Genomic DNA, 72,089 nt, shown 5'->3' on the forward strand with positions numbered 1-72,089 from the left:
TCACTAATTAGCGAAGGATTTTGAGAGAGAATTTATCTGTCGCTAATTCCAATTTTAAGGACGACTAGTTTTCTCTAGCTAATCCGTCGCAAATTTATGACAAATTATTTCTGTCGCTAATTAATATTTTTCTTGTAGTGTTATTATTTCACGTGTTTTGATACCCCAAATAACTAGTTAAATCAGCTCTAAAGGGAACAATGTAATGACTGAGAGAGAATTCCCCAGAGACTACTTGTTTGGATACATCCTAACTTTTATAGAAGTTTATCAGATTTATTACATAGGATAATAATTAGTAGTCATGTCCTCTAACTCTGATAACTGGGAATGTCAAGTCATTGTCACTCGAGGAGCATAGTTATTTATCAATAATGCCCATCAAAGTTTATACCTCCTATCCTCTCCTAATAGACCATAAGTGTGAATGAGTTAATGAACTCTCTATTATTAAGGAAATTTATCGCATTTGTATATGCCTCACTTCTTTAGGAATCATCTACTCGTTCGAGGTAGGATCTCATATTTATATTTTTAATTCAACCCATTTACTATGCTCTGGTCTTTTAGACTGATCGAGCATCTTGCCTGTGAAGGTCATCCTAGATTTTTGCATGTGTTTTTTCCATTGTCCTCGAGGTTTGCCATAAACCTCAACTCATATATAGCATAGTGCATTGTTGCATTGCGAGGTTTCCTATAAACTTCAACTCATTCATCAGTGTACAAGCATGTCTCACATGTCTTTATGGTACAATAGTAATGATAAATCAACTTGGCTTTCAAAAGAATTAATACTATTGCATTCTTGAAAACCTACAGAGGTATACGAGAAAATTATTGTTGTTAAAAATGATTTCCTGAACCTCAAGCCGAGGTGAATCTAGGCTGATCTCAGATGCATATATGAAAACGTCATGTGCATGCTATAGAAGTCCACGTCACCGAAGTCCTGCATCTACTTGATAAAAAAAGATTCAGTTGTGTATATCTGAATCGTATCAACCATTTATTTTTTGGAACAACTTTTTAAGTTCAAACCACGTAATATCATTTCATAAAGTCCAATATTTAAAAATGTTTGAGGTATGTGAACATAAATTATTGCACACATACAGACATAAGTTTTTTGATTATTTTATAAATTATCGGATGTGTATGAGCATAGAATCTCGTACGCATGTGAAGGTAAATCTCTTATTTATTTTACAAATTATCGAATGTGTGCGAGCATAGGATTTTGCACGCATGCGAAAATAAAATTTTTGATTATTTTGCAAATTATCGGATGTGTGCGAGCGTAGGATCTCGCATGCATGCGATAAATCTCTCATTTATTTTATAAAAATTGGATGTGTACGAACGTAAACGCGTAGTTTTAATAAAACAAAAGTATGCAAAACTAAGTACTTAAAATAAATGTATATATACATATATATATATCCAACTAGGGCACAAACTAAGGAAACAATATAAATCATAGTTACAAATTCGGTATCAGAATTTTCTCAACAAAAGAATTATTTTAGTAAATTAAAATTTATGTTTTGGCAAGATGTCAACAAACTTAGTATATCTAAACTTAAAAAATATAAAAGCCAAAGCAAAAGAATATGCAAAAAGCAAGATAAAACAACTGCTAATAGCAGTATGTGAAAAATGGATGACATTTTGATTTATCATGATTTTATTGTGAATCTATCACTTCATAAATTAATTGTAGTAAAATAATGATTAAGTTAGACAAACTTTCCAATAAATATGACATTGCTATAAACAATTGTGACTAATATCCTATGTCACAAAGACACGAAGGAAGAAATGATGCGAGTTTGCTTATAAATTTGTTTTTTTTTTAAATAGGATACTAGAACACAAAATCTTTTGATTTTTGAATCAGAAAAAATCTACTTTTTGATATTGTATTATTAAAATCTATAAAATAACATTTAAAGCATTCAAAATATTAAATTATTGTTTATAAATGTTGTCGCAACCATGTTCCTGACTTTGTTTGTGTCGCCATGAACATGTGACCAAACTGGCATGTATTCACTTGCCCTGGCGTGTCTGCTTGTGTCAACATGAACATACCACCAAAATGGCATGTCTCTATGACATAGCTAGTATTTTAGGGAGCATATCTATGTGCAAGATGAGTGACCTATATATATGACTATATCCTAGACTAGGGGCAAAGCCACATTATGGGGAGGGTGGGCACTCCCATACTCTCTCTCTCTGTGTTCCCACAATGCAGGACCATTCTCTCTTCAGCCCTCCCCACAACCCCACAACCACCACAGGGGCCTCTCTCTCTCTCTCTCCATAATTCTTGTGTGGCTCTTCCACCATTCGACAACATCGGTGGGTTGCGGTGGACCTCTGACGCCCTCTTCTTCCTCTTTTACACACACCCCTAGTGGCTGGTTCTTTCACCTTTTTTTTCATTTTTTTCAAATCATAAATGAGTGTTTGATAGGATTTTGATTTTAGGGGTTATATTTATTTTTTTAATTAGCATAATGCATGATGTTTTTTAGGATTTAGGTTATTGGTTTAGTTTATTTTTTAAACATGGATGTTAAATTAAGGTTTTAGGTTTTTTGTGTTTTTTTAATTAATATTATACATGTAATGAATGCTTGAATTTCATTAGAATATCAAGGGATTTTTAATTAGCATAAATATATGATTTTTTTAAGAATTTAGGTTATTGATTTGGATTTTTGCAAATAACATGAATGTTAAATTAAGATTTTAGGGTTTTTTTGTATGTTCTTTTTTTAATTATCATTAAGCATGATTTTATTAATAAATGCTTTATTTTACTTATCACTTATGAAACCCTTAGATTTTTTTATTTTTGTTAGGATTTAAGTTTTTTATTTTGATTTTTAAAATGACATGAATATTTAAATAGGCATTTTTTGTGTTTTTTTCTTAAGCAACAGTAAACATGGATCCATGAATTCACACTTGATTTTAGTTAGAAATTTACGGATTTTATTATTTTTTAATTAGTATATGTATGAATGATGTTTGTTAGGAATTAAGGATTTGATTATTTTTTTAATGACATAAATGTTGAGCTATGGTTTTAGTTTTTTTATGTTTGATTTTAGTTAAAATATTAGGGATCTTTTTTATTAATTAGCATAAATGCATAATTTATGATGTTTGTAAGAAAGAAATTTTTTATTTGGTTATTTTATATTGACATTATGATTTTAAGTTTTTTATTGTTTTTTTTTCAATTAGCATTAAGCATGAATCCATGAACAATGAATGCTTGATTTTGGTTAGAATATTAATGTGTTTTTTATTTAATCAATTGTCCTAAATGATCTCTGTGTGAGTTTTGCCTCAATCCACTTGATCAAAGTGGACAGCGGATCCTTTTTACTGTGCCCACCCTAATTTAGATTCTTTACTCCACCCATGTACTAGACTCATTATTTAGTTTTTTTTTTTTTAAAGGCAAGCTGGGGTTAGGCAGACCCCTACCAGATAACTCTTAAGCCCCATGTGGGAGAGGGATTCCAACCTTGGGCCTTCAGCTTGGCACAGGACCCCGCTTACAACAGGGGATACCACCTCGGTCTCACTATTTAGTTATCCTGAAGAAAGAGTACACCAACTTTTCAATGTTCAAGGAAAAAAGAGCACTATATAACTATATACTAAACTTACTATTAGTTATCCTGTTTGATAGAAAGGGAGAGAGCTATGCCCTAATCCTGCTGTTGATACTATCCTGTTTATAGGGATTTAGGGTGCCTTGAGGAGGCAGGATCAGGTGCAATCTCATCTCACAAATGCAATATGTGGCTGCACCTTATAACCATCCATCTTCTGTTTTTTTTGAAAGGACCCTTCATCTTATGTGGTAAAGGCTGTTAGAGTGGGGGCCCAACAGCAAATGGATGGTGATCGGGTGCAGCAGCACATTGCATTTGTGCAACGAGATTGCACCTGACCCCATCGTGTTGAGAACGGCGCGAGTGAGTTGTGTACCTTATTAGGGCATTTAACTCGCATGGGGCAAGTCTATTTATAAGTGATCTAGTTTTTCGGCGATAGTTTCTCGTTATAAAAAAACATAAACATAATGTTGGCATTTTTTGTAAAACAAACACAGAAAGGGTACATGTATTCGTCATAGAGCGCATGCAAGAAATTCGATGTTCTCCTCAACCGATCGACGCCTACAATAAGCCTAGGCCTTAGGTCGACGATGAGTAGGACCTCATACCACATAAACTGAATGTGAGATTTGGGTAGGATTACAGCTACGAATCTCTCATCATCTCCGTCGCATCCTACCCCTTTATATAATGGGATAAATAAGCAGTTACGCGAATGTGGTGTAACTCCCACCCACTAACCCCATTATGTAGCCTATGTAGCCACTAATGTGACCCACTAATAACGGTCAAACCAGGTCACTCTCAGACTCATTATGTCCAACACTTACAAGAAAAACTTTTTTGTGTTGCAAAAAGCCTTTTTTATGCATTTTTGCTGAGAGCCTAAATTTATTTTTAGGGACACACAAAGGTGCCCTTACGAGGGGTTGCACACAAGCATGCATGTACAACAGTATCTGTTTACTTAATGCAGGTAAAACTCTCACGACCACCCAGCCGCCCCAACCGTGATAAAGTAACAGCAGCCCCTATGCACTTCATGGGTAACCACTGTGAGAGTAGATCAAGTGATCTGTCAAATCACTTTCACTTTAAGAAAGTGATTTGACATCTTCACCGTCCATTGTGTATATTGTGAAAGGTGAGGATGGCGAATCACTTGGTGATTTGGCAGATCACCTGCTCTCAACCACTGCGGTGGTATGATATTTGACATGACAGTAATGCGCATATGTGATCTGGCCGTGCTTGCTTGTTTCATTCGTGGGCTATGCTTCCATACAATAACATGTTAAATGTATGAACATCATGCATGCAAGGAAATAAGAGGACACCATAATCATGCATACCGCAGGATAAGCATGTATAACAACATGAGTGAAGATCAGGTCAAGGGTGGCCTTAGATGCCCTTCATATGTGGTGATGAACCGCAACAATAGACCGTGGTTTGCTGTCAACGTCCATTTTTTGGACCACAGATGCTGTTCATCTCAAGCATCAATGGCTTTGAAATTTTTTGTGGGGGCACATATGAAGCATAAGTTATCTATCATTTGATATTATTCATCACTATGGATGAACGGCATCTAAGGGACTCTTGATGATTGATGAGTTGTACATCCTACATGAAGCCGAAACAGTTAAATTTTTTTTTTGTAAAAGCCCAGTCCTAGCCCAGCCCTGATCCTATATGAAATAGATTTTTATCCATTTTTTTAGCCCAGTCCTAGCCCAGACCTGACTGCAGCAAATAGTTTGATTTGTCCATATGAAATATATTTTTATTAATAATTGTAGCCATTTATTATTTTATCTCAATTTTTTTTCGGGGCCGCTGCCCCCAACCCCCGACTATCAAACCAGTTTTTTTTTTCATACCCCTCCGTGTAAATATAAACAAAAATGTGTTTCATAATTTGCATTTTGATAGTTTTTAAGTATAAAAATACCTTAGAGATTTTTGGTATTTTATAAAAATCAAAATTTTAAATTTATTGTAAGTTTTTTTCTCAAAGAAAGTCCCGATAATGAGATTTGTGCTATTATTGTTCAGGAAATGAAACTATAATGGCTATAATTGTGAATTTGTGACTGTGTTTGGCATTTTTTTTTCCTTTGATACTGAAGAAAAACAGTTGTTATGGTTTTAAGGTGTTGTAACTTGGCTATTTACTTTTATGAGTTTAATGATAGTTCTTAGCTTCACAAGGTTATTTACTTATCAAGTTAAAAGCTTAGTGTATATATATATATATAAACTAAGGTTTCATGGGAAATTAATGAAAAGGAGGAATTTATAATATCTTCTTAAAAAGGATAGGATTTTTTTTTGAAATATCCAGTAAAAGGTGAGTCTCTAAATGACAAAAATGAAAACGAATTGAATTTATCAACTTTTTACCTTCTGTTAACACATGCTATTAAAAAACTAAAAATATTTTAAAATTTTAACTCCCTTAAAAAAATGAATTGAATTGGCCCCTTTTGAACTGATTCAGACCGAATTTAACAACATTGATTCTGACCCTCTATAAAACACATACATTAATTCCAATTCCATTTTCACTATGTCATCCCTATCTTCATATCCATGTTGAGATCTCACTGATGCAAGTTGTTTTGATCAAATCTGACCTTATGCATATGGTCTACATGGTTCATTTAGTAAATATCAACATTTGAATCACTCTGACATCTGTATAGGATTTTATGGCCATTCAAAAATCAACGGCTATAAACATGTCACAAATTGTTGATTTAAAAAATATATTTTTTGTCAAAAAAAAAAATGGTCGATTCCTATCAAATTGACTATGCTGAATCCATTCATGCAGTCATTTGATCAAAACAACTTGCATCATGAATCCTATATGTATTGGCATGACGATGGGGATGACATAGGGGATGAATGAATGTAACCAAACTGGATGGTATTCTGGTCCCTCCGGTCAGATTTATAATGAATATGGTTAGTTCTAGTCGGATCAGGATCAGATATAGGTTAGTAGATATGGTTGGATGGGGACTAGAATTAAGCCTAACGGAACTTGTTTTACTTTTTCCACATGAAAATTAATAGATTTTACTTGATTTTAAGTAGATCCACTACCGCAAAGGTATCTGGGTCAGCTCGAATTCACATAATCATAGGTTGGTAGTCTAGTTGGGATCCAAGTAGGTTCAAGTAAGTATCTACCCTTTAGAGAGGCTTACATAAATGATTTGTTCATCAAATTGTACGATTATCTCAGTATTTTTGTGACAATAATAAGCAATTTCATTATGAGAATAACCCTAAGTAGGGGTGTCAACGGGTCGGGTTTACCTTGACCCAACCCATACCAAACCCTATAGGGTCCGGGTATGGTGATAAATAATAAGACCTGGGTTTGGACCCGAAGGTCCGATTAATACATGAATCCATGTATAGTTTGTGAAATTTTATACCAGACTTGGGCCCGACCCGAGTTCTGATTAAGACCCACAAATTTTCAATATAAAAATGATAAAAAAAATATTATTTTATCGAGTATGGTACATGTCTTGTTCTTGTAGTTTTTTTCAGGTCTGAGTATGGTTTTTCTTATAGTAGACCCGATTAGACTTGGATCTGAACCTGATACCATATCCAAAAATCTGGCCCAAGTCTGGTTCTGCCTAGGTCCAAACCAATTGACACCCCTAACCCCAAGAATGGTTGGCGTGATGGGGTGGGGCCTTGGCCGCTACATAGGTCAAGGTTCTGTTCCCATGGTTATCGCCCCTCTGTGCAAGCAGATGCCCAAAATAGGCCCCAGGGCAGGGGTCCTAACCTCAGAGTTTTATGCCACCAGCACAACATTCATAGGTAAGGCAGGCTGAGCAAACACAACCAAGTCTTTGTGCCGGGTGTGGTTTCTTCGAGTTATAAGTCGAAAAAAAAATCAATATGAGAATAAAATTGTATAGTAATTTTTTTGAAAATCTTAATAAATAATGACAAACATTTTAAAAGAAAAATTTGAAAATATTGAAAAAAACACAGGTTTTTATCATTTTCCTGTAACATTTAAATGACAAGATTTTCTCATGTTTTTCGTGACACTTTTCAGACCACGTGAGAAGGACACGCTGTATAGGTTCCCACATGATACATTGTGACACATCTAGCATTATTTTAATAACATGTTCAATAATAAATATATTTTTATAGGTTAAAATTTCAATAACGATATTTATCAATTAAAAATAAAGCACCCATCTCCTTGTGTCCTAGTTTCCAACAAATTTGTGTTTTGGGATAAATTCTAATTTATGATATTTTGATATTATTCTAAAATTTCTTTAGCAAAGTGTTAGCTGGTTGAAGAGAGCTTTTACACATTATATGGCTGACAGCCACCCATCTTGGCGTTGCTCGAGATGGGTGTGGTCCTCATCTGGAGAAATGTGTGATGGGTAGCTGTCCCCAGGGGAAGCAGATCAGGTCATGCTGAACATGAACGTTTTTTCTCATGCCGACATCGTGGCCGTCTGTTTTGCATTTTGGATGAATGCCACGTGGTTTTGTTGGCTTTTGATCTTTTTAAAATGCAAATCGGATGTCCACGATGTAAGCATGAGCAAAAACGCTCATGTTCAGCATGACCTGATCTGCTTCAGTCCCCAGGCTGCATCATGCAGTGCCGCTGCATAGAAAGGTAAATATTGGCTACTAATGAAGGAATGGAACTAATGAGTAGAATTTCCAATTTTTTTGTATATCCAATGTTAAGAATGTGATCTACATGGTTTGTTTAGTAAGAAAATTGTTTTGAATCATGTGATTATGACATGTAATTAGGTTTTTAAAGGGTTCAAAATCGATGGCCCACAATGTGCTAAAATTTTATAACTCAAAAGATCATATCTTTACATCATAAAAACATGATCCAAGGCTTGATCTTGAGCAAACAAATCATGTTCAACACAACTATGTGGTTAGATTGAGTCTATACAACTTGCACTTATGATTTCTAGCTCATTAGTTCCGTACCTTCTTTAGTAGCCAATATTAACCTGCATAAAAATGCCCTCTTTGTTAATAAAAGTATGCTTTATTGGATTACCCTGCAACCTGCAGGTGTGTGTGCGAAAAAGACGGGGTGGGGCAGGGGGACAAGGTCTCCACCCCGGCCCCGTCTCAAAATTCCACCCTCCATCCCCTGCTTCATTCCTGCACAGGTTTTGATTTTAACCTTCATTCCCGGTTCAAACGGGGCAAGGCGGGGTGGGGCCTGGTTTCCCCTCGATCCACTGTCATTCTTAAAGAGTATTTTAACATTTTACTAACGAGGATCGGAGACAGAGCGGGGAGGTGCAAGGCAGGGCGAGGAAAGAGTTAAGTCCATCCCTGCCTCTATTTCTGCACAGGTTTTGATTTTAACCTTCATCCATGTTTCATGTCCTCCGTCCCCGAGAAAAAGAATCCTAACATCAGAGTTTTACGCCATCGACCGTAGGTATGGCAGGCTGAGCCAGCACAACCAGGTCTTCATGCTGGGTGTGGTTTCTTCAGGTTATAAATCAAAAAACAAAGAGCATGGATACATTTTAATACTGTGAGCTTTAGCTATGGTCAAGTTTGTTCAATATTTTGATTTAAATGCGATGCACGAGTCAGTCTTGAAAGATGAACATGTCTCATAAAAAAGGTAGGGCTGTATGAGTTAAGCTGAGCCTCTACAAGCTAGGTTAATTATGGTTGAAGCCAAGCTCAAGCTCAAGCTCATAATGTAACAAGCCAAGCTGGGTCTGAACCTATGATGAACAGAGCTCGAGCTGGCTGGTTTTAGAGAAAATAAATAAATAAAGTTTACCTCATCTTTCTAAGCCACACAGCTCAACTTACAGTATGGGGTATGGCATAAATGGTATATAAACTCTATATCTCATTTCTATGAGTTTACACGAGCTGAACTGAACCCAGTCGAGCACCCTGTGGGCCCAAATGAGCTGACCTAAGCCAAGTTACAAGCGGCTCATCTCGCTTTATAACGCAGTTACAGGTTACTAATGTTAGTGACAGTAGATGGACCGGATCCGATCCACTGGGTCCAATTTGTAAAACAATGGGCACGTATGCTAAACTAAAATATGTTTTAAAGCCTGAATACTTATCCCAGATAAGTCTTTAGTGCGGATGTTTATACAGTATCAATGAGTTGAAACTCAGGTGCATGTTGTTTTGACTCAATCTGACCATGCAAATATGTTCAACATAGTTCAGTTGTTAGAGATCAACCCTTAGATTATGTTTTTTCGATAAAAGATGACTTTTTTAAGCCGTAAAAATTTTGATGCATTTATGATAGTTGATTTTTGAATCACCAAAAACACTTATACACCAGATTTTGGTGATTCAAAAGTTGATCTGTACCAAACAGACCATGTAGATTATACATATATAATTAAATTTACTTAAAAGAATATGAATAATAAGATATTGCTGGTTTCAACTCATTGTTACTGTATGCACATCCGCACCAGAGACTTATCCAATGTATCCCAAGTAAACTTTTGTCCGTGTCCAACCAGTTTTATATGTTAAGTTGTGGACAAGTGCAATTCAGGATGACTCGGACTCGAGCATGGCTTTTTAATTTTTTAACTAGGACAAAAGGGCATGTTTTTTTTTTTAATTTTTTAATTATTATTGTTTTAAATGGCAAAATGGAACGATATATTCAACTCTCACAACGTTTTCATTAAAATTTAAAATAATCAATTTATCATGATATATACACTTTTATTAGCTGTTTTCGTGAAAAAAGTGATTTCATTTACATACATTTGTTGTTTTAATTTTATTATTTTTTGTCCATACAAGTGAGAGAAAAATAGGAAAATATTTTAATTTCTCATGAGAATTTGCCAGCCCGTTTTCCGTTTTAGGGATGGCAGTGGACCGGGGCGGGCGGGAGATAAGGTCTTCACCCCAACCCCGTCTCAAATCCTGTCCCTCCATACCTGCACGGGTTTTGATTTAAACCTCCATCCTCAGTCCAAACATTGTTTCCTGTGATTCTAGGGCTTGCATTAAACATTTTCAAAGTTTTTTTATTTTAGGTAAAAAGAAGACAATGTTTTGGTAGATGATAAAATTGCAATATATTGCACCTGTGGATGTTTTTTCATAAAGGTAGGTAGTATATCACATCACGTTTGTTCTCTTTGCTAATTTCTCAAGGAAAAAAACTCAAATTTGGTTTTTTAATTGATTATTAATTTGTGTTTCGATTTTTACATTGAAGTTGTCTCCTATCCGATTTTTTTCCGATAAAAAAACACGATAAGAACACAAATATTGAAATTGTCCCCAAAAGGAGCGTCACTATGAAAGCTTCAACAGTGGCACTTGGCTTTGTGGGGGGGTGTGGATGAGGTAGTTTAAAAATAAAAAATGGCGCTTCTCCTCCACAGATTTCTCCTCCCCCCGTTTCAGAACAACCCACCATCTCCCAGAAATCCCCATGAATCTTCATCTCTATCTCTGTCCTCTAGTCCTCCTCTACGCCTAGGATTTTCAACCAAAACAGGGTGGAAAAGTTTTCCTATGAACAAGGGCCATACCATTCAAAGATTTTGGTGGGTTTTGCTTCCCTATATGAGCAAGTGATATATGCATGAATTCCATATCACCAATGCCCACTAACTCACATCATAAGTTTTTCCATTTTATTTTTTCAGTTCTTCTGATTTGCTTGTATCATCCTCAAGGGAAGCGGCCAATTTGGATGAGGTATGATTTCCCTCTCTGTTAGTTGAAGTCTCTTTGTTGCATAATGTGTTCATTTACTGCATGTTGAACTAATTTGACGATTGCCCAGAACGTATATGGTGGTCGAAACATCAATTTGAGCTCATCCGCACAAATTTTAGCAAAAGTTAATGTGCTTCTAAGTTGGGGCATGATTGGTTTATCTTTGTATTTTTTTGGTAATGTTGTATGCTTATGTGAGCTAGGGCTTTCTTGTGTAAAGGCACAACTCCTGTTGTGTTCTGAGTTCCTCTTTCAGTTGGGAAGTTCCTTTTGAGTTTTGATAGGTAGTTAAGATTGGTCCTTTTTTCTTCCACATAAAGTGAACAACCAAATTGGGATACAGGAGGAAACTTAAATGATATTGTCTATTCTCATTCTTGGAAGTGGACATTTCTGGTTTCATTTTCTGCCAATATATGGTGCATCTTCTGACAATGAGTCGATAGTTTGGTGAAGTTGTTTGGTTGTTTCTCGATTCGTCGTAAAAGATCATGTGGGCGTTCCTATTTCAACATCAAGATAATTACTGCACGAAATGAAGAAGTTTGTTTCGGGAGTTAATCTGTCAATTCCAGAGAATAGGCCTTGGTGGTGTTCAAAGAAACGAAATAACGTGGAGATCTTTCCAAGTTTCCATCTTTCTGAATCAGAATTCAGTAACTAAATGGAAAGTTTGTATCTGGGGTGACTGTTACTCATACTCGTTTGTTGCAACTATAATTGCCAAAATATGACAGTGCAGATTGGCTTATGGGAAAAGAGATTTTTTTCTTGGTTTTAGTGTTTGAAAAGATGCTCTAATTTAAAAAGCTAGAGTTTTCAATTGGTTGGGTAATGCTTCATCAATCTATTTATGTTTTCATCATTACTCACAATTGTTGTTGGTCTCGGGGAAAGCCAATGTTGGAGTTTTGATGACGAATTGCTAAATGAGTTGTCTCAGTGACTTTAGAGTTCTTATTCGTGTCTACATCTTTCCAAGCTCATTATGATTAATTGCATTTGATTATAGTGACACTGAAGGATTGTTTAAGATCAGCTTCCTGAGCTGCATGCGCACGTGCAGGTATACACACACATACACATACACATACACATACACAGGCGCATGCACATGCATGTTGTTGACGTTACCAGATGTTTCTCTATTTTAGAGAGACAAGAGAGTTACCAGAAAAGAAAAGAAAAGAAGAGAGAGAGAGATTCATTAACCCTAATCACCTATTTAAATAGGTGATTAGTAAAGAGAAGAATTACAAGTAGGCATACATAATTGTTCTAAATTACGTATGACCACCTCAAATGTGTGAATATTGCTTTTAACACTCCCCCTCAAGCTGGAGCATATATATTTATCATGCTCAACTTGCTGCAACATCTTGAAAAACCTGCACTTGCAATAGGCTTGGTGAAGACATTTGCAACTTGGTCCTCATAAATCACATGACTAGTAGAAATATGCCCCAACTGCACTAAGTCACGTGTATATAGTGGCAATCAACCTCAATGTGTTTTGTTCTCTCATGAAAAATTGGATTGTTGGCTATATGGGTGGCTGCTCTATTATCACACATCATCAACATTGGTGATGAAATCATCACTTGCAGATCTCTTAGAATGGACCTAACCCATATCATTTCAGCAGTTGTTTGAGCCATAACTCTATATTCTGATTCAACACTCGAACGAGCTACCACAATTTGTTTTTTACTTCTCCAAGTAATTAAGTTTCTTCCTACGAACACGCATAACCCTGTGGTGGACTTTCTATCATCAATAGCCCCTGCATAATCTGCATCTGAGTACGCAAGTATATCAAGGTTGGAGCTTTGTTTATATAACAATCCCTTTCCAGGAGAGGATTTCAAATACCTGAGAATCATCATAGCTGCCTGCCAGTGCACTCGGGTTGGTCTGTTCATGAATTGACTTATTTTGCTCACATCCAAGGAGATATTTGGCCTTGTTACAGTAACATATAAAAGTTTACCAACCAGGGATCTAAAACTACTACTGTCAATTGGTTCTGCTTGTTCATCATACATATGCAATTTATGATCCATTGGTATATTGGCTGGTTTGGCACCTAACATCCCTGTTTCCTGCAGTAGGTCAAATACATTTCTCACTGTTTCTAGCCACCTCTATGCCTAAGAAGTATCTAAGAGAACCAAGATCTTTTATGACAAAGTGCTTTTGAAGATGAATTTTGGTGTCTGAGGTGTCCTTTTCACTGCTCCCTGTAAGAATAATATCATCCACATACACAACCATAACCATAATACCAGCGGGGGTTTTCTTGATAAACAAGGAATGATCTGATGCCGACCTGTTAAAGCCAAATGCAGACATAATTTCAAATAACTTCTGAAACCATGACCGGGGCTCTGTTTTAGGCCATATATGGCCTTCTTTAGGTTGCTGCATGTACACAGTTTCAAATAGATCCCCATACAAGAAGGCGTTTTTCACATCTAACTGACATAAACTCCACCTACAATGAACAACGACATATATGACTAAACGAATAGTCCCAAGACGGGCGACTGGAGAAAAAGTTTCAAAAAAGTCAACTCCGTATGTTTGAGTATACCCTTTAGCCACCAATCGGGCTTTGTATTTTTCAATGGAGCCATCCGAGTTATACTTAATGGTATAGACCCACTTACATTTTGATATCTGCATTAGTAGGTGGAACAACCAAGTCCCATGTGTCGCATGAGAGCAAGGCATCCATCTCAACCTGCATCGCTTGCTTCCACTTAGGGTCTAACAACGCCTGATGATGATTAAGTGGAACAGATGTGGCAGATAAAGCAGAGATAAAATTCTTCATGTGAACCCCAAGCCTTTCTTCAGTAACAAACTTGAAAATAGGATGTAATGTGCATTGTCTTGTGCCTTTCCTGAGGGCAATAGGTTTGTCATCCTCAACATTAGACATCTCAATATTTTTAGGCGAACTTACTTCTGAAGAAGGCAGTGATGTAGGATCTGATTCAGGTGATGATATGCGAGTGTACACCAACGGAGGATTATGATACCGAGCAGATATGGGAGTCTGAGAATGAGGAATAGTCTGTGAAAACGACTCCAAGGGAACAGGAGGAATTGGAAGAGGCATGGCATCACCTTGTTCAACATGTAGTCTGGATGCAGTAGTAGAAAAGTAAGGAATATATTCAAAGAAGGATACATGAGCACTAACATACTCTCGATGGGAGATGGGATCATGACACCGGTATCCTTTTTGATTCTTTGGATATCCAATGAAGGCACACTTGATGGCTTGGGCAGTTAATTTATCACGGTTAGGTCCAAGTTTATGAACAAAGGACACACATCCAAACACTTTGGGAGAAATCGGGAAAAGTGGAGCATTAGGATAGAGAATTTGAAAAGGAATTTGCTTTTCCAATGATGAAGAAGGCATACAATTAATAAGATAGCAAGAAGTGAGAATGACATCCCCCCAGTATGAAGGTGGCATATTTGATTGCAACATAAGGGTGCAAGCAAGATCTAGAAGATGTCTATGTTTTCTCTCAGCGACTCCATTTTGCTGAGATGTATGGGCACAAGTGGTTTGAGGGCGGATGCCACGATTTCGATAAAATTGTAACAATTCATTTGACTTGAACTCAAGAGCATACCCATGACAATCTAGAAAAATCATCAACAATAACTAAGTAATAACGACACTGAGATCTACTAGGAACTCTACTAGGTCTTCATACATAAACATGCAAAATCTCAAACAATCCTTGACTCGATGGACTCTGACCAAATGGAAAGGAGCTTATGTGATGTTTGCCCAATTGACAGGCGTCACACTGGAATGAGTCAGACGGAGAAATCTGAGGAATAAGACTACGAAGCTTTGGCAAAGGAACATGACCAAGACGGAGATGCCACTGATAGGTACTGGAAGATGGCTCAGACACAAAATTCATAGATCCAACTGGCTGATGTAGATAATAGACACCACCCTCCTCATGGCCTCCACCAATCCTCTTTCCCGTGAGCAAGTCTTGAAAAATACAACACACAGGATCAAATATCACCCTACAGTTATGCTCCTTAGCAATACGACTAACAGACAATAAATTTTGAGGAAATGAGGGAGCATGAAGGACATTAGTCAATTGAAGCGTGGGGGATATAGAGATGTTTCCTTGGCCTATAACAGGAGAATATCTCCCATCCACAAGTATAACATTGCGAGGTTCAACAATAGGATGTAACTTTGAAAAATTATAGGGAGTCTCACACAGGTGTCTAGAGGCACCTGAATCTATAATCTATCTACTACCTTGATAACTCGGGCTATCACCTGTAGAGCATGCAACATCAACAACATGCATCAGAGCACTTAAACTAGGAAGCCGGTGAGACAACAATTTATTGTACTCTGCACGATTGAGGATAACTGGATTGCTGGAGGATGTAGTGGGAGTCTCTGCCTCGAGTTTAACAACTTGAGCATTGGACACATTTGGTTTGGGCGATGGAATAGGAGGTCGACCAGTCTTATCCCAGCACCTATCTTCAAGATGTCCGAGTTTACCACAATATGTATATTGAAGCCTTCCTCTTCCTCCTATACTGCGACCGCGACCTCTCCCTCGAAAATTCAAGAAATTACCTCTTCCACGACCTGAGGTGATAACTAGAGCTGATGCCTGTGATTCTGATTGGGTTTGAGGAAGAATGATGGCAAGCCTACTCAGATGATTGTAGGCTTCTGTAAGAGTAGGAACATCCGAACTGGTTAGCATTTAAACTTTGGCAACAGAAAAATCAAATGATAACCCTGTAAGGAACCGGGCAACCATAGTCCGCTCCTAATGGGTCTTCTGTTTGGAGCAGCATAAGGGTCTGTGTGCATTTAGCCTCTCAAAGGCAGATTTAACAGAGGAATAGTATTGGGCCAAAGTCTGTTCTCCTTGTTGCAACTGGTAAATTTCCTGCTCAACTTGTAGAATACGACTCACATTTGTTTTATGAGAATACGTATCACGAAGATTATCCCACATTTTTTAGCTGAGGTATAATAAATCAGTCCATCAACTATATGAGGTTGTACACTATTCATTATCCATGACATCACAATGTCATTGTCTTCATCCCAGGTGACATATTTTCCGGTTCTTTCAGTGGGCTCCAATTCCAACAGGACATATTTTTTTCGATGACTAGAAACCGACATCATGAAGGTGCGAGACCACCGTGCATAATTAGTATCATCTAGCTTAACTGAAGATCCATACGAAAATGGATTCGCAAAGGCTTTATATTCACCAACGACCTCTGCTTTTTGGTCATTATCTTGAGTATGTGACTGAGCCATGATAATAAAAAAAATGTTTGCTCACTAAGAACAACAACTAGACAAAGAAAAATCCAACAACCCAGATATTTCTGCGCAACAAAGAGACTCCTGCCCAGTTTGATTCTAGATCTGAATAGCAATCAGATCATCTCCATAACCACAGAATATAAATTTTTTTTAAGGAGAGACTATCAACTTCACAACTGGAATGTTCAACAAGACTACCAACTTCAAGGTTGAGATCCTTACCATTTAATTTCCAATGATCTGATCTCAGACATTTAACAACGATCATTTTTTTTTTTTTAAGACGACACCACTCAGATCTGAATCGAGATCTTCTCTTTATTTCAGATCCAATCACAGTCTTCAGATCTGTGTGCTTCTCATTATGCGTCACAATGATCAAACACAATTTGAAAAAATACCTTTTTTTAATCCACGAGCAGATCACGATGATCAGAGACACCCACTTCTACTTCACCCTTCACAACTGGCAGCAGCCTGATCACGATCCACGATCACCCACTTATTCTTCACCCTTCACGACCAGCAGCATCCTCATCACCACAATCAGATTTTTTTTTGTCCACGAGCTGATCACGATCCACGACACCCACTTCTACTTCACCCTTCACGACTGGCAACAGCCTGATCACGATCCACGATCACCCACTTCTTCTTCATCCTTCACGACCAGCAACATCCTCGAGCAACAGCAGCAACAGCGTCATCCCAGAAGGGAGACCCGCTTTGATACCATGTTGACATTACCAGGTGTTTCTCTATTTTACAGAGACAAGAGAGTTACCAGAAGGAGAGAGAGAGAGAGAGAGAGAGAGAGAGAGAGAGAGAGCACGACATTCATTAACCCTAATCACCTATTTAAATAGGTGATTAGTAAATAGAAGAATTACAAGTAGGCATACATAATTGTTCTAAATTACGTATGACCACCTCAAATGTGTGAATATTGCTTTTAACACATGTTAAATCAGTAAAGTGCTAGTTAGAGTGTAAATGCTTGTTCCAAAAGATTTGAATTTTTCTAATAAAATTACTCATCAATTTTGTTTGTTGCATTTCTTCTTATAATTTTGGACGACCAATCCTTACTTTATAATGGAAACACAAAAGGTGTTCAAAGAATTTAAGTGAAATGAGTGTCAGAGTTTTAGGAGTTGTCCTTTAATGTCCAAGTGTTTTTGTTCTTGAACTTACATGGGAGAATGTTAAGGGTACTCATACAATTAAACCATTCCATAAACGTAAAATAATTTTTACCCTATAATTAGTATGAAAGAATGGTCTGCTAGGTGTCAAAATAACTACTACCAGGAGAAGAAGCTAGTTTATAGAGTCAATCACATGAATAATATTAAGTTCTTGGTGTTACGTGTTCATATTGTAACCAGTTGGGAATGTGAATGCTGGGATTTGATAGGATTTTCTGGTTCATATTTGAGACAGATAACCTCATAAGGCATGATTTGCAAGAGAATCATATGTTAATGCCATTGTAGAGCTCAAAATTTAATTTTGAAGTTTGCACAGTTGCTGAATATATTATAACTTTGAGCTCAAATGTGAAATTCTTATGCACAATTTTGAATGAACGCTGAAGTTCAATCAAAATTGGGTTATTGGATGATTAATTTTCATTGTTGGGTTTGAGTTCCTTCTCCCAGCAGGCATCAATTTCATGGTCTTTCTGATCTTATTGGTTTCTTGGTGTTTCTGATCTTATCATGGTAGGAAAACCCAGTTTCGTTCCACATGAGATCTCCAAAAGGCAATTCTTATACCTTTAGATCTTGTATTAGGATACCGAGTTGAAGATACTGAATTTTTGTAAGTATTCTGAGATTTTCAGTATGTTTGATAGGGGAACATTGGAGATCACCAGCAAACAAAGGAGCTGAGCTCATTGGTTATCCAGGGGAGTCCCAATTCCAATAGTAAAATCTCCAGTTCTACACAGTTTCATGTAGACAGCAATGCACCTCTGGTCAGTGCATTAAAGGCTTCTGCCAGGTGCAATGCTGCTGGATTTCACTTTCCAGGACACAACAGGGGCAGGGCTGCACCACCCATACTGGCTCAACTTATTGGCAAGAGGCCTTACTTCTATGATTTGCCTGAGCTACCTGAGCTTGATAATTTGTTCTCTCCAGAAGGCGTTATCCTCGATGCCCAGAAGCAATCTGCAGAACTGTTTGGAGCAGCAGAGACATGGTTTCTTGTGGGAGGAACGACATGTGGGGTTCAAGCCTCGATCATGGCTACATGTTCACCAGGGAAAACACTTGTTCTTCCTAGGAATTCCCATATATCAGCAATATCCGGCATGGTTTTATCTGGCTCTTTGCCTAAGTACATAATTCCAGAGTATAATTCCTTGTGGGATATTGCTGGTGGGATCAAAGCACATCAGGTTGGGAAGGCAATTGATGAGTTGAATGAAGAAGGTAAGGAAGCAGGTGCAGTTTTGGTCACCTCACCTACCTACCATGGGATCTGCAGTGATTTAAAGGAAATCACTGATCTATGTCATGCACAGGGCATTCCAGTAATCATTGACGAAGCTCATGGTGCACATTTTAGGTTTGATCCTCGTCTTCCGAGAACTGCACTGGAGCAAGGAGCCGACCTTGTGGTCCAGTCTACGCACAAGGTTCTATGCTCTCTTACACAGTCATCAATGTTACACTTATCAGGTGGCATTGTAGATAGGGAGAGAATAAGCAGATGCCTGCAGACCCTTCAGAGCAGCAGCCCAAGCTACCTGCTTCTTGCCTCTCTAGATGCTGCAAGAGCACAATTGAGTGAAAACCCAGATACCATTTTTGATGCATCGATGGGTTTTGGTTACCAATTGGCAGAAGAAATTCAGAAGATTCCCGGCGTATCAGTATTGAAGTCTGCAGACTTCCAGAGCATGCCTGAGATCGACCCTATGCGTGTGACAATTGGTACATGGAAGCTTGGAGTATCTGGGTACAAGGCAGACGAGTTCCTACGTATGGAACACAATGTCATTGCTGAGCTCGCCTCAGGGAAGTCGCTAACATTTGCGATCAGCATGGGTACATGCAGGGAGCATGTTGAGAGGCTTGTGCATGGAGTAAAGGATCTGGTAGTCAAGCATGGATCAGATAACTTAAGGGAGGGTGTGGATGGTTATAAGTGTTCACCTTTTGCTGAGATGAACTTAAAACTGAGTCCTAGGGAGGCTTTCTTTGCAAATAAAAGAAGGGTTGGTATTGAAGAAAGCCTTGGTGAGGTATGTGGGGAGCTCATATGCCCTTACCCTCCAGGGATTCCAGTGTTGATCCCAGGTGAGGTTATAACTGAAAGTGCTCTTGATTATCTTCTGGATGTGAGAAATGGAGGTGCTATGATTAGTGGAGCAGGTGATCCTCATCTTCATTCTGTACTTGTATGCAATATGTGAAGTTGAGGTGGATTTAATGGAAGATTTTGATCGGTAGTCAACGAAAAGGATTTGTATCTATTTAATGAAAACATGAATTGCAGGAAATTTTGATCCCAATAGTAACATTTAAGGATGTTATTTAATCAAAAGAGAACGAGAGTTCATACTTTGTTATATCTAGGAAAAAATGGAATATCATCATCATATTGTTCTTATCATGATCTCATCAACATCATTATCAATATTTCATGAACCAATTATATTGAGTTTACAGACAATAACGTGGATGGCACTAACTTTTCGCACAATATTATAACTGGCTGCAAACTAGAAAATATGACTAGTGTATCCATTTTACTTTTTTCTTGACAGTTTTGCCCTTTTCTCACCTGAAAAATCAGGCGCTTTGGTCAAAATCATAGCACCTGATTTTTTTCAGGCCACAACTTACATAGTGTTTGATTTTTTTCAAGTGTCAACTTAGACAAGTGATTTTGATCAAAGCATCCAATTTTTCAGACGGAAAAAAGACAAAACCATCAAGAAAAATAAATTAATTGGCCAAAGTTGTCATGTTCTTTAATTTGCAGCCAATCTTAATATTGTGCCCAAAAGCTAGTGTTGCTTACCTCATTATCGGTTCTCTATTATAACAAAAAAGCTCAGGCAGTTATATGTAATAACTGAAAATTGATAACCATTCTCTTGTACTTTTTTTAGGTGTACAAATACTACTTAGGGAAATTTTCAAAAATGCACTTAAAGTTTGGTCATTAATAAAAAACCACCTAAGTTTTGAATTTTTTTAAAAAGGCACCAAAATTTTGTCACCGTTGGTAAAAACAAACAAACTTCCATCCATTTAGCCTGGGTTACAAGTAACCCAAGACAAGTTAAGAGAGTTAATTAACTAGCTAACCCTTCAAAGACTCCTTTCCTTATGATGTTTAGGGTAAAATGGTAAAATTACATCACATTTAACAGTTGACTAGTAAAATCTTGGGCCTTTCTAATTAACCATGATATTTTTTAGTTGTGTTTTTTAAATTTTCCAAAACTTATATGCCTTTTTTATTAATGGCCAAACTTAAGATGCCTTTTTGAAAATTTCCCAACATGACATACATCAAAGTAAGATTCAAAGATAAAAGGTACCCATCTAAAAGATAGATGCCCACCGCAAGGTCGATACAGCCCATGTCTCCAATGGCTTGGCTATTACTCGTACCGACACTACCATGTAGTTCCTTATCCATCATTAAAATGGACACCAAATAACCTTCTCCCATGGCATTCATGTGCAACATTGCATTTTCAATGAGAAAAACTTATTTTACTAAAAAAAGTGTCATTCTTAAGGTTCTGTTTGGGAGCCATAGTTGGGAGCGGTGACGGGATTCATTGTCTCCATCTCCATCAATTCTATTTTTGGATTTATAACCCGAAGAAACCACACCCGGCTCGAAGACCTGGTTGCGCTGGCTCAGCCTGCCATACCTACAGTCAGTGGCGGCTCAAGAGAAGTTGAGGCCCTAGGTGCGGCCTCCAAAGGCCCTAATTATTTTTTTCATTGTACATAAAAATTCTATTATTTATTAAAGGGGTTGTACTTTTTTTTCTTAAATTCTCAATATCTTCTATATTTACTAATTGGGTTCATATATATATATATACTAATTTTTTTCATTATACATAAAATTTTTATTATTTATTAAAGGGGTTGCACCCTTTTTTTCTCTTAAATTCTTAATATCCTCCATATTTACTAATTTGAACATCCGTTATGAAGGTAAAACCACACTTCAAATGGAACTTATGTCCGATTGGAGCATAAAATTGGAAAAACAGACTCTAATAAAAGACTCATAAAATCATGTAATGGGATAATAGTGCTTTATTTTCCTAAAATCACCTAAACAGAACAGCATTTTCAATACATTGCAAACAGACACCATCAAACTAGAACAAACTCACACAAAACAAAATTTCCCTTTTTTCCTATTTCAGTCAGGAAAAAGCAAAATGTCGTGTATGCACTTGGAGCGAAAGGCAAGTTAGCTTTGTGAACTCCTTTCCTATAATATACATCAATAAAGTTCACTCAAATTGCTTTGTTTTTTACACGTATCTCCCCTTCCAATTTTTATGAGGTTTGAGGCCTTTACAAAATAAGAGGCCCTAGGCGGTGGCCTCAAATCTCAAAGATACAGTCGTCGTGCTGACAGCCTAAATCTAGGATTGGAATGCTGTTTTTGAGAGAGGAGACAGATATCAGAGTGGCGCCGCTGTCATCGCTGCTACCAACAACGGCTCCAACAGAGCATATTTCACTGCTGTCATGTTGCAGCACCGTAAAACAAACTTTCTAATGAGGAATATAAATCAGCCATCCATCTCGAAAATAATAGACGGCTTGAACAAGGTTTGCTGAAAAAATTATCAAGTTGGCATTGGCTACCAACCTTTTTATAAGACCCCCAAGTGGGTCTGGTCGGAAGCCGTGTGGTCCAGACACCCTGAAACAAAGAGTATAAATTGAAGTGGGACCTTATGATTTAAGGGGACCATACATGTAAATGACAATATATCTCCCCACCCTCCATTTCCCAAATGGATGGCAGACGTGAGATTCCAGACCAACTAGAAAAGATGTGTGCATTGCATGGAAGATAGAAAGTGGCAGTAGTAATCCGACTTAACAAACATAAATCTTTTGAGTAAAGACAAAGTGAACATGGGAGTTACTCATTAACTAATGAAAAGGTAGAGCCACCATATACATGTCCAAACCGGCCCCCCTCTCTCTCTCCACGTTAATTAAACTTGGTACTGATCTGTCCATCTGCAACAGCCTGTGCAGCCATGGCAAGTTCAAAATCTTGCAGAGAGATAGAAGGCAGGGAAAGCAGCTCAGGTCCTTGAAGTTCTTGCCAGCTCTTCATGGTTGTTGTTGAACCATCCAAACCTATATGAGCAACGTGTTTTACATCTGTTGGAAGCCCGATCTCCATTTCCACAAACTCTTCCTTGTCATCTGCCATGAGAAAACAGTCATCAATTTAGGAACCAAGGTGACCTGAATTTCTTGTGCCATCAGTGAATAACTAAGACATGCAGTTACTGAAGCGAACCAGTGACGGTTCGCGCTGAGCTGCACCAATTTGATGTTCCTTGGTTGTTGGAACATGTCATTTACTAAGAAAAGCAAGCAGAAGTAGCCTGAGTCAGGTTGTAACTGACCAACTAAAGATAAAGAACTATTCAAGAGAAGCTTGAAAAACTTACTGACAACCAATCTCAGATATTAGAGTGAAAAATATAGGTGATTACCAAACAATTGAGATAAACTCGCGAGACTCCTAATCAATCTTTGTAATCCAGCAGAAAGTGCGGATTTTGGAACAGTCAGCAGTCCCAATGAATTCTTCATTTGCATAATAGAGACAAACGCTTCTCCTTTTAAGGGAAAAAGAAATGCAAGAAAAACATGAGCACAACAACAATCAAACAGAACAAAATTTTAAGTACAAATTGAAACATAGATCGGTTAGAACAGAGGGTACCTCCTGGATTGTTATGGAGTTCTGCTTTTGCTTTCTTTGGATTCTGGAGTTTGACTGAAATACTGGACTGAGAAACACATCCAAATGGAAAAGGCAACAGGGCCAATCTCTCCATTTGATTTCTCATGATTCTTACTTGAATGAAACATCAAGTGGTAGCAGTGATTGTTTATATGGGAAATTTTTGCTTGAAATGCAAGACAGAATGATTTTAAAGCTTGGAGAGCAAGAGATCCACCAAACCCTCTTGCTGAGAGGGTATAACATGGAGTTGGTTGGTTTTGTTAGTGGGTAAACTGTGCCTCTTAACCTAATTTTCCTCCTTAATTTTAATTAGTAGGGCAGGCCCACTTCCCACAAACTATGTTCTTTAATATTCAATATAATATTTGATACTGTGGGCCATTGGTCCATCCCCATACCTTGTAGACTAAGACATCAAACTGCCAATAATATTTTGTCTTAGTTTTGACGCCTGATAAGAGTAAATTGAAAGGTATGCAAAGGATTCAGGCATGGAGGTTAAAGTTATGAACTTCAGCTTCGCTTTGAGTTGAAAATGGCCTTCCCATGTACGTAGGCAACATTTTAGACGATGATACAGACAGAAATCAACAGGCATTCTCCTTCACCTCACTCTCTCTCTCAGTAACTTTAACATGCATACTTTGCAGCAATGTCACGGACTCACAGTAGCCAGAAACATAGAGATTGTTCACAAGACAAACTACATGGCAAGATGTGGTCCGATCGGACTCACCATCAGCAAGGACAACCTCTTATTGTTCATCTTCTGCATCCTGTTACACCAAATTTGGATTAGCAGAATAAGCAGCCTCCTTTAATCTCTCAGCTAGACTTTCCAAGTATGAGTAGATCTCATCTGTTTGTGGGTGTGACCTGTCTCCCATTACAAAGGCATGTGCTTTGTTATTCAGCACAATCCATGAGCATCCTGGGTTCTTTCTCACCCGTTTGCTTTGCATCAATTGCCTCACATCTGCTGCATTCTCCCACTTTCTTGACACAGACCACACATTAGATGAGAGAACATAGGATCCATCATCACATGGTTCAAGTTTAAACAGTCTTTCCGAAATTCGCTGGCCGACCATAATATTATTATGAATTCTGCAAGCAGATAGCAATGCCTTCCAGACTACACCAATTCGATCGATGCCATTCTCCAGTATAAATTCTTCAGCTTCTTCCAGCTGTCCCGCACGACCAAGAAGATCAACCATGCACGTAAAATGTTCTATGCTTGGGACTATGCCATGGTCTTCACACATTAGTTTGAAATAATCACACCCTTCAGTTAACAACCCTGCATGGCTGCATGCAGACAACACCCCCAGGAAGCTTATCTCGTTTGGCCTAACACCCTCCTCCAACATCCTCTCAAAATAATGTACTGCCTCTCTTGCTAGACCATGAAATGCACAACCAACTATGATTGATGTCCATGGCACAACACTGTGGTCCTTAATTCTGTTGAACAAAAGTCGCGCATCATCTATGCTGCCACATTTAGCATACATGTCAACCAAAGAAGTCCCTACAAATGAATCAGAAAAGTTCGAAGATTTCACTATTTGGGCATGGATCTGCTTACCCTGCTCCAGAATGCCACTTTCAGCACATGCCATACTTACCGTTGCCAATGTGAATTCATCTACTGGAACACTTTCATCTAACATTCGACGAAACAGCTTAAGAGCATATTCACTTCTTCCACTCCGAGCATACCCAGAAATCACCGAGCTCCACGAAACTGCACCAGGATTCATCTCCAAGATTAGCAAAGCATAGTCCAATTCCCCACATTTGCAATACATATCTATCAATGAATTTCCTATATACCAATCATAATCAAACCCAAACCTTTTCAGCAATTGGCCATGAATCTGCTTTCCCAAATCAAGAACCACCAACTTCGCAGCCAACACTAGAGCCATGCAAAATGTAAACTCATTGAAATCCAGTCCTACTCGCTTCATATCATAAAGAAAACACAATGCCGTCCTATCATCCCCACCATGCATATACCCTGAGACAATTGTGTTCCAAGACACAACATCACGAAATGGAAACCTATAAAAGAACTCCAGCGCTCCATCCGTATCACCAACCTGCACATAGGCACCAATTATTCCGTTCCAAGAGACCACATCTCGTTCAGACATTCTGTTGAACACTTTGCACGCTTCATCCAGACACCCACAATTCGCATACATGCCCACAATCGAATTCGACAAAACCATATCAGTAACACAACCGGAAACAATCATCAATCCGTGCACGCTCTTGCCCACCAACAAATCAGGAAGCTTGCCGCAGGCCTTCAGCACGCTGGCGAAAGTGAAGGGGTTGGGAACGAAACCACAAGACACCATCTGGCGGAAAATGCTTATAGAGGTGGTACAGTGGTCTTCTCGTGCATAACCGGCGATGAGCGACGTCCATGACAAAACGTCTCGTTGGGGAATTTCGTCGAACACTTTGTGGGCGGAGTCAAGCCTCGAGCATCTCACGTAGAGGTTGATGAGGGCGTTGTCCACGCACAGGAATCGGTCATACGCTAGCTTTGCTGCGAGCGCATGCACAAGTTCGCCCTTCCGAAGGGCACCCTCTCTGCAGTATGCCTTGAGCAAGCGGACCAGATCAACCTCACCTCTCGTCCAATGCAACATTTAGGGGCCGTTTGTTTAGCGCCCTTTCCCATGAAAGAGGCTCTCTTTCACAGGAAATAAAGCCTCTTTCTTAGAAAGAGAGAAACAAACACATGGATGAGAAATATAAAAATACAAAAAAGCAGCTTCCCTGTCAAAATGAGTTCATAGTACCACTCCCGTGGGGAAGCACTTTCCCTCTAAATTGACCCTTTCAAAGGAAAGGGGTTTCCTGTGGGTGGGAGCATAACAAGCGCCTCCTATCTACTAAAAAGGCTTGTTGACACCTACTGTGAGCTAAAAAATAAGCCCCACTGGCGAAATGCAGTCACGTGTTAAATAATATTCGTCTTTGTTTACAGTATTAGCACCAACGTCACTAATTCCAAGAAGTGAAAATCCTGCAATACATAGAAAAATCTGTTTTTTTTTGGGAAAATTCAGCAAAATATTGGCATGTATAAATTATAAAAATAAAAATATTAAAATGTTGTAAAAGTATTGTTTATCTATAGAAGGCAAATGGAGGATAGGCTTTGCGGTTGGTAACAATGAGGGCTGGTTTATAAACCTTGGTTGGATCATGAAGGGACGTTGCAAGCCTAACCCCAGCTTGCCTTTCATAAAAAAAAGGTCTTGTGAATTTTGGAGTTCTTGATTGTGATGGGGTTTGGAAGGATAAACCACCTGATTGGTGGCCTTTAAAGGATTCCATATGGATTCAACCTTACATCCTTGGATCTGTTTTGGATCCACTGGTTAAATTTTGAATTTGGATATGGATCTAATGAGCTCCGGCCTGAATTCGACCAGTTTGCACCCCTAAACATCAAGAAAAGGCTATCGTGCTGCCACTTGTAAGGGCGATAATGAGACTCGATGAATTAAATTTAATTGGGTTTTGGAACCTAAACCCATACTCGATCCAGCTGAGTTAAGGCTTGCTTAGGTTGGGTCTGGTGTTTGGTTCAGGTCAGGGCCGTAGCTAGGATTCATGTGAGGGGGGGGGGGGGGGGGCAAACAGGGGTGTAGGAAAAAAAATTTTATTTGTGTGATAGTCGGGGGTTTGGGGGCAGCGGCCCCAAAATTTTTTTTTTTGAGATAAAATAAAAAATGGCTACAATTATTAATAAAAATCTATTTTATATGGACAAATCAAACTATTTGCTGCAGTCAGGGCTGGGCTAGGACTGGACTGGACTACAAAAATGGATAAAAATCTATTTCATATGGAATCAGGGCTGGGCTTTAAAAAAAACAAACAAAAAAATTTAACTGTTTCGGGAGGCAGGACTGGGCTACAGCCCAGTCCTGCCCTCCCCCCCCCCCCCCCCCCCCTAGCTACGCCCTTGGTTCAGGTTGGCTCAACCCAAAAGGGTTGGAACCAGATCATATTATTTTACCCCTGGCATGCATTTCCCCTTCTCATTTAAATAGATAAAATGAACAAAAAAAATTCTAATATCATTATACACATTTTAACCTTCTTATGAATTTATTGCAGTTTAATGTTTAATAATGCAAAGAACTAGAAGTTAGCTAAAAAAATAACTAGAAATTAGCTAAAAAATTGCTTTAGAATGCATCATCTACTATTATTATTTTTATGGTAAAAAAGAAGCCGCTTCTACTATTATTAAATTAAAATTACCAAATTATTTTCTGAAAATTTTGGTTGATTTTTACTTTTTTTCTTAAAAAAAAAGACCTTTAATGTAAATTTCAAAAATACCATCACCTTGAGGGTGGTTTGGTATTTTTTTTTCGTCGAGCACTTCCAAAATTAATCTAAAACGATAATCCCTTTGTGTGTGCGCGGATGTGTGTGCAAAAATTGTATTTACAAAATTTGTGAAAATTGTGGTTAGGATTTTTTTTGAAATTGTACACGGCTAGAGGCATTTCATTTTCTGCACATTTTTTTTTTAAAAGTCTAGCTGAGGTTAGGCACTCTGTAACAAATATCACGAGATTTATAAAAATCTGGATAATATCACAAGAAATTGCCTCAAAGTTTAAAATGGTAATTTCTCACGAGATTTTTAATCCGTGACAAATATCATGATATTTACCATTTTTGCAGATATTTATCATGAGTTTTTCATTTTTAAATGTGTTTTATTTATATTTTCATATAAATATTATTTTTTATTGCCAAGATTTTGCCGAAAAAATGCAAGATTTATGAAAAATTTCAAAATCTCCTGAGTTTGACTCTCAAGATTTTGCCGTTTTAAACTTTTGTCACTGTGGTTAGGCAGACCCCTACCAGTTATACAACTATACCATTGGGTTTTGAACCTGCAACGTCCCAACACAAGGTGACTTCCACTAGCTGCTCCAACGGTTGCATCTTATGGACACTTTCGAGGCATTACTATTCATCAAGATTTTCAAGTCAACTATTTTGCCCAATGTTGTCAGTATCGACCGATACATATCATATCAGCAGAAAATGGACACGACACTAACCTGAATCGGTTATTTTTTAACAAATATAAAAATGCTTAAATTAATTTTGTAATAATATTTTAATGGTTCACGTGTCATGTTATGATTGACACAATATTTTTTAATTATTTTTTAGCCAATTCAGAACTATTCACTTGAGAATCGTACGGGCCGATTCGCCTGAATTCGTTGGCCAAACGATTCAAGGCCAATACCGATACTAACAACATTGATTTGCCCATAAAATGGAAAAGTAGTTACTCATAAATGTAACTGGAGAGTTGGTGCATGATAGCATTCTGTGCTAGCATGTGGAAGATTCTCCATATATGCCTTACATGGTAGAAAGATATGACACCACAATATTCTCCAATACAAGGTAGAAAGCTATGACACGATATAATATTCTCAAAAAGCATGCCTAACAAGCCAAATGCATGAATCACATGATCCCCCCCCCTCTCCTTACCAAATATTGTTTATTTGGATGGTAAGAAAGCTGAAAAAAAAGGGGAAAATTATATATATATATATATATATATATATTGGAGTTGCAATCTAGGGCTGGGAAATGAGATGAGCCGCTCGTAACTTAGTTCGAAAACAGTTCGTTTGAACTCGTGAAATAAGCTCGACAAGCCGAACATGAACAACCAATGTTTGGCTCGGCTCATATAGGCCTGTTAATTAATAATAAATATATTTACATATATTTTTCTATCATAGAGTGTAGATGGCTGTAGCGTTTGGCTTGTAAACAATAAGTTTAGAGTTCAAATCTTATTGCTTAGAAATTTGAAAAGGTTATTTATTTTGTAAATAAGCCAGTTGAGCTTGACTCAATACTTTTAGGGTCCAAATTCTATTATTTTTAACTCTAATTATCTTTCTTTGTAAATGAGATGGCTCTCAATTAGGTCGGTCTTCTCATGAACTCAAGCTCGACTTGGCTTGACACAAGAAATGAGCCGAGCTTGAACACCCTCTATTCGGTTTGTTCAGCTTGTTTACCAATGTAAACTCCACCAGATGTGGATAAAGAAATAAGACACTGCAAACCCCTTTGACCTTTCCAAGCCTTCAAAGTTAACTAACTGCATTTTTTTACATGGTATGATCAATGGAGCTTTAGAGTAACAGGAGAGCTTTTACTGAGTTTCAGTGAAAATGAGGCCATTTAATAAAGCTAATGTGTTCTAAGTGCACTGTGTCCTTTTTAGATACCTATACATTTCTAATTGATGGCAACAAAATTGATTAGGGATATGTGTTCGAATGAACATGTGATAAAGTAGGCATTTTTATGCCCATACCTGTAATTTTGGGTTTGGGTCAGGTGCCCAGTACAAACACAACCCATTGACAGCCCTAATCCTGATCCATCACCACAGGAGTACTAAGCAATCCAATGTAGATTCCTCAAATCATCCAGAACCCACTAAGACTGGCCAAAAAGATAACCAACTTAAGAAATGAGATGACTCATCTCCAAGACCCATTTTAACCAAACAATCCAAACTGGATCCAACAAATCATCCAGACCCAACTAAGACTCGTCTGACTGGCCAAAAAAGCAGGGTGACCCTCAAAAGATGTGCAATGCCCAACATGATTCTGTTCCCCATCTTAACCAAAACATGATTCAAATTAAACGGTTAGACCCTGTGTAACGGTTACATGCCCAACAATATCGCCGAGAAATTTGAACCACTACGGCTACTTTTACTGTCCTCTCACCTTCTAGCCTTAATGAAACAGAAAAATATTAATTCTGATGTTCATCAGACTTCATCCTGCATCACACTCGATTGCTGTCAGCAGATGCCGTACAGGTGTTTTTCAGATAATCTAACCTTTATTTGGTAATGACAAATCAACCTATTTGGTTTAATTGCAACTCTCTGAAACTTCTCACAAATCATGAAACCTAGCCCTGCCATTTCTTCTCTCAAGTCACATTTTGTGTAGGGATGGCAGTGGCATTCTTCCTGTTTAGGTGGCTGAAACTCTCCATAATAATTGTACCAAACTGTTGGCCTTTTGAATCTTTCTTTTACGTGCAGGCCTTCTTATCTTTTTATGCAGAGCCCAAAAGGAGTAGGGTTAAGGCTTATGAATATTTGGGTCATCATATGAAATTTGGATATTTAATGCAGGATTAATTGAAAAAGTCAAGAAGGATATTTGTTTTCTCCTGTAATGAGGTATGAGAGATGGAATTTTTGTTTTTCCAAAACAATATAACTAGGGGAAAAAGGGTTTTTGAGGTGTGGAATTTCGTCATTGTGGTTTAATTATTGAATACTCTGATCAATTTCTGTTTTATGACACATTGGACTTTTGGATTGAGCATCATTCAAAGAACAGAATATTGGTAGGTTCCTTCTCTTTCCCCTTTGTGAACTCTCTCTCTCTCTCTCTCTCTCTCTCTGCTTTTCGTGCTTAAAGATTTGTTCCTTCTTGCACAAGAGAGCATCTTCAGGAGCACAAAAGACTAGTTCTTTTACATAGTGAAAATGAACTTTTCCAATGAAAGCCTGGCTTTTTCAAGAATTTTCTCTTTTCCACTCCACCTTTTGAACTATTATGCCTTTCATTTCATCCAACCCATCTGCTTCTCTTTCTTGTTTTGATTTCCCTGGCTCCTAGGCTTAGGAAGGTGCTTGCATACCGTGTCTCTTCTTTCTGTCTGGTGATTGCCTGTTTTGTCAAGTTACTTTCGAGTGTAAATTTGTTGTGCATGGTCAGCCTTTGAGAAGAGGCTGCAATTTTGGAAGGCCAGTGCCTTAGTAGACTGAAGATCAAGATGACTCACAGATGAAAACGAGTCTAATTTATAGATGTTGCTTGTAGACACTGAGGGCAATTCTTTGAAGGTCGGCGAGGAGCCAGATGGCAGACATAAGCCATCCTCCGCAGGAGCAACTAACAGACTTGGCATTCTGCATTGATTCAAATCCTCCATGGGGTGAGTCTCCTCAACACACTATGAAAATCTTGAAGGTTTGTAAGCATTAAGCTGGATATTGGAAGAACTTTAGCTGACTCCACTAAAGATTGGAGTTAATACTTGACCCCAAGCATCTATGTTGACACAAGTGCCACACAGGCTCCTAGTCATTTAGTCCATGACATTTTATGGACCAAGTCAACACCAAGACTCTGGATTCATAAACCCAAGGGGTTTGGCATAGTAGGATGGGGCCTAGGCGTTTGACGGGCAGCCTAGGTTCAAATCCCATGGGCGTCACCCCTTGCTTAAGCCTTGGCGACTCCCTGGGGTCGAGGGGTAAGCCCTCCGGAGTTTTATGCTGACAGGACAGCAACCTAAGTATGGCAGGTTGAGTCAGCGTGGCTAGGTCTATGCGTCTGGGGTGGTTTCTCCGAGTAAAAATAAAAAAGACTTTGGATTCATGGTTTTTTTTTCTTAATGATCTGGAGTGTTTTGTTGTTAATTCATGTTTTCCCTTTTATAGTTGCCACTGATGATGACCATATCTTTATTAACCTTGAGAAATTGACTGGGTAACTTACAGTTACACCATCTCTCTATCATGTAGGTGTGCTGCTCCAATAAGTTGCCTTATCCCATTTCATTGTCATGTCCATGTGACAGGTGAACAAGCCACCTACTGCAGTGGCCTATTTGAACCACAGAAATTAATCTAACATCAATGATACTTCGCTCTTGAAAACTTGTAAAAAATCGAACCACCGTTTATTCTTTAGTCACCTCTATGGTGCAATATCGTGAAAATATTGTGCACTTGGTTATCAACATGAAGATTGTTTATTTTGAAAGAAATGCTGCATATAGAATGCTTTGTTAACGTTGATAATTTGGTACCAAGAAAACAAAGCTAAGAACTCCAAGGCGCTCTATTTGGAGCTGCTATCTGGAATAGGGGTTGAGGGTTGGAGTTTAAATTTGGTCAAATTACTGTGATGGTAGTTGTTTGGGAGAATGAAGTTGCGAAGCTAGTTTGTGGAAATGATTAAGGAGGTGTGTGGTCTCTCATGTATTTGCACTCAAATCCGGATATGGCAACCACCTCCTATAGGTGGTAGCTGCCAATTACAAAAATTGATGGCTTCCACTTTTCCAAATCCATAAACTCCCTCTGTTTCTCATTTCCCAAACAGAGTTAAGCATAGTTCATACTTGATATTTGGAAGACTGAAGAGCATAGAATGTTAAGACGCGTGTGGAAGACTGAATAATGATGCTAAGCATGGAGTGGTTTGTACAATTATACCAATGATAGTGCTGCCATTGTCATAACAATGTTTTCCATTGTCATAATATTATTTCCCGTAAAAAGCATGCTATTTTAAGTGTATTCGGTAATAGTTCTCCAGTGACACAAGAATATAAGAACAGAGGCTGCTAGAAATGAGGTACTTAAAAGAAGGCCGACATATTTGTATTCAAATTTTGATATTTAATTTTTTTCCTGCAGATCATTTATTAATTTTGGCATTTCAGCACTATATTTTGATGCTGGGAACTTCTGTGATGTTGCCATCATTGCTGGTCCCTCTCATGGGAGGAAACGATGTGAGTCCAAATCTTAACTTAGTTGATAAACAGTGCTTATAAATCAATGAACTAATTATAAATGAATTCTGTCCAGAATGACAAAGCAAACGTGATACAGACCTTATTGTTTGTTGCTGGTATCAAAACACTCCTACAGACATTGTTTGGAACTCGTCTACCGACAGTTGTGGGGGGTTCATACGCTTTCATGATATCCATTGTCATGATTATTAAGGACTCATCACTGCAGAAAATTCCTGATCCTAATGAGGTAAGTTAAAAAAGCAGACAATTTGTTCAATGCGTTTTTATCAGCCATGATCTGAAATCCCATTGGTTATTTATTACTCAATTTTCCCAGAGGTTCTTACATACCATGCGTGCAGTTCAAGGGGCAATGATAACAGCCGCAAGCTTGCAGATAATACTTGGATTCAGCCAGCTATGGGGAATCTTTTCACGGTTCTGCAATCTTTTAACTTGAAGTTTTCCTGGAACCATTCTTAGTATTTTGCATATCTGTTATTGATTATGAATATTACTGCAGATTTTTCAGTCCATTAAGCATGTCTCCTGTGATTTGCTTGCTTGGTTTGGGCCTACTCGACCATGGCTTTCCTGTGGTAATTCCAAGAAGATTAGACAAAAAATAATTCCATATATTCATTGCTCTCAATTACTAAAATTCTGAAACTTTCATCCTAGGTGGGCAATTGTGTTGAAATTGGCATACCCATGCTTATCACAGTCACTATATTATGTTTGGTACGTTCTTGAGATGCTGTTTGGGAAAGAAATCTTGTTATCATTTTTTTTTACAAACTTGCCACATGATTTCTCTTTGATTCAGTGCCTGAGGCATATAAAAGCATGGAAAGATGAACCTCTGTTTGAGCGGTTCAGTGTTCTTCTAAGCATTATGATTATATGGGCATACTCTCATCTCTTAACTGTTGCTGGAGCATACAGACAGGCGCCAGAGAAAACTCAAGCTCACTGTCGAACTGACAAAGCTCATCTAATATCCTCTGCTCCATGGTAATTATAATTAAAAGACCCTCACTACATCTACTGCACAAAAGTATAGCAGAAAAAATACTCCCTTGGTCATAAGAATTCAAATACAGTTATTCCAAACAGTGTTCGGAGATTACCTGAAGAATTGATCAAATTGATCATGCGATCATGTTAAATAATTATATGCAGGATCAGATTTCCTTATCCTCTACAATGGGGTGCACCCACTTTTGACGCAGGCCATACTTTTGCTACAATGGCAGCAGTTTTGGTTTCTCTAATGGAGGTGGGCATGAAAATAACTTTTGAGCTTCTGATTCTTGTTGATCAATGCTGCACTGTTGAGAGAACTGGATCAGTCTCAGTTTGTCAGTTTAATGCAGTCCACAGGCTCATATATTGCAGCATCAAGATTTGCAATGGCCACTCCACCTCCTGCACATGTCCTTAGTCGTGGCATTGGCTGGCAGGTAGCACTTGAACACTGCAACTCAGGAAACTTTGGATTCTAATCCAATTTTGTCTTCAGTTCAATTTATTTCATTGGCTGGCAGGTTGATTAGCTTATTTCAAAACTTAGTATGTCTCACAAGCCAGTGCCACAAATATCAACCGATATTTTGACAATGTCGCAATCAAAATCTCACATATTTCTACTATATCATGATATTATCATGATTTTTATATGTTTTAAGTTTAAATATTCTTGACAAGTTCTTATTTTGTTATCGTTCTTTACATCATTTTCATTTTATTGAGAAAAAAATATCAATTTATCATGATATTTCTCAAGGCACTTATCCTTTTTTTCAAATTTCTGCAGGGAATAGGCATACTGCTTGATGGGCTCTTTGGAACCTGCACTGGTTCCACTGTATCTATGTAAGTCATTTTCTTCAAATTTTTCTACAGACATTGTTCGCTAGCATACAGAAATTTAATCACTGTCTAGTCTCCAACTAATTTCAGAGAGAATATTGGCCTTCTCGGGTTAGCTCGGGTTGGAAGCCGCAGGGTAGTCCAAGCATCAGCCGGATTCATGATCTTATTCTCAATCTTAGGTGTGTTGAAAGCATCATATCCGCACTCGTGCACACACACACACATTGAGCTTTTGAACTCAGCCACTTTTGTCTTTACTGCAGGAAAATTTGGAGCCCTTTTTGCATCTATACCTTTCTCAATATTTGCTGCACTTTACTGTGTTCTATTTGGTCTACTAGGTAAACCACACATCTACGAATATGCTATAGTTATATAAGCTTCCTTCACCGATCAAAATATAAAATTCTAAGACAATCAGAATTGAAAACAACTTTTTGATACCAGGTTCCACACAACTTGGGACCAAGTCAGGTGGTAACCAATCATTTTAACTTTCAACACTGAAAAAGGCAGAATGCCCCAACCCCAGATTCAGATTGTTAGGACTTGATATATTGTCCTGAACTCTAATCCAGCAAAGATATTGCCCTCATGTTTTGCAGCTTCCCTTGGATTGTCATTCCTCCAGTTTACCAACATGAATTCAATGAGAAATATGTTCATAACTGGGCTCTCCTTATTCCTGGGATTATCAGTCCCCCAGTATTTTAATCAATTCTGGCTTTCTTCTGGACATGGTCCCGTTCACACCAAAGCAAGCTGGGTAAGAATCTAAATAGTATAGATTACTGTCTTTATCAAGATAAAATATGTATAAAGTTATCTACAACATTCTGAACTTGTTCTTGTTCTCAGTTCAATGCCTTCCTCAACACACTGTTTTCTTCTCCACCAACTATTGCATTGACAGTTGCTATCTTCTTGGACAACACAGTTGATGTTGACATATCAACAAAAGATAGAGGAATGCCATGGTGGTCAAAGTTCAGAAGTTTCGGAGAGGACACTAGGAATGAAGAATTTTACACATTGCCATGTAATCTTAACAGGTTCTTCCCACCAAGATGAAAAATGAGATGACATTTTTTTCTCATACAAAGCAAGAAAATTTTCCTTCTTAAATTTCTTTTCTCAGGTAATTAAATTGCAACAGATGCCTGCTTACTCCTGCCATCTCACCTAATTACAGTTATCTAATTCTTTGGTGCTTTTTCTCGATGATTTCTTGTTCCTAAATACAGAAATTCACTAGTGATAGTTCACCATTTTTTAACGTGATTTAATTAAATTAAATGTATACAATAAATGGTTACTTGGGTATTCTTTCTAGACAATAAATCAAACATGAATGAGTAATTAATTTCCTTTGAAGGTTTAATTTGATCAAATTTGTTTTGTTCTTCTAAGGAGGTCACATTTCTTGAAATATATAATTTGTTGTTTTTGAAATCATAACATCTATATCCTTTTTATTTTCACTATATCCAATGAAAACACATTCCACGGCTTTTGGTGAAAGTTTATAATTTCTTTGAAAAACAACAAAGCATTAAACACTCTTAATCTCTTAAAACCGAGATATATTTTGAACAATTTTTCAAAAAGAGATATTTTTAAGAGAAGAAGAAGGCGTTCTATTAATAAGATATATTGAGAAAAGCATGGCTTCGGCCCAAAAAACACTTAAGAACATTCTTGGAAATAAACAGGGTTCGAGTTGTTTCAATAATATGCGTGTGCTTCCTCTCCACAAGTCTATTTTGTTGAGAAGTTTTTGGGCAAGATCTTTGGTGAATAATCTCATTTTAGTTAAAATAATTTTGAAATTCATTGAACATATATTCTCCTCTCAAATCAAATTGAAAGATAAATATATTGGTTTGAAATTGATTTTTAATAAGCATGTGAAATTCTTTAAAAAATGAGAAAACATTGGATTTGAACAAAAAAGTATATCTAAGTATTTCTAGTGTAATCATAAAAAGAAATAACATAGTAAGAATATCCTTTTTTTGACGTGACCGGTGTCGGTCCCCATATATCCAAGTGCACTAACTTGAAGGGTCTTTGGGAAACAAAGTTACTATTAAGAAAATGAGAAGAATGCATTTTTCAAGAATACAATCATTGCAAAAAAATTCATTTTTATTACAAAAAATTTTCAAGAACAAAAAACAACAACTTAAAGGCACTTGAGTGAAGTCTTTTGTGCCAAGTGACAACTTCCTTAAATAGAGCATGATTACAAAAAGATTTGGATAGTAAAGACAAAAAATTCATATAGTAGAGATTCCCTCTCCTATGGCCTTGCCCAAATTCGCTTTTCGGACGGGATCCTGTACACAACAATCGGTGCGTGAGAAAGAAACTCTACAACCATTATCAAAATTTTGGAAAATAAAAAAAAGGTTTAAGTTTAATTTTGGAATAACTCTAATTTTTTGGAACATAAAATTCTTTTGATTTGTTTGAAATTTTATCTAAATTTTTAATTCCTTTAACCTCTAATGATGTTTCATCGGTGGTAAAAACAAAAGATTTAAAAGAGTTAGTGTATTGTTCAGATAAAAGAGAGGCATGAAGAGTCATATGAAAAAAAACACCTGATTCAAGAATCCAAGAAGATATATCGAGAGGAGATGATATTGTGGCACCGGATGTGGATGGGATAGAAGAGTTTGTTTTCAAGAATTGTTGGAGAGCTCTGTTAATTGCGTAATAGATTCCTTGAGGCCCTCGTCCTTCTTTGACTTGAATGATCTTTTTCCAACAGAAGCCATATTTCTTTTGAGCTTAGGACAATTGAGTTTGATATGTCCTGACTCATTATAAAAATGACAAACAATTTTTCATTCCCTTCCTTTGTTAGGCTTTCAAAAGTGAGGAGACATGTCTTTTAAGTTGTTTCCCGGTCTTGAAATAACATGAAATTCATCAACCTCTTTCCTCATAGACAAACGAGTTTCTTCTTGACATATTTTGGCAAGAGCTTCATTTAGAGGTGGTGGGTATGTCCTATGTAATAAGAATGAACGGACCATGAAGAAATTAAAAAAAATGTTCCTTCTCTATTTATTTTCGCCTTAGTTCAACATTTGTGACATATGTAATAAGGATGAACGGACCATGAAGAAATTAGAAAAAATGTTCCTTCTCCATTTGTTTTTGCCTTAGTTCAACATCTGCGACATATACCCATTTGGGTTCAAGAAGGGAAAGTTCATCCTACAAGGAATAATGTGCTAAAATAATGATGCACATTCATATCCCCATGTTTAGTAGCTTTTACTTTTTCTTCCAAAAAATATTGCCTTGCTCTTTGGGTATATTCTAAGCCTCATTGGCTTTTGTAAATTTTGCAAGGTTGACACAAATTTTGAGCTTAACATTGTTCATAAACCATCCCAAGATTTTGGCATGGTCACTTTCTAAATCTTCAACTTTATATTGATATTCAATTATGGTTTGCTCTCTTTCTTCTTCTTTAAAAATTTTCTCTTGATCTCCTTCCTTCTTGGTGAGTTTAAGAGTAAGCCCGGGTACAGTACCACAAACATAACCCCAAAGTTTTTTTACCTTTGAAGTGTTTTTTTATGGCGGCTGCCCACATTAAATAATTGGAGGCATTCAATTTGAAGGAAAGATCAATCTTTGAATCTTTCTCAACCATGACGAAGAGGGAAGATAAGAGAAAAGAAAATGAGAATAGTTGAGGAGGATGAACACGATCACCACCGACTGGACCACGCAGAATGACACGATCAACAATGCCAAAGAGTGAGAACACCAAATATCTAAACTAGAAGCAGATGATAGATTGCCAATAATTTTACTGCAACTGTTGCTATCTGACTACAGTCACCCCATTCTACTAGAAATTTCAATATAAATGACTGCACATATTTCACCAAATAAGATGAGAAACAAAATCAAAGAATAGATGCAAAAAACAAAAATACCTAACTTTCACATATAAATGTTTGTGTTGATTCATAATGAATCCTACATGTGATATATGAAATACAAGAAAAACAAGTTCAAAATACCTCCAAAAAAATTGGTGTACAAAATCTAGAGAAGAAGCGGCGAAAAGTTGTTTTCCCTTTACCACCTAATTTTGATAGAACCCGACTCCCAAAGGATCAGTTCTATCGGTCTAGGCCTATCGGAGCGTGGATTCACTCGTGAAGGAACAATGCATTGTGGGTTCGAAAAACAAGGCGGATGGCGATGTTGCGGTTGGAAGGAAGAAATATGTTCTCAATTGGCCGGCGATGAGCGGGGACAGATGAACGAGTAAGAGAGCAAAATCTTTTCCTCGGGGGAGAAATGACACGAATTGTGAACGAAATTTAAAGGTATAATAACTCAATAAATTTCATTAAGGAAAAAGGAAGTTGTACATGGCTATTTATAGAACAAAAAGGAGAATAGAAGAGCAATCTACACATCTACAATCCCACCCTTGATGGGACTTTAGGGGGGAGGCGTCCCACTCTGGAAGAGTCCCGGAAGACTCTCTCTTTCTCTTCTATGCAATCCCCAGCTGAGCAGGACTCCAACTGGGGTACATCTAGATCTGACTGGACTTGAGTTGCGTGCAGGTTTGAGTCATGGATGGGGTAGAAAAAGGGTTTATAACAATTCACCCATTCAAACACACCCTGTCCTCAAGGTGAGAGCTCTTGGGAAACTACTGCAACAACTGATCCTTGTCACCTCAAGGGTCAAACACTGGACACGTGGTTTTACCATATGCTGAATTCATCTCCTGTAATGCCAAACATTAGCCGCCAAATAGTTTTATGTCAATACTGAGGTTTGTGCGCCTCATCTTCTACCATCATCACAAATATCTGTGACACACCCTCTAAGACCACCTTGGTGAGTTGTTTAGACTCAGCTAGAAAAACAAGTATCCGTGAAGAAGCTCAGATCGATACTTGATGGCCTTCGTAATCAAACTTTATAATCCCGTCCTCGAAGTTCCACCTGACAGAACCAAAGGTTTGGAGCCACTAAATTCTTAATACAACACTTGTACCCTTAATAGGCATTTCATACATATCTATGCTAAGGATGGTTCCCTGGATCTTCAACCGAACTCCAGGGTATAGGGGTGGCAAAACCTGACACTACCGCCAACCCACCTCTTAGGCGGGTTTGGGTTTGGAAAAAATGAACCTGTTTAATAAACGGGTCGACCCGCCTAACCCGTTTATTAAACGGGTCGGGTTCGTGTTAGGGGTATGCCAACCCGCCAACCCGGCTGACCTGCTTAATAAACGGGTTAGGCGGGTGGGTCAACCCGCCAACCCAACCTGCCAACCCGCCAACCCAACCCGACCCATCAACACACCAACCTGACCCATGAACCTGAGAACCCGTTTACCCGACCCAACCCATTTATTAAATGGGTTGGCGGGTCGTGTCTGGTTACCCATTTATTAAACGGGTCGGGTTCGGGTTGAGGTATGCCAACCCGCCAACCCCGACACTATTGCCACCCCTACCCTCTATAGGTACACGATGCAAATCTGACCACGTGAATATTAGGTTCAGGTACGTAGTTATAATTTTTTTTTTAGTAACCAGCTACTCTATCACAGCAAACTGTTCAATGCAAGACGCTCAAACCAGTTCAGTAATTGCAGATCTCCTCGAAAGCCCTCCCTCATGATGAGTTCACAACTCCTTTCAAATCCATTTACCAGCAAGTTTGGTAGTTATACTTCTCCCAACTCCTTGCTACTCCCTCCAACACGGGTTCCCAAATAGAGCCTTAAGGTACAAAAAACAAAGCTTTTGGCATTTAAAACTTGAACCTGATTTATCTGGGGAGGGCAACATTGTCTACAACCCTCTTCTTCAGCCTCACTTGAGCATGGCTACTTCCAATCGCTGGGTGATACCTGACCACTTTTTTGGCCGGTGACCGGCCAAAATGATTGGAAATGTGTGTGTTTAACTTGATCATCCAGCCATGCCATTTCCTGACTACCCACCGGCCGAGAAATGGCCATGATGACATCGTCCAGTGTGGGTGACACCATCCTAGCCATTTTTTGACTGATGGGTGACCAAAAAATGGCCAGACATTTTTTTCTTTTTTGTTAGAAAAATAGTTGGCTAGCCATTTTCCAGCAATGGCCAGCCTAGTGTCACTCGTGCCAGATATGTACAGCTCTCAAACAAAAGATCTTAGATCATCAAAATCATAAGAGTCCATGTGCTTTTGACATGAGGTTGAATCTTCGGAACCAGTGAACATTGCCTCTATTCCAATAAACAAATGTAACTATCCCAAATATCTTGTAAGTCGTGGTGTATGTTCTCCCCGGATGATTCACTGAATCCCACGTCTGTGTTCGGGGGGGGGGGGGGGGAGAATGAGCGCCACATATTTACGCACATGGGGCTCGGATTCCCATGTATGTTGCCATAACTTTGCATCGGACTCTGGTGCTGTTGCAAAGACTTAATCACCCTTACTTGCTTTTCTTGCCCTGAAATGACGGTTCGAGGAAATGACAAAAATATCCTCCATTCAAAAGTTGGGAAACTACGGATTGAGAAAAGGACAAAAAAGTCCTTCATCCAGAAAGTTTGATGTTAACTATTTAAGGTGTAGACGTTCGCTATTCATTAAACTCTTGCGCCATCTGTTGTAACAGTAGCTCCCATTGTCAACGCAAACTTTGCCTTCGTCTCCAGTCGAGGTTTTTGCCTTGTTTTGTATCTTGTTTTACAACACATTGTCACCTTCTCGTGCCTGCCTTGTGTTACAAAATATTCCTGTGTTTTCTCTTCATTTTCGTTGTCGTTAGGCATTATGGAAGAAATCAATGATGCACAAACATTCCAACCAGTGCCATTAAGGCGTCGTGAGTAGCTTTCCATCTCATCATGCTATCGATGAAGAACACATGTCATCTTGTGTGCATTAAGGCATTGTTTTGTTACTGCAGGTAGATCTTGTTCTTACGATGGTTGGAAACTTATTGATATTTGTAAGACGCTGGGACCTGTTGACAAGAATGCTTGTTTACAAATGCTAGGAAGGGCCTCCACCCCATCAGGTATTCTACATTCACTCATTATATGCATTATATCTCAAACCGCTGTATTAGTAACATACTACCGATTTGTGAGATATTGTTTTGTTAGTTAATATCGATTTGTTTGCTATTATGCTCAATTTATTCCGTATCGATTTGTAATTTATTGTGCAATATATTTATCGATCTTTTAGATATTATGGTTTTGTATTGTCGTTTTGTAAGTTATTATGTTGAACTGCCGTATCGATTTTCAATATATTATTCAATATGTATATCGATTTGTAAGATATTATATGTTTTGTAATATGTATTCATAAGATATTTGTACACAGACTTTGAAAACGTGTGCGTGCAGAAACACATCGTTACACGCATTCAAATCGCTACTCTATCAGCGATTTGTATTGAACTCGTTTCATAGCCTCTTGGATCTACTGACAACGTTATCGTCAACACACAAGTACGACATTTCGTGTCTTTTATTGGCATGGTAAGTGACAACTCGATGCTCAGTATAAGCAAATATCAAACCACACTTGCTTTTATACTGTCATTCATTAAATCGATTCTTTGACTTGCTAACCCTTATCGATATCCGTTGTTATATGCATCCTGATTAAATCGTAGTAAACCTATGCGCTTGCTAACACAACATGATATATTGCTTACAAAACATTCCCGTGTCTTCTCTTCATTTGCGTTGTCGTTAGGCATTATGGAAGAAAGCAATGACGCACAAACATTCCGACCAGTGCCATTAAAGCGTCGTGAGTAGCTTTCCATCTCATCATGCTGTCGATGAAGAACGCATGTCGTCTTGTGTGCCATTAAGGCATTGTTTTGTTACTGCAGGTAGATCTTGTTCTTACGATGGTTGAAAACTTATCGATATTTGTAAGACACTGGGACCTGTTGACAAGACTGCTTGTTTACAAGTGCTAGGAAGAGCCTCTACCCCATCAGGTATCCTACATTCACTCATTATATGCATTGTATCTCAAACCGCTGTATTAGTAACATACTACCGATTTGTGAGATATTGTTATGTTAGTTAATATCGATTTGTTTGTTATTTTGTTGGCAACACAAACTGATATATTGCTTATAATATTGTTGAGCTTATCATCAGGTTGTAATGAAGATGATCTAGCTTAATCAATTAAAAGTTATGGAGAATTGAACATCTATACTAATGACGCAACTGAAGAATTGAACATCTGCACTAATGATGCACATGATAAGAAGGGTGCAAGCATTAGACCCACTCTTGACTTGAATGTTCCAGTAGAAGAAATGTAATTCAATAATGAGGTAGATTATCATGACAGTACACATAATAAAAGTGTAGGCACTGCGAATGAACATGAAAGTACACTTGACTATGTTCCGGTAGAAGAAATGCAGCTTAATAATGAGGAAGCTGCATATAAATTTTACAATGATTATGCCTTAAAAGTTGGCTTCAGTGTGACAAAGTTTTCTTGGTTAAAAAATGCACAGGGTGTCGTGGTGAGAAAGACATATGTTTGTTCCAAGCAAGGTTGGAAGAAATCAATGGGAAATCCAACAAGGAGCATGCCAGAATCAAGATGTGGATGTCAAGCGAGAATGGTTTTAAGAAGACATCTAAATGAGAAATTTCTAGTTCGTACTTTAATCAATGATCATAATCATGATTTATCAGCATCATTTATGACTCCTATGTTAAGGTCACATCGTAAAGTAACTGTAACGCATGCTGCAATGGCTAAAATAGCCGATAGCGCCGGCATTGCACCAAGGAAGATATATAATTTGTTTGCCCACATAGACGGTGGTCACGATAATATGCCATTCACACCTTTGGATCTAAGAAACCACTTGAAAAAGAATAAGACAAATAACATGAAGAATGGAGAAATATGTTCTTTGGTTGATTACTTACAGAAGAAATCAAGCAATGACCCTGGTTTCTTTAGTGCAATGCAACTGGATGAAGATGGATATGCTGTGAATATGTTTTGGGCCGATTCAAAGTCAAGAGTAGATTATGAATGCTTCAATGATGTGCTTGTATTTGATACTACAATAAAGATTAATACTGAACAGTGGTCATTTGCGCAGTTTGTCGGAGTGAACCATCACTCACAGAGTTGTATATTAGGCGATGCATTTTTGTATGACCAGACCAAGGAAAGCTTTCAGTGGTTGTTCAAAGTATTTACACAGGCAATGAACGAGAAGCAACCTGAAGTTGTACTTATAGATGGTGATCACACAATTGCGGTTGCAGTGCTTCATGTGTGGCCAGATGCACATCATCGGCTATGTTTGTGGCATATCTTTCAAAATGCAGCAAAGAACATAAGACACATTTAATCAGAAGACAGGGTTTGATAAAAAGTTTACTAGGTGTGTACTTGAGAGCGTAGATGAAATCACCTTTATGTCTGATTGGGAGAAAATGATTCAGACATACGACCTTGAAGATTGTCTGTGGTTACAAAATTTATATGTAGAAAAAGAGAAGTGGGCATTGACATATGAAAGACAATACTTTTGTGCAGGTATGATAAGCACACAAAGAGCTGAATCTATGCATGCCACGCTGAAGAAAACATTGTATTCATATTTAACAATGTTTCGCTTCATGGAACAATATGAATTATTTATAGACGGTCTAAGATAGAATGAGCTTGAACAAGACGTGAAATGCTTCAATACACGACCTCCAACTTTTGACATGAAAATATTGATGCGACCTGCAGATCTGTATACACTAACTGTATTTGAATGAATCAAGAAAGATGTATTTCATGTCATGAATTGCAATATAGAAGGACTCGTGCAAACCGAGAATATGCGCAAATATCGTATTTCATGGGAGGGCGAAAAGCATCACAAAAGGCAAGAAACACATGTCACGTATAATGTGGACAATGGAAGAGTTGAATGTTCGTGCAAAATGTATGAATTCAAAGGTATTTTATGCTGTCATGCATTAAAGACACTTAATCAAGAGAAGATAAAAGAAATACCGGAGTCTTATGTAATGCGAAGATGGATAAGACAAGCAAAGATTGAAATGCTTGATATGGACAATGTGAGTAAATCTGGTGTCGACGAGAAGTGCCATATAGCCTTCCGTTACCAACAACTTTGTAGGTCATTTATGCATGTTGCTGATTTGGCATCAAGAAGTGAAGAAAGCTACGTATGCATGAGAAAAGCGTCAGGGGAGTTACTTGAAAACGTGCAGTTAATTAACCTTCAGTCCGTTGCAGTGAATGAATACCAGTCGAAGATAATGGGATCAAACAACGTAGGTGAAAATCATGCTTCGCTTGACACTCCTGAGAAGTTGCGTCGTAGCCTAAACATCATCTTCAACAAGTCAGTAGTGAACGTTGTTGATTATGATGAACATATTTATGAAGCGAAGGATATCAAAAGAAAACCTGCTCTGATCGCAGTCGTCGGAGGACAAAGGGTACACTAGAATTGGTTGGCAAGAAAAAGTCTAAGAAACAACCAACCTCTAATCAAAAGTAACAAAGCCCTTCTCAAGAACAGGTATGTAAGACATTATATTGCTTCCCATTACGTGAAGCTTGTCAATATCTAACTCATGTAATGTCCAACATGCAACAATACCCTAAAGACGTAATACCCAACGTGCTAACCTTCATTCCTCCCGACCACATTTCTGGCAATGATATCTTCAGTTTTACAAGTCTTTTGGTATGTAATCAATGTTGGGATGAGATTTGCATTTCTTGTGAAACTTAAGGCAGTGTTTTATATTTTGTGTTTCATGATAGGCTCTGATGAATTCACAAGAGAAAACCGGTACACAGGAATCTCGTTTGGGCTATTAATTAAGTTGTCATGCCTCTTTGCATGACCCGATTTCCACATTGTCGGATTTGTTAAGAGTTTAGGGTTTCTAGCAGAGCTCGTTTACTAAGAAATTGTTGGGTTTCTCTTCTTATTCGGACCACAACAGAACTCCTACGACGTCCACTGATCTTGCCGAGGAAGTCTTTCGTATTCGCTGGATTTTGATTTGTCGGTGATGATTTGTGGTCCGTGCTTGGTGGTGCGTGAATCGATTTCGTATTCGCTGTATAGAAATTTGTGCAGTCATTCGACTGCGATTTGTATGAGAAATCTACAACAATCATTCATATATGCTTAATATATATTTACAACGATTCGTAGTTCAAATATCGTGCATCGATTTTATGAGAAATTTATAACAAAGTAATGATTTCAATACAGAAATTGATGTACATATAGCATAATACAGTACAAATCGAGATGAAAATTGAACATGAAGCCTCAACCCGATTCCCTATAACATAAACCCTATACCCTAAATTGAATAAACATCGCAGAACACATTTGCGATTTATTCGGTCAACACAGGCATGTAATCGACGTTCAAAAATGATAAAAATAAAGATCGATAAGAAATGATTGACGTTCACAAATCGTTGTAATTCTCTACCTCCTGTACTGAAAATCGCAAAATAAATTTAAGTTGTATGCTGTAAAAAAACATGGTAATGTTCCCCGTTGAATGATAATAGTCAGCAGCGATAAGGTACGTTTGTCGTTCAGAAATCAGAATTTTCCTCGTCGCCATTGAATGTAAATCACAGGACACATATGCGATTCATACAGACAACAAAAAATGCATTGACAAAATTTTCATTGATCATACATTATTCATTGATCACGGTGGTTGAGCAGTAGATCTTTTAGCTTATAAATAGTCGCACAAGTACTGGACGGTGTGATTATCTTCTACTTCGTGAACCAACAACAGTCAAACCGACGGTTCCTTTATAAACCTGGAGTTCGTCACTCGAACATGTAACCAACTACATAGCAAATTATGGTCGATGAGGCATACGAAGATAGCTACACGACCAACGATGGCGAATCAGGCGTATATTGTCTACACATCGTCTCCATTTTCATCAAAATCTGTCTCTTTCATGCCGTTTTTGCGATTTGTGTTGTGTACTGTATAATGTAATTTCAATATCGTTAATTGCAAATTCCTTATTCATTTCAGTAGAACATCCACCGACGAAGTTGGGCGAAAACTCAGTCAATCACTCCTGGAGGACATCAAACGAATGCACGATGAATTCGCACACTGCAACATGATCAGTAATTTTATTCGTATGAAACTAGTAGGAGTTATCTATATACGTAAGCCATGTGTACGTACATTAACAACATCATATTTGCTGCAAACAGACTATATCCGATTTCGTCAGTTATATTAAAAGCAATGCAACAAGCAAAACTATAAGCATCGTCAGCCCTTATTTCATGGTATATCAGTTGTATTTTATATTATTTTTTGTTATTGATTTAGTCCAGTTGATTCGTATTTTAACATTGCTGTTAACAATGTTTCAATTTATAGACTATCTTACGTCGTTTGCCATATTCCAGTGGATTTAAAGACGACCTACCTTATTGGGTTAATAGTAATCATTGCAGAGACCTTTTGTCAAGTGAAAAAGTAAGTAAACAAACCTAGAGTGCAAGGTTACAACATAACAATGCTAACAACATTTTTACAATATATTTGCAGATATTGATTCCTACACTCTGGCAATCTGAAAAGCATTGGGTCTTATACGTAATGGATTTACATGAAAAAAAACTATGGTGTTACAATTCGTTGGATGTTCACAGTGTTTTACGACTTGACATTTTCCATCTCGTAAGATTTCATCTATATGAGTATCGTGTCATGTACTAGGGTCATGAATTTACTTTCGGCCGCATTATTCTCAGATCGGTTTCGTCAAAGGCATTTTGGGAGTCGACGTTAGCGAGTGGATCTATCGCACATTATACCATGCTCCTTTACAAAATAATGACGTTGATTGCGGCGTATTTGTAATGAAGTACATTGAAGCGATATACAATGGTGCAGAACCCTATTTTGACGTTGTATGCCATTTCTTGGCCTCTGTTATTGGGGATTAAATGCATGTCTATTGGTTCCACATTACAGTTTTTTTTGCAGGTTGATATACCTGGATTCCGCAAAGAACTCTACAAAAAATTGACGACCTTTCTAATTGCGGAGGAGAAACTAACGCAGCCGCCACGAGGATCTAAAAGGCAACGAACAACGGTGCCCACCACGCCAGAGTAATTTCATGTTCATCTATTTTAAGTAGATTTTAGAGACGGTACAACCAACTTGTGTGTAATCAATCCTATTTCGACTGAATAATACAAGCCGTTGTTGACCGCATGAATCACAATCCTATTTCGCAATTTGCATTTAAAGTGTCTCAGCAAAAGAGCGATTTCTGATCAGCAAACATATCTTACCGCTTTTGACCTTTATCATGAGCGCATATCTTACAACAAACATGATTTATGCATGCTCTAAAAAAATATGTATATGTTCACCTTAAAATAATAATACTCAACACCGATAAAGAACGTTTGTTGTTCTGAAATCGCAATATTCTTCGTCGTCATTGAATGCAAATCGCAAGGAAAATATGCGATTTATACGGTCAGCATGCACAAGTAATGAAATCTTTTAATTGATAAAGGATGTGCGCTCAACCCGCATGATTGATAATCGCAAAATTAGATTGTGATGTATGCAATCAACAAAGGCTTCTAATGTTCGAAATGATAATAGTCAACATCGATAGGAAATGCTTGATGTTTACACATCGCTTTATTGCTTACACTCACATAATGAAAATCACAAAAGAGATTCGCGATGAATACGGTCAACAATAGCCATTAATGTCGCTTTTGTAATTAGAAATAATACACAGCGATAAGACATGTTTGCTGTTCAGAAATCGTGGTCTAACATCATCTTGACTGCTACTACCATGAAATCTTGTGTAATAATTTGAAAATTTTTGGACTGTGAAACGACGCTTCCTTTAATTATGAGTTTGCGGACATCTGCAATAGGTCTATACGGATACCTCAATTGCGACGAAGCCGGTTATACACTCGATTCAAGAACAAGTCGTTTATGCAGGAATTATCGGTTTGTCGGTTCCTTATTCACGAAGCAAAGTGGAACACATCCTTAACCTGTGTGATGTGTCATTCATATATAAACGAAACGTCCTATCACCCTTCGCCAGTTTTCGAATAAATATGACCGTTCTGGATTTTCGTATTTCTGCGATTTTCGTTCACAGAGTGTGAGTTATATAAAGATTTCAGAACAACAACAAAATATCTTTCGTTGTGCAGTATTTTTAATTACTGAAGAGCAGCATTACTAGCATTGGTTCACCGCATACAACACAAAACTATTTTTTGTTACGATTTAATTTTCGTAGATGAAGCAATACAACGATTTACAAACGTGTTTAGTAAAATTCAAATTATATTTCAACCGAGACAGATTTACAAAATTTGTAGTCTTACAAATTTTGCCTACAGAAATTGGTGTAGACAGTCTCCAAAATCTGTTAGAAATCTATTAACATCCTTTTAAACTTTTCTGGATCGTGCCGTTCATTTCCTTTGTAAGTAGTCTTGTTGGCTGATTATTTATGTCTGCCGACTTTTTAAACCCAATCAAATTTCGGCATAGTTCGTCGCGTACTTCTGGTATATCTTCCCACAATAAAATATGTAATGTGAAACCAATATATAAAAGGATTTCTCAATAACAACGGGTACAAAGCTCATACAACGTCGAAACAAGGTTCTTCTCCATTGTATATTGCTTCAATATGCTTCATTACGAATATGCCACAATTGACCTCATTACTTTGTAAAGGGGCATCGTCAGCACAGAGCAACATCCACTCAGCAATGTCGACACCCAAAAGGTCGTTTAAGAATCCCGCCTGTGATAAATGAAGAATATAGTAAAATCTGGTCCACTGCAAATAGCTACGATTCACCTATGGACAGAAGCTTACCAAATGCATAGCGTCACGTTCTACACCACTGTGGCAATCCAATGAGTTGTAGCACCATAGTTGTTTTTCCCGTAAATTCATCTCGTATAAGACCCAATGTTCAGGATTTTGCCAGAGTGTAGGAAGTAAAATCTGCGAATCAATACAATATTTTATAAATCCATAGACATATCGTGATGGGGATGTTAGGACTAAACCTTGGAGAAGAGGTTTGTTCACTTACCTTTTCAAAATTCGAAAGGTCTACACAGTGATCATCGATATTCCAACAAGGTAGTGCATCTACGAATCCACTGTTGTATGGCTTTCGTCGGACGTACGTCTGTTGCACGAAATAGTAAGGTTTAACCACCAAGAAACATGAGTAAGTCATAAAAGCAAATAAAACAATAGCAGAACAGGCATACCATGAAATAAGGGGTGATAATGCGTACGATATTGCTTGTTGCATTGCTTTGAATATAATTGACGAAATCACACATTGTCTGATTGCAAAAATTTATGAACTTCAAAACATACAAACCGATGACCTAAAAAATGATAGTGGTTATATACGTACAAAATTACTGATAGTGTTCCCATCTGCAAATTCATCTTGCATCTAATTGATGTTCTCTTCGAACTCTTTAGGGCGTTGTCGCCCACTCTTGTCTGTGGATATTGCACTGAGTGCACTATGATCATAGTATTCAGAATTCGACAATGAAATTATTTTCTACAGTAAACAACACAAATCGAATATACGACATAAAAAGGCAAATGTTGCCTAAACCAGCCACGAGGTTCAAAAAATATATGCCTTAAGCGCTAGTGTTGGTCCTGTAGATGTTGTTGTCTTCTTCTTCATCGACGTTGACTGTCTATCTGTCGTCTTCTTCTTCGATGCCATGCCTGGACGAAGATATCGATGACCCCTTTGCGATGCAGCTACGGAATCGACGACGTCAGTCAAATATAAAGGAAACGTCATTTCACATACCACCCTATTTCAAAAACCGCCCGCAAATTAATTGATTGCGTTTTAAATAAATAAAAAAATGTCGTTTCGACTGCATATTATAACAATAGTTGAGTGAGAGATTGACCCGACCCGACCAAACCCGGTGTCCAAGTATGTATAATCTTTGATGATTATTGCATTAATTATCGTATATAGATACATCGATATATCCATGTCACATACTTTCCTTATCGGTTTTTTAACAACAAACGTTCATTATCGCTTTAGACTATTATCATTTAACACCAGAAAAATTGTTTTGTCTTGTTGTCCGCATACATCGCAAATCGATGTTGACTTACACCATTTACAAATGGCGATTATTACAAGCCATTGGCGGTTGCATGAATCACTAACCTATTACTCGGCCAAATATCAATTAGTAACCTTTGTTAATTGCATACAATTGAAATTAACGTGTACAACGATTGTTAACAATATACATCGCATTCAAGGAGGTTGAGCTAATGGAGCCATTTTTGGCTCCATTAATCGCGTATGAGTTTTGCGATTTTTATTCATTGGCGACGAGGAAAATTGCGATTTCTAAACAACAGACGTTCTATTTCCTACATGGCCAACCTATTGATGACCTATATCCCTTTCCACTTAGTGTACTCTAGAACATGCGAGGTGTGTCATTAGTACAACGATTAGATGAGAGTGCCTTATGACCTCGATTAATGCTTTGTGGACGTTGTTCAACAATATTGCGATTTTCATTCAATCAAGGAGGTTAGGCAATGCCACAATTTCTGAACAACTGACATCTATTTTCGATTACATTTTATTTATTTACGAGATCCATAGACGAAACATGTCTGTTAGATGTGATAAAAAAGAATTAAACAATAAAAGAATGTCACGTTACGATAATTACTTATAGAATTACAACAAATAACTATAACGATTTCTGAGCATCAAACTTTTTCTTATCGCTGTTGATTGTTATCATTTACGACGTCAGAACTTGTTCAATTATTGTTCACGGCATACATCGCAAATCCTTTTTGCGATTTTCTATCAAGACAGAGACACATACAACGATTGCTGATCAGAAATGATCTATTATATCGATGCTGACCTTAATCATTTCCTAACATCGATTACGGAACCTTGTTGACCGCATAAATCGCATGTGTTACTGAAGGAATCATTGTTGTAACCAGAGGGGGACGACAGATGGGTTGTAGATGTTGGGATGCAACATGAAAGGGGGCAGTTGGGAGGCATGGGTTTCCAATTTTCTCAATCTCCAGATTTTGCCGCATAGGTTCTCAATACCTTTGGAAATAGAAGGGATCAAATTGTCGTCCTTTATAATCATACGATACGGCACAAACACCACCTGTGTTCCAAATTAATAATTCGTCTCTGTAGCATTCACGCCAATTCACGTTCTTGCCCCCACCACTATTCATCTTCATTCTCACTTCCAAAGGCTTATTTGGGATAGACTACCCCAAGCCAGATTGTAGGAGAACTCGACTACCATGCTGCAACTCGGCTTCATAATTGCAAAACAACCATAAATCACGGTCAGACAATCTAGCAGCCTCTGCAACAACGTCTTAGTCATCGTCCTCCCCATCTCCATACGGTCTTCACAAAACCTGTACATTGGTAATTCTTTTTAATAACGAGTGACAAATATATTACAATTTACTTAAGAATGCATGTCGACAATGATATATACTAAGGAAGACAAAATCCTGCAACGATGATTACTTAAGAATGCTAAACATTATGACAATTTATAATACTAAATAATAAATGCTGAACCAATTGTAAACAATTTTAGAACGTTTACCTCATTTAGTTGCAGGCCATCTAAAATGGACTTAACATTATGAACTGTGACGTTTATTCTAGCCCAGCGACCGATCTTTGGAAAACTACAAATCGCAGGGCCACAATGTGGACGCAATAGGATAATATGTTCCCACACCCAAGCCTAACAAAAATAATATATTAGTAACACTACAACCTTCAATGAGCTTAGTCTACAATTACTAAGTATGTAATAAACAAATACCTGAACAAATGACCAAAATCCCTCGACTGTTTTTGTACCTTTACTCGCACGGTAGAGTTGACTGTACAAGTGTGTGAGCATAGCGACACCCCATGCATAGTTGTCGACTTCGTCTAAGTCTTCCAGGTACTGCAGCCACATGTAACTTATTTTCGAACCAGAACAATTGGAAAATAAAGTAAGACCAAAAAAATAAAGAAGGAAGTCGCACAACTCTTGGTTAGCTATTTCAGATGCACAAATAGCAGAGCAACTTTCCCATTTATTACGAAAAGATGAGACCTTCATTGATGTGAAATTGATTCCATAAGAAATACATTGACTCCATTCGTCCATCGACATTCCTAGAAGGGCCGTGCATTTTTTCCTTGCGTTATAGTTTGAATCCCATAATAGGACAGCACTGCCAACGCAATTAAGGTCAGTTATCCACGCCACATCTTCTAGGGTCATGGTGATCTCAAAAGAATCAAACTGGAATGTGTTCGTCTTATCATTCCACTTATTTACCAGGTGGGTCATCGTCTTCCAGCAAGTTTCAAAATATTGCTGGTCCAAAAGGCCACCGAAGTGCATATTTCGTAATCGGTCCTTCTGATATGCACTTAGCTGACCATACCACGACAGAACTACAGGCCACTGACACCGACCTCCGAGCTTTTCACCTAGTGCTCTACTTCTCCTCTGACCTCCCTGTAACACACAATAACATATTATTCCTACCAATTATAAATTAGTATCATTTGTACTTATAAATAATATTCTACTAATCGCTATAAATAATATTGGTTGCACACACATTATCACAGTAATCACTATACATATTAATACCTAACACAGTAATCGCTATACAAAAATCGCTAAACTGTAAACACCCTAAATTTTTCAAAGATTTGTAGAAATGACCTTTTTGCCCCTGGTTCCATTTTTGAGAAAATCAAAGCTAATTTTCAGTTGATCTTCGGATTCTCGGATCAAAATTCCATTTTAAACTTAATTTCGAAGCCAAACCCGGTGTTTTAAACCCAAATCTGAGCCTCGTTGTCCAATTTTTAAATTAAAATTACAAAAATACCCAAAATGGTTTTGAATGACTCAGGCAGCTCATCCGGCATCCTCTTGGATCCACGACCTTATATTTTCCAGTTCGAGGTTGTAAAACTTCAAATATTTCCAAAAAATTCGGATGTAAACCCATTTTTTGAAGAAATTTTCTCAAAATAGCTTTTAATTCTCAGAAAAATTTCCTTTTGTAAATATTTTTGCAAAAACACAAAAAAATTAGTTTGATATTTGTTTTCTCGCAAATCTTAGAATTTTATTCCAAAAATGCAAAAAATTGAAAAATAACACAAAAACCAAAAAAATTGGAAAAATTACGAGAAAAACAAATAAGTTTAAACTTTTAAAAATCATTTTTTGCTAAAAACCTGGGGAGCCCTTTTGTTGTAAAAACTTAAAAATCGAAGGGGGGTCCTTTGCAAAACTCTCTTTTAGGGTTTGAAAACCCTTCGTAAGCAAGGAAAGGGCGAAAGAGAGCCGCCCCCCTCACTCTCGCCTCTCTCTCCCTCTCTCTCTCTCCTCCATTGCCAACTGAATACCTCTCGAACCTTCTCTTCCTCCTTAAAAAGGGCACGCAGGAAGCCCCATTCGCTCACCCGTCTTCACCCCACCACCATTGCATTTTCTTCTTCCTCTTCCCCTTTCCTTTTCTTCCCCTTATGTCTTCTCTTATCTTGACTATCTCTTAGTCGATTAAAGAGGAAGGTCGTCCTCATATTACAATAGCGCCTAGAAGCCATTGCTCCTTCTTTGTTCGAAGCCCAACAATTAAGATAAGGAGATTAAGTTTCTATAAGCAACTACAAGAGCTCGATTGACTCCAGCCCTCTTTGGTTTAAGCTTCAGCAACAAAGGCACAGGGAATCGACCACTCTGGAACTTCAGCAACTACAAGTAAATACCCCTTTTCCCTTCATTTGGATTTTTTTTCCCTTTAAAAGCACAATGGGTAGCGTTGGATTGCCGATGGCAATGTCGATCTATTCCAGTGCGATATCAATGGAGTCTTAGAACTCCAACATCTTTATGCTATTTTTCATTTTCATTTTTTTTTCTTTTTCCCTTTTTCTTCTTTACCTTGATCCCTTGTTCATATTTCTGATTTCTTACTCTCATTCTCTATTTTCTGTTTAAAGGTTCGTTTACAATTGGTTTCTCGTTTGAAAATGCCTAATGTTCATCTCCTTTCTTGTTGTTGTGAATACATTATTACACCTTTGAAAAATCCTATAGTTATCGTGGTTGTTTCATTATCAATTTAACTTCAGCACGATGCCTTCATTATTTTCTATCTTGTGCTTTTATTTCCCTCATCAGCTCTCATTTTTCTTTTATAATGTTAACTTAGCACAATCTGCACACATTCCTTTCACGATACCTCTCTTTTTATCTGCATTTTTGTTTTGGCACATCAATCAGGTATTGTATTTGCTTCATCGCTGATTTACCCGTATTTTCCCTCTTAGCTTGCGTGTGGTTTTAGTACCAGACTGGTGTGTGCTAGTTCTATTTCATTTTCCTTTCATTAATTGTTGCTTATTGTACATTCTGTCTACTTCTTTCTTTGTTGACCATTCATGTACATGAAACATCAATAACTTTTTTTTTATCAGTTCATGTTCTCGTCTCATAACAACAATTCATAGTTCACAACATTTTCATATCTTATTCTATGCATCAAGGTGTCAATAGGTCTTTATTTTTCAGCATTATGCTCTGCATCTATGTTCATATATTATTCTTATTGCATTTTTTTGGCTGTTTTGTCTCTCAATCTGAACATCGATATTACATCTTATGGTTGCTGTAGCATTTGAGATTTCATCCCTATTTAACCACGATCGATCGCGCCTTGTGATCTCATATCTGAGTATCCCTGTTTAACTGTTAATGATGAAACATCAAGAAAGTAATTGGTGTTTACACGCCTAAATTCTGCATGTTCTTGATATACCTGGTTGCCTATACATGTCATGGGAGTCTGATAGACTACCACCGCCAACAAGTCAGAACTCACATGGCGGTAAGTATGATAATTCTGCTTACCTGGTAGCTTTGTTTTATTACTGCTTGAAATACTGCAGCTTGGACTGTTGCTTGATGTTGATTCTAGATGATTTGAACCCACCATCTTTTGTGTGGATCTTCATATAAAACCTAAAACCCCTAAACTGGTTGTTACAAGATATGATGCTTTTCCCTAGAGGATGTGCCCACATGTTACACAAGACTCTATTCCTGTGAACTAGTTAATTAAGTGATTGGGCGATTAATGAAGTTTTTCTTCTTCTTCTTATGATTCTATGGAACCAGGGCTTATGGAAGTGCATTTTATTCAGGTATGAGGTTTTCTTTTAAAAACTCTAAATTATGCTCCATGCATTTGAATACTATGGATTGTATTCTTCTATTAGAGAATTTGCTTTAAATAAGATAGGCTAGCTCATGTTAGTCCTCCATGGAAATGACTTTCTATTGTTAAGGTATAGTGATGGGAGGCCATATGTTCTTCTTTATTGGTCCTTTTTGAGCATATTTTCTTTATTGCTTGCTATCATCAGATTTCCCCTTTACTGCCCAAGCACGTTGACCATTGCCACTTCACTACCAGCACATGTAACAACTTCTACAACAGTTGCACCTGTGCATTTTCCCTATACAGCATATAGTATTCACTCTCTGCACATTTGCACCCTACCCTTCTCTTGAATTCACAACAGCATCTTGCTGCAATTCACTGTACCTTACCCACTCTTTTTTTTTTCCACAACTCCATCACTTCCACACCACCATCATTGGGAAACTGCGATGTGCATCAAAGAATCCCCAATCAAGTAGTTTCCACCACTGCTATGATTCCCCTGGCAATAGTTATGTTCATATAGGCACATATAGAGTTTCCCCTGATCATAATTTCCTTGCTTATACTCTGGATATTGATGGTATAGAGTTGTTCACACTTTGGGTAAAGGATCTAAAAATTGTCTCTCGTTGAAAAATCAACTGTGCATGGGGTTGTTAGCTCGGCATGGGCTAAGGGCAGTAGTGTTTTGATGTACACAATGCAGATGAGATTCGGTGGCCTTACAGAGTGTTTTATACAATTCTGGGATCAAATAATGTGGATATATTGCTGTTTGAAGAGCAGAATACAAATTACTGCGTTGACATTGCAAGCACAAAAGGTGGCAAGTTCATTACTGTGAACTCCAACTCAAGGACTTCATCTGAGGAAGGTTTTATGTGATTAGTGCAACCAATCTTTAGCATGGGCTGCAGCGAGTTCAGAAACGTGAATGTGGTGTGTAATATTTTCTGGAACATCACCATGGATATTTCTACATTCTCACAAATTTTCACTCAGGGGATAAAAGACTCAGTTTCTGAAGGTTACTATATTGCTAGATGTACAATGCGAGGTTTGCCGTTGGGTGATTGGCAGGATATTACTCGAGCAGATCCAGATGTTAATATTCAAGACATGGATATATTTGATGGATACTTAGTTCTCCTTTTTCAAAATAGTGGAGGCCCTATGATTTGTCCCCTTAACATGCCTTTGAAAATGGATTCTAAGATTTCATTGAAATCTGGATGATCTCAAACCATGGTTCTTTCCTCTTCCTCCAAGTATTTGCAGCATTACTCCTGGTTCAAATCATGACTTTGAGAACCACATTTATCGTGCAGTGCTCTCATCTCCAGCGGTGCCAGATCTAATTGTTGATTTTGATATGTTAAAACTCATTATTGTCCATCAGGAAGAAGTGATTGGTGTGAACAATGATACATAATTGAGCTTCCAGTTTGCTCATCATCTCTACAAGGATTGTTTGGGTAAACAATTTTATAAACCAGAAGAACAACAATGTTGGAGTACTTTGTCTAAAGCATTTGTCTATGAAAGGAAGGAGGTTACTTCACATGATGGTGTCTATGTACCCTTAACAATCGTTTACTCCAGAATATCAAAGCAAAGTGGTAAATATCCAGGGGTTTTACATGGCTATGGAGCTCATGGTGAAGTTCTGGATAAGAGCTGGTGTTCTGATCACTTAAGCTTGCTTGATAGAGGTTGGGTCATAGCATATGCTGATGCAAGAGATAAGTTTGGTGCCACTTCAGTGTTGGTGGTCTGGTTTTAGGTGCAGCTATCAATATGTTTCCAGATCTATTTCATGCTACTGTATTAACATGTAACCTTTGGCATATCATTGTTCTGTATCTCCACTTGAAGTCCATAACCCTGCATTAGAAAATCATGTGATAAGTAGCTACCATTCCATCCTTGTATACTCACAGCATGGCATGTTGTGATTTTCTGAGTGCATCTCCTCCACTGCCCATCTCACCCTCTTTTGCACCACCTGCAAAAGGGACTGTTCATTCCATAGTTATTTTCATCACATACAACACAACCTCACTATTATAGCAACATACTACTAACACAGCTACTCCACTGCATACCCATGTATTCATTTATATACAACACATGTATCTTGTTACATCTCTTCATCAAATCCATCACACTATATTCAATCTTCCACATGCAGCACCTCATGCACTGTTATGTATCTACATTCAGCACCTCCCACCTGCCACCTTACACCTATCACATCACCTATACTGGCAGCACCTTCGACACCTTCCCAGCAACCTCGCTTACCGTGCCACATTATGACCCTTGGCTTGCTGCATAATACCCTCTTCTCTATTATTTCCAAACACCTCATATCACCCAAAACCTTTATGCACAGCCAGCAAACAACCACCCATTTACCAGCTACCCCAGTATTTGTCACCTTTCACAGTCCCTACATATATACACAACACTATACCACAGCCATCCTACAACACCACCCTCTAGCCTATCCACCTTCATATTCATAGACCATTCACTTGCCATTGTGTATTTCTAACTTCATTCACCCACACCATTCATGCATCTTCATTTTTTATACTCTTATTCACTTCATGTTCTACACTTTTATTGTCCAAACATATTCCAGCTTCACCATATTATAAATGCACTTCATCCCCAAACATCATCATTATATCATTTTTGCCAGTTCTCTATCAAATTTCTGCACTTTCACTGTTAGGCATGCATTCTAAACACCTTCTCATAGATATAGTACACCCATAGGAATTCCTAACCTACATTCTCTCATTGGCATAGCACATCATGTAAGCATTCTAAATGCCTATTTTTACCATTTAAGCATAATCTTGTCCATCTCATTTTCGAGATAGTATTTTTGTCTACTTTTATATATATTTCATTTTCACTAACTCTATTTTTGCAAGAAATGTATAGAAAATGTTATCTCCTTTCTTAGCTTAGAAATTGCAATTTCAAATTTAATTCAAGTTTGTAATAGCCGGATATCGATGAGAAGTTTATATTTTTAGCTTAGATTAGAATGAATGAGCATTGTAAATGTCATAAATTGCTTGTTTTCATACTTTTTGCCTTTATTTTCCAAAATCTCGCAATGGTAAAACACGAATGACACGTGCACCATTTTATAAAAGGTAATTAATCCTAAGTTGATGATTTACATCAATGGCCATAGTCAGGATGTAAACAAAACTTAGGATTTTTATCTTTTATGAAATTACACTGGATCCACACTCGATCCTTTTAAAAAATCATCATATTTTCTTTAAATATTTTTTCTCTTTTATCAGAATTTAATCTAAAATTAATTCAATATATATACCAATGGCCATAGTCAAGGTATATTGAGAGTTAATTTCATTTTAAATTCTATAAAAGCGCCAAAAATATATTTTATTCTTCACTTGAATTTAAATGTGGTTATTATATAATACATTCAAGGACCATAGTCAGGGATGTATTATATCTTCAACCTCATTTTAAATTCATTTGAAGAATGAAATATGATTTTCAAAAATCCAATTTCAAATCTTTTAAATTCATTCATCATTTAGGATAGAATTGCATCATATTTTCAAAAATTCCTTTTTTCAAAAATCCAAGTGATTGTGAATATCTCTTCTTCAATTTCTATTTCAAATTCCAATTCTATCTCAATTTCAAAGTCCAATTTGACTTTGGAATCTCAAAAAGAAAATCATCTTATATTCAAATTCAAAATTCAAATTCAAAATTCAAATTCAATTCAATTCCATTTTTTTAAAGTTCAATTTAACTTTGAAACTTCTGAGTTATCTTCTGATTTCACATTCGAAATCAAGTTCATCTTCAAAAATCAAAATCAAAAGTTGTGATTGATTTTGAATCTCAAAACTTGACTCTTCTTAAAATTTTAAATTCAATCTGGGTTTTCAAAACCGAGATACATCTTCAATAAACCCATTTGGATTTTCGGAATCCAAATTCAAAGTCGGATCCTAATCCCAACTTGAATCCAAGTGAAAATCTCCATTTGTTGGATCTCAGATCCAAAACTCATCTTAGGATCCAGAATCCAATTCTACCTTGGATCTCAGGCTTTAGATCCAAAATCCAATATAGGATCCAGAATCCAATTTCATCTTGGATCTCAGACTTCAGATCTAAAATCTATTTTAGGATCCAGAATCCAATCTCATCTTGGATCTCAGATTTCAGATCCAAAATCCATTCTAGGATCCAGATCCCAATTGCACCTTGGATCTCATATTTCAGATCCAAAATCTATCTTAGGATCCAGAATCCAACTTCACCTTGGATCTTAGACTTCAGATCCAAATTCCATCCCAGACTTCAGATCCAAATTTCATTTCAAATTTCGGATCTAATTCCACCTTGGATCTCAGACTTCAGATCCGAATTCCATCTTGGATTCCAAATCTTGGATCCAATTCCATTTAAAATTCAGAATTCCACTTCATCATTTGATCTCGGATTTCAGATTCAACTCCTATTTAGGATTCTAAATCCAGAATTCAATTCCATCTTGGATTTCAACTCTATTTAGGATCCAAACTTTGGATTCAAATTCCATCTTGAATTCCAACTTTCAAATCAATTTCATTTCTCAATTCTACTTAGATTTCCCACATTTCATTTTTTATTTCAAATTTCAAAGTTAGAATTCAATTCCATTTCATCTCTATTCTGATTCAAAGCCCATTTATGACTTTGAAATTTTCTTTCTTCTCCTTTTATCTCAACTTCAGAACCATTCCTTTCAAAGTCAAGATTCATTCTCAAATTTTGATTATTCCAAAAACTTAGAACTTTAAATCTTAAGTTCTAAGTTAGAAACCATTCCTTCACTTTATCATCAGATTCATCTCAGAAACATTTGGAAAATTTCAAATCATTTTCAAAAAGAGCATACATTTTTGCATTCGCACAAGCATGATTCTTTGTGCATTTAGACTTAGAATAAATTCTTAGATAATTTCTTAGCAAAGCAAAAGGCATGAATTCAACCCTTGGTTCGATTACCCCTGGTAAAGGCGCCAGGAATGGTCGAACCTCGTACCGACGAGCGGATCCCGTCTCCCAGTTTTCCCGCAAATATTTCAAAACGAAGGCGAGTTATTTTCTTAAATACTTTCAAAATTAAGGTCAAGTGAGACCCTGCAAAAGAGTTCCTCTCTCTCTTCTTTTTTCTTCTTTTCTCTTCTCTCTTCTTTTCTGTCTTTTATTTTTCTCCCTTCAAAAAGGAGGAAATAGAGGTTGGAAAGGAAAATAGAAGGAAGAGAGAGAATATTACGAGAGGAAATTTTTTGCGATGATCACATAAACATATTATTAAATCTTCACAGACAGGACAAATTTATTTACCTTGGTCGCACTTTTCTCTTATTCAACCAATCCCTCCAACCTAGGCATTTCTGGTTGGTCCACTGCCTCCCACTGCCTTTCCCTTTCCTTCTCTTCCTCCTCCACCTTCTCCTTCCTTTCTCTTTCCTTCTTTTTCTCGTCCTCCTTCTCCTTCCACCGCCTTTCTTTCTCTTCCTCATGTTGTTTCCTTCTTTCCTCCACTTCCTCCTCCTGCTTCTTCCTTTCTCTTTCCTTTTCTTCCTCCTCCTCCTCCTCCTTCCTTTCTCTTTCCTTCTTTTCCTCATCCTCCTTCTCCTTCCATTATCTTTCCTTCCCTTCCTCAAACTCCTTCTCCTTTCTTTGCCTTTCCTTCTCTTCCTCAAACTCCTTCTCCCTCCTTCGCCTTTCCTTTTCTTCCTCATCCTGAAGCTTATTCCGTCCATTCTCTTCCTCCTCCTTATTCAATTTCCTTCGTCTCTCCTCTGCCTCATTCAGTAGCTTTACCCTGTTTCGCATTGCTATATGCTCCAACAACAACTTTCGTGTTTCCGTCTTAGCATCCTCTTTTAGATTGTTCAATTTCCTTTCCCTCTCCTCATTCTTTTTTTGCCTTTCCCTCTCCTCTGCCTTCTTCCTTTGCCTTTTCTTTTCATTCTCCTCCTTATTTCTTTGCTTTGCCTTCTCTTGGTCATCCTTCTTCTGCATCTTTAGTTCTTCAGCATTCTTCCTTTGGTCCGCAATCTCGATATCTGATGGATAATCCTCCACATAATACAATTCCAACACTTTTTCCCTATCTTTATCATTCTCAATCTTAAGTATATTTTGGTACCTTTCAAAAAACTTAGATAGATGGGACTGGTGGATCACTTCTCTAATACACAACCCATAGAATGACAAAGTATTTCTTCTCTGATGAGCCGCATACATTGCTAACCTGCACAACACATTAAACAATCATCATGATTACGAATCGCCGCAATATTTGGCTTCATAAGTACACATCGTTGTAAGATTTAGCAAAATTATGTACAAATTGAGGTATTTTAATAAACACACATTGCTATTGCTTTGAATGTATAAATCATCGTCGATTCAAACTTACAAATCGTTGTATAAATCGCAACCTTCAGATTGCATAACGAAACCTGACATGAAACTCACCGAAACGATAAGATTTTGGGTATTCCAACTATAGAGTAAGAAACAATCAGAACATATACGCAACAGATGGTGGCAACGATACTGCGACTACGCGTAAGACTGAAACGGATGCTCTGGCGGTAGCAGAGCAAATGAAAGGATGCTCCAGCGGCAACAGAAGAAGGCAACGGATGATCCAGCGACAACAGATGAAGGCAAAGTATGCTCCGATAGACTTTTCTGCTTAGGGCGAGAATGGATTGTTTTGAACTATTTAAATCCTACAACATAAAGCTTGCTACATACACAAACTTTGCTGAAAATTTTGGCGCGATCACGATGGAGGGCAGTTTTGTCCTTTTCACGAACCACCATTTTCGTTTTCTAGATGAAGGGCATTTAGGTCTGTTCCAGGAAGAGAAAGAGAATGACAGTAAAGGGTACTTAAGTCTTTGCGACGACACCAAATTACGATGCTATGTGATGCAGACACACATGGGGAGACTAGCCGGTCTGCATCTTATACGTGGCGCTCTTTGGGAACCCTCGAACATGAGATGTAGCTACCCGGCCCTGTTCGGGGGGGGGGGGGGGGGTGTAACATATAACCTGCTCTGAACAATGATATTGACATAAATTAAAACAAAGACAATAAATGATGAATAATGCATAGTAAATAACAAGGCAGTCATCTTGGAAGCTCGTGGGGCTTTCTTAAGCCGAAAGTCATAATTGATATACAGAGGATCTATGAAACCTTGAGGTTGCTCAATATAAACTTCCTTAGGTATAGTCATATTGACAAATATCGTGAGAAATTGCCTAAAAGATCAAAACGATAATTTCTCCCAAGATTTTTAAAATATCACGAGATTTATGAAAAGACATAAATACCATGATTTAAATGTGATATTTATATTTTAAATGGCTATTTATCATGAAAAAATCATGTATTTTTATTTTTAAATATTTTTTTATTAATATTTTCTTATAACATGAGATTTATGAAAAGTTTTCAATTTCTCACTAGTTTTTAAAAATTGAGATTTTCCCGAGAAAAACATTTGTCACTATGGGTACCGTTTGGCGTAAAAAAAGTTTTATGCCCAAAAACCTGGTTAAGTGAAAAAAGGGGTCCCTCCCCTAACCTGGTTTATCGGGCTCTCCCCCCCCCCCCCCCCCCACACACACACACACCACCCTTAACTCCCTCTCCTTCTCTCGCCCCTTCCCACCTCCCTATACATCTCGCATGAGTCTAGCCATTTTCGGTTGATCACTAGCTGAAAATGTGTGTGTTTTCTTTTTGAAAAAACTTGATCATCTAGCCATTTCTAATCAGCCACCCACCAGCCGAGAAATGGCTGGCCCTTTATCTTTTTCATTTTTTTGTTAGAAAAAAGGCTGGTCCTATGTTGGGAGACACCACACTAGGCCAGCCATTTCCTGGATGGTGGCTCATAAGAAAATAATCGGCCAACCTTTAAAAAAAATGAGGGCTGGCCATTTCCAAGTCGGTGGTTGGCAGGAAAATGGCCGGCCCTATTTTTGTAAATATTTTTCTTTTCTTTTTTTAGTTTGGGTGACCAAAAACTCGAAAACCAGGTTTTTGTCATCCAAACAACCTTTAAGGCTATTTTTCGTAAACCTGATTTTGCCAAAAACCAGGTTTTCCCCTTGTCATCCAAACAACCCCTTAGAAAGTTGGCTATACAAAAAAGAATTATGAACATCTGTATCTACTTTTCCTAGTTTATAGCAAAGGCAAGAGCGATATGAATGGTAGTGGGTTTAACCATTAGACTAAATGCATCAAAAAAATTGAGACCCTCTTGTTGTGTATAACCTTTGACCACTAAGTGGGTCGTATATCGATCTAAGATGCCATATGTTTTTCGTTTAATCTTATAAATCCACTTGAAGGATTAAGGGGAACAAGTTGCCATGTACCATATGAATAAGAGCATTAAATTTGTATGTCATAGTTGAGCACCACTGGATGTGCTTATTTGCTTCAGTGAGGTTCCTTGTCTTGGAGACATTTATCAAAGAGGGTTAACAGAGCAAGATACTTGGTAGCGAGAAAAGTTTTAGGTTTAAGAGTACTGCCTTGAAAGTGGGTGATCATATGATGAGTACGGGTAAGACGAGATGGAGGAGGGGTGAGAGGAGGCGGAGGTAACGGTGAAGGAGACAACACTGGAGGAACACACACTAGAGTCATTAGGCATTGTCAAAGGGGGGACTATGTTGGCTTGATTCACTAGGAACTTGGTTGGATGCATAAAAAAATTCAATAGGCTAGGGTAGATAGGATCAAGTGTCATGACAAGTAACGAGGATAGAAGAATAATATGAGTGGGATGAGATTTTGGTGTTAAATCAGCTATGGAGTCAGATGAAGACTTAGAGCACAACTAGTTGGATATTTGGGATGTTGTGGTAGGTGAATGTGAACCAGCTTACAAAAACCTACTCTCATCAAAGATAACATTCCAAGACATAGATATCCTTTGTTAGTGAGACTATATCCAAGGAATATGCATGCCTTAGTTTTGGGTTTAATTTTATGAGTTGTAAGATAGGGTAACAACTGCATCCAAATATCCAAAGGAAAGAGTAATCTGTTTTTTTTAAAAGAACTTGAAAGGGAGAATTTTTTTGTTTTGGTTAAACGATGATAGTTTATTGATTAAATAGACAACAGTTTGAAAAGCATCTACCCAAAATTGTACCAATGGACATGAAAAACATTGAACAATACCATATTCTTATAAATATTCTTGAAAAAGCCTACTAGTAAATTCCCCACCACCATCACTTTAAAACTTTTGAACACAAGGCCCCACTGTTTTTTAACAATTTGTTTGAAAATTTTAAAGCACACCAAAGTGTCTAACTATTGTTTCAAAGAAAATAGCTATGCAAAATTAGAAAAATCAACAAGAAATAATTTCTATAACCATTTCGGGATACCACAGAGGATGGTCTCCATAAATTTGCATGCACAACTTCAAGAGGCTTAAACACAGGAGTTAATGACAATTCAAACTAAAGTATATGAGACTTAACAACAAGGCAATGTTCACACAATTTATTTAACTAGTTTTCACTAGAAACTGAAAGTAAATCACTAGAATTTTAAAACTGCAAAACTTTAAGATTGGGATGGCCCAATCAATTATGCCATTTATTGAGAGAGAGACTCGAACACCAATAGTAGACAAGGATTGGATAGAGCTTATGCTCAACCAACTCTCTTATAAGTTTCATTCCCGTCACCCGTTCCTTAACCACAAAACTGATATTAGAGAAAACAAAGTAAAAATCATTATCTTCAACAAATTTTTCTACAGATAAGAGATTTTTCTTTATTGCAAGAACATGAAGGACATTTAGAAGAATAAATTCATGATTGATATTACTTGTATTATTGATAGGAAGATAAGAGTCATTTCCAACCATCACTGATTCAAGAGTGCCTTAATCGGTCTTTCTTTTCATATTCTGATCATCTATAAATTATATAGTGTGTTGCACCACTATGAGGGTATCATGGGTTATCATTAATGAAATTCAAAGGCTATAGCAAAAAACACTTCAGCTATATCAAAGCACTACCATTGTTGCACACGAAGTCTCATGGTATGGGACTTAGTGCGGTACCTGGATTCGTCAAAAATTTAGCTTGATAGTTGGCCTTTCTTGTCATACTCTGATCATCTATAGTTATATGGTGTGTTGCACCACTAGGGTACCATGGGTTATCACTAATGAAATTCAAGGCTCTAACAAAGTTATAGGTCTATTTCTTTAACAGGCCAGTGCAACACGATTGCCCTTCTTTACTGCCACAAGCCTTTTCGGTTGCTCGCTTGTCGCTGCAAAAGCTTTAAGTATAGAGAATGCAAGAGAGCTAAAAAGAAGAGGGGGAGAAAAATTGCAATCACTTGAAGGTAATCACAACGAGGGTGAACAAAGAAAGCTCAATGCGTTTGCATTCATTCACTATTTTACCCGCAGACGCATTACAGTTTAGATCTATGGGCTAACCTTTTAGGGTACTTGAACCAAAGTGCAAGGGTGGCCTGGAGAAAGTTACAAGTGACTCAACATTTACATCATGACTCAACCAAAGCAAAACAGACTCTAGACACAAGTGTATAAAGTAGGTCACAAGGAAACATGCTCCCCCCTTCAAATCATGTGCCACCCTCGACGCCATTTGTTTCATGATAAGCCCTGACTTAATCTGGATAGTGGCTCTTCATTCGGAATGCTGGCTCCCACGTCGGTTCCACTGTCTCCTCTCACTGCACAAAATACTTTTTTGCTTCGCCCAAGTAGTTGACCTTGTGACGAAGGATCTTGTTGAGATGCTTCTCGGCCTGTTGTACTATTGAGGCCCTCTGCAGGATAGGAGTGTGTTGTGGCATGCTATGTTCTAGTTTTTCCACGTTCGCATAAACTGGTTTTAGGTTGCACACGTAAAACACCAGGTGTACCTTAAAGTCCAGGGGCAGATCCAACTTGTACGTCAACTTTCCCACTCTCTTGGTGATGGTGAATTGTCCCTCATACTTTCTGATTAGTCCGCGGTGTCACCCACGTTAGATGCCTGTGTGATCAGGATAAAGCTTCACCAACACTTGGTCTCCAACACAGAACTCAACAAGCCAACGATGCTTGTCCGCTCACTTCTTCATCCTCTTAGTCGCCTTATGCAGAAACGCCTTCACCAACTCGGTTTCTCGTGTCAGTCTCGAATAAACTGGTAGATAAAGGATAACCTTCCCTTTTCCTGTGCGGCTAGAGTATGTGGGGTCAGTGGTTGCTGCCCCATAGCTATCTCGAACGGACTAGGGACTGAAGACTCACTTTTTGAAGATTGTAGCAGAATTGGGCCACATCCAGGAGCTTTACCCAGTCTTTTTGATTGGCACTAACAAAGTGCCTAAGATACTGCTCCAACAGTCCATTGATGCGCTCTGTCTGCCCATCCGACTGTGGTTGAAAACTTGTTGAAAATAGTAGATCAAAGCCGAGTAACCGAAACACTTTATGCCAGAATTTACCCATGAAGCAAGCATCATGATCACTCACTCGCAATGCTTCTTGGTACACCCCAGTGCTTCACAACATGCTTGACAAACAACTCCACAGTCTTCTCTGCGGACACTCCTTTGAAGCTGGGATGAATGTGGTGTACTTAGAGAAACAATCCACCACCACCTGGATGGAGCTGAAGCCATCTACCTTTGGTAGACTAACAATGAAGTCCATAAAAATGCTTTCCCAAGGACGTTCTAGAATAGGTAGAGGCTCAAAGACGCTAGTAGTCTTTTGGTTGGTCTCCTTGTCTTGCTGGCAAGCGAGTCACGTTAGCACATACCCATCCATATCGTCTCTCATTTGCGGCCAATAGTAGCCGCGCTCAAGGAGTGCTAAGGTCTGCTCCTAACCTGAATGACCGACTCATAATATATCATGGCACTTCTTAAGTAGTTTACGGCGAAAACTTCCCCACCGTGGCACGAAGATGTGTCCCCCTTTAGTCACAAGGAGGTCGTCCCATAGTCAAAATCATCGAGTCTTTCTCACTTACACTAGAGAGACATTGTGTTACGCCGTTGTGTCTTGCTGCATACCTTCGTGGATGCGGTCCAACAACACACCCTCCAAATGAACTTTAGAAGGCTCTGTCTGCGCAGTTGCCAGTTTCGCCTTGCGACTCAGAGCGTCAACAACAACATTGGTCTTCCCCACCTTATACTCCAAAGCAAAGTCAAACTCAGCCACCGAGCTTGCTTAGGCGTCAGCTTCTTCTGCGTCTGGAAATAGCCCGTGGCAACATTGTATGTCTTGACGATGAACTGGGCACCCAAAAGATAGTGTCGCCATGTTTTGAGGCAGTGCACGATGGTCGTCATCTCACATTCGTGCACAGTGTAGCGCTTCTTTGTATCCTTTAATTTTTGACTCTCGTAAGCAATAAGATGTCCCTCCTGCATGATAACTCTACCGATGGTAAAGTGTGAAGCATCTGTGTAAACTTTAAAGGGTCTTGTGTGGTCTGGCAACCGCAACATAGGTTCCCTCACCAAGGCTTTCTTCAAGCCATCGAAGGCATCTTGACATGCTCCTATCCAGAGCCATACTCGATTCTTCTTCAGCAAATCCGTGAGGAGCGCAACAATGAGGAAGTAGCCTTCGATGAACTGCCGATAATAGTTTGCCAAGCCAAGGAATGACCGCAACTCTAACACTTTAGTTGGCAGACACCATTCCTGGATGGTTTCTATCTTCTGCCAGTTCATGCACAACAAACCATGCCCCACGACGTGGCCAAGGAGGCTGATCTCCTCATGTCCGAAGAGATATTTCTCTCGCTTAACACAAAGGTCATTCTTCTTCAGCACTTGAAACACCGTTCGCAAGTGCCCGACATGTTCCTCTATGTTGTTGCTATAAATCACGATATCATCAAAATAGACTACCACAAACTTGTCTAAGTAGGGGTAAAAAATCTTATTCATCAATGTCATGAATGTGGTCAGAGCATTCGTCAACCCGAATGGCATCACCAAGAATTTATAGGCACTATAGCGAGTGACACAAGTTGTCTTTGGCTCGTCACCATCTGCAATTCTCACTTGCCAGTAACCCGATCACAAATCCAACTTCAAAAAGACACAGGCACTACCTAACTGATCAAACAAGTCCACTATCAGTGACAACAAATACTTGTTTTTCACTGTGACTTTGTTCAATGCACGGTAATCCACACATAGCCTCTTGAAACCATCATGTTTCACCTTAAAGAACACAGGGGCGCCAAAGGGAACTTTTAAAGAATGAACGATGCATGCTTCTAACATTTTATCCAGCTGCTTGTGCAGCTCCTTCAATTCAGCCGGTCCCAAGCGATAAAGGACCATGGCAGGGGGCTTTGCTCCCGGGGTCAACTCAATCCTGTGGTCGACCTCGCGTCTCGGTGGCAGATGCTTCGACAGTTCTGGAGGCATCACTTCTTGAAACTTTGCCAACAGTGGGGCAAGGGTCAACGACACTGTTGCTTCAACCTTCCCTTATTCGGTGCACACAATAACTAGGAATGTTTGCTCTTTCCGCTTCACACCCTTCTTCAATTGCATAGCAGATATCATTGAAGTCTTGCCTCCAAGAGTGAGGCATTGCACCGTGTGCGACGAGTTTGGCCCTATGATTGTCAATGAGTTTACCTTCGACAACATCATTACATTCTGACTGTGAAAAAACTTCATGCCCAAAATCATTCAAAAATCGTCCAGGGACACCACTAAGAAGTTGGCTTTGCTTGCTCAACTCCCAATGTGGATAGCCACATCCCTTGCTTCATAAAGGATGGGCTTTGCCTCAGAGTTCATTGTCTTGATGGTCCTCTGCTTTGGTCTGGGCTTCAAGCCCAACCACTCCACCTCTTCTCGCGAGATGAAGTTATGTGTGGCTCCGAAATCTACCATTGCCATCGTAGACTTCTCATTTGCAATGACTTCCAAGTACATGAGTTCTTTGCGAACCAGTATGCTTTCTACTACATAGCTTCTGACCACATTTATGATCTGCATGGCCCCTATTCTGGGCTGCACAACCTCGGTATCACTATTCTCTGCTTGTATCGCATTGTCTTGTCCATCGTCCTTCACGAGACACTTTGGATATTGCCTTGTGATATGCCTAGCGCCACAAAACCAACAAGTCACAACCCGCTCTTTGTTGTCGTTATTGTTGTACTTCTAGTACTTCTGTTTTCTATCAAAATGGTGTTGGGTTGATGCCTCACTCTTATTGTCGTGCCAATCCACTTTCTTGCCTCCATGGTTTGTCTTCTTCCCGGCCTTGGTTAATGGAATGAAGGTCTTGTGCTGAGTATCCACTAGGTGCTCGACCATCACATATGCATCTTCCAAAGTCTCAGGATTGCTCCTTTCCACTTCGGATTGTGCCCACGGCTGTAGTCCCACAATAAAATAGTTGAATCTGTCTTTATCTAGCATATTGGGTATATCCAACATGAGCTTCTGAAACGTCTTGATGTAATCTATCAAAGCTCCAGTGTGCTTTAGTTTCGACACCATCTGATATGCTTGACATTATACATTCTGCGATATAAAGTAGTTTTATAGCTCAATTTTAAAGGCCTCAAAAGTATCAATGATGCAATGCCCTCTTTCTATGTCACTATGTTTCCTTCGCCACCAGGCTATAGCATCTTCGTCGAGCAGAGCTGCTGCAGCCTTCACCCTGAAGTCCTCCGTCAGTACATTCTGAATATCCAGATAGTCTTCCATCTAGAACAAAAAATTCTCTATGGCCTTGCTGTCTTTGGAACCATTAAACTTTGCTGGCCTCGATGCATCTATTTTTGATGGTCTATTGTCATTTTTGCCATTTACGGTCACTGTCCACTGTAAAGTGCAGTTCTTCAACTGAAGCTCCACTACTTCAGTCTGCAGGGCTATTATTATCATGGTCAGCGACATAACCTATCCCATCAACAAGTTCACCTGCTCTCACAGGCTTGTTACCTCATTGTTCATTGTTTTGAACAACTCAACTGCATATAAAATCACTTGCTCATGCTAAGTCACATCATCCACCAGTCTATTGACACTCTCAGCCATTTGCTCATAGCCCCAAGGTGAACCCATCTCTTCGGCTTCGATAACTGCCTTACCTTTGGTGCTTGGTAAGTTGTATTGGGGCACCACGATGTCTTGCTCACAAATCATGGCCTGTCGGTGCGTCT

General features: G+C 38.1%; 3 protein-coding genes and 1 pseudogene across 3 annotated transcripts; 2 read left to right on the forward strand and 2 right to left on the reverse strand.

The window, feature by feature from the left end:
* The first annotated feature begins 11,033 nt into the window (after window positions 1-11,033).
* Window positions 11,034-20,374, forward strand: LOC149840617 (uncharacterized). The gene is made up of 3 exons (XM_090003230.1): window positions 11,034-11,257; window positions 11,360-11,411; window positions 18,650-20,374. The coding sequence occupies exons 1-3, from the start codon at window positions 11,073-11,075 to the stop codon at window positions 20,216-20,218; spliced, it is 1,806 nt and encodes a 601-aa protein (XP_089859356.1). The 5' UTR covers window positions 11,034-11,072; the 3' UTR covers window positions 20,219-20,374.
* A 2,467-nt stretch (window positions 20,375-22,841) lies between these two features.
* LOC149840618 (CRIB domain-containing protein RIC4-like) lies at window positions 22,842-24,359 on the reverse strand. The gene is made up of 3 exons (XM_090004502.1): window positions 23,764-24,359; window positions 23,531-23,656; window positions 22,842-23,234 (listed from the first exon to the last, which is right to left on the reverse strand). The coding sequence occupies exons 1-3, from the start codon at window positions 23,888-23,890 to the stop codon at window positions 23,014-23,016; spliced, it is 474 nt and encodes a 157-aa protein (XP_089860628.1). The 5' UTR covers window positions 23,891-24,359; the 3' UTR covers window positions 22,842-23,013.
* Window positions 24,360-24,566: 207 nt separating this feature from the next.
* On the reverse strand, window positions 24,567-26,456 carry LOC149840619 (pentatricopeptide repeat-containing protein At4g33170 pseudogene; annotated as a pseudogene).
* A 5,322-nt stretch (window positions 26,457-31,778) lies between these two features.
* On the forward strand, window positions 31,779-36,450 carry LOC149840620 (nucleobase-ascorbate transporter 1-like). Its single transcript, XM_090004503.1, has 14 exons — window positions 31,779-31,854; window positions 33,347-33,444; window positions 33,521-33,697; window positions 33,788-33,888; window positions 33,974-34,049; window positions 34,132-34,191; window positions 34,277-34,464; window positions 34,633-34,729; window positions 34,827-34,913; window positions 35,267-35,325; window positions 35,413-35,504; window positions 35,589-35,666; window positions 35,931-36,091; window positions 36,184-36,450. Exons 1-14 carry the CDS (start codon window positions 31,779-31,781, stop codon window positions 36,394-36,396), a joined length of 1,563 nt encoding a protein of 520 aa, XP_089860629.1. The 3' UTR covers window positions 36,397-36,450.
* The last annotated feature ends 35,639 nt before the right edge of the window (window positions 36,451-72,089 follow it).

Source organism: Nuphar pumila, chromosome 4 (genome assembly GCF_984573655.1).
Source record: "Nuphar pumila chromosome 4, dmNupPumi1.hap1.1, whole genome shotgun sequence".
Lineage (NCBI taxonomy): Eukaryota > Viridiplantae > Streptophyta > Magnoliopsida > Nymphaeales > Nymphaeaceae > Nuphar > Nuphar pumila.

Bases quoted from the DNA above. Each gene is read 5' to 3' on its own strand.
- LOC149840617 (XM_090003230.1), top strand. From the start codon at position 11,073: ATGGCGCTTCTCCTCCACAGATTTCTCCTCCCCCCGTTTCAGAACAAC. The intron at 11,258-11,359 runs GTGGGTTTTGCT...TTATTTTTTCAG, and splicing joins CATACCATTCAAAGATTTTG to TTCTTCTGATTTGCTTGTAT. The intron at 11,412-18,649 runs GTATGATTTCCC...TATGTTTGATAG, and splicing joins AAGCGGCCAATTTGGATGAG to GGGAACATTGGAGATCACCA.
- LOC149840618 (XM_090004502.1), bottom strand. From the start codon at position 23,890: ATGAGAAATCAAATGGAGAGATTGGCCCTGTTGCCTTTTCCATTTGGA. The intron at 23,657-23,763 runs GTACCCTCTGTT...TTCCCTTAAAAG, and splicing joins ACTCCATAACAATCCAGGAG to GAGAAGCGTTTGTCTCTATT. The intron at 23,235-23,530 runs GTAATCACCTAT...TTCTCATGGCAG, and splicing joins GAGTTTATCTCAATTGTTTG to ATGACAAGGAAGAGTTTGTG.
- LOC149840620 (XM_090004503.1), top strand. From the start codon at position 31,779: ATGGCAGACATAAGCCATCCTCCGCAGGAGCAACTAACAGACTTGGCA. The intron at 31,855-33,346 runs GTGAGTCTCCTC...TTTTTCCTGCAG, and splicing joins TGATTCAAATCCTCCATGGG to ATCATTTATTAATTTTGGCA. The intron at 33,698-33,787 runs GTAAGTTAAAAA...CAATTTTCCCAG, and splicing joins AAATTCCTGATCCTAATGAG to AGGTTCTTACATACCATGCG.